This window comes from Cupressus sempervirens, chromosome 3, assembly GCF_028749045.1.
Source record: "Cupressus sempervirens isolate cs-2001-9-10 chromosome 3, ASM2874904v1, whole genome shotgun sequence".
In the NCBI taxonomy this organism is placed as follows: Eukaryota; Viridiplantae; Streptophyta; class Pinopsida; order Cupressales; family Cupressaceae; genus Cupressus; species Cupressus sempervirens.
In genome coordinates, this window is record NC_143120.1 from 661,213,394 (window position 1) to 661,284,374 (window position 70,981).

Below are 70,981 nucleotides of genomic sequence, written 5' to 3' on the forward strand. Positions count from 1 at the left end.
ACTCTAAATCTTTCAACCTTTCTTGGAAGATGGGTGGAGGCCTCTTAAATATTACATCTCCTCCTTTGTTTGCTTTCTTCCTAGATGATCTTCTTGTAAACATAGTTGTAGATGGTTTGGCAGGCTTGGTAATAATTACCTTACTTTCTTCTTTAATGGTTCTTCTTCCTCTAATTTCTCTTCATCTTCTACTTCTTCATCCTCAATATCATCCACTTTTCCTTCGATCAATAAAAGAGTGGAATTGGTTTTCAGTTTGGCAATTTTCTTCTTCCCTTTGTCGATTGTCTAAGGGAGTTTGATTTCAAGCTCAATTCTATTCTTTTCCTAATTATAAGTGCCAAAGTATGCAGCTTTAGGGTCAACATTATCATTAATTATTGCCTTAATTATTTCCTTGGTTTCATCTATGTTTACCTCATAACCAAGAGATTTTAACCATACTATTCTTGGTCTAACTGCTTGAATATATACTTTGTCACTATCAACCATAAAACAAGCATCATCTTTGTAACCATCAACTAGTTTTTTTGGTATCTTGAATCTATTATTCAACTTCTCTTTGAATTTATCAAAGTAATTTTCCATAATACTTACATAATTCTCTCCCATTTTAGCTATATACTCTTTAATCTAATAAAGAATAAGTACAGCCTTCCTCAATACTACTATACCTTTAGATGGGAAAAAAATTTGTACATAGAAAAATAGACAAGCCAACAGTGAACCAAACTTACAAGGATTATTCTTGGAGGTTCTTATACTCTCCATGTTCTTGTTGAACTAGTTCAACAACAACTCGGCAAGGTCAAGTGATATGTTATTCTTGACCACTTTGTATGCTAAAACCACTACTTCACATGACACATTGTTAAGTCTACTCAAACTATAAATCTTGTGAGCAATGACATGTATCTCAAATTTTAATTCCATGTTTGTGACCCAGTTGATCTTCATTCCCCTTCCATCCCACTAGGCAAGGGTTTTCTTCTCTAGTTTGACTTGACCTAGGGTTTTGGTCACTTTTTCTTTTGCAAACATAGGAAGACCAGTGATCCTATGGATCATCTTCTTGGTCATCAAAATTGGTTGTTCCAACCACAACTGACCATTGTGTACATGACTAAGGATAAATCTTTTCCATTTGATTTGAAAATTTTGTGGCATATGTGGGACATGAGTTAAACCTTTTGCTTTAAGATGTTGATGTTTTAGTTTCAACACACCATTCACAAATAAATCTTTCAACAATTCATCCATCTCCAATGTTCCAATGTCTTGAATAGCACACTTAAAATGAAAATAGATATCATTGATTAATAGTACCTTTGGTAGAATTTGTGACTAAGCTCCACTTGGATCTAGGGTTTTAGCAATGGCAAGACTCAACTTAAAATCCAGCACCTTCTATTCCATGCATTGAACTAACATATCTAATCCTTTCTTTGATTTGCTACTGGTGGATGCCATTGCTACTCATTAGGGTTTGAGTGAACATGGAAATCTTCAATAGTAATTTTCTCAAATCACTTAAATTCTCTAAAATTTGCTCTTCATAGATAGCTCTCAAAAATTTGCGTGAGAAATGACTTCAATTTCACCTTTTGTCATCAAATTTTTCCATAAATGCCTAGTACAATTGTTCGCTCAAATGACATACTATCATCCACTTCACTTGCATTGAATGATTGTTAGAGTCATCCATGACTTGGTAACCACACAAAACTTAGTTACTCTAGACCTTGCTTAGTAGGGTCTTACAACCTGACCTTACTCGATAGCAATCATAACCTAACCTCATTCGATAATGAGCGGCATCTTTTAATCGATGATCCCTTTGCATATTGTATGCTGATATGGACCGTTCATTCTATCAACTGGAACTAATGTGAGATGTCTTCTTTAGAATCCTAGTTCCAGTTCTCCTTTGAGAGACAAGTAGAAATGTTGGAGTCACCCAATTTTTGAGTGACATGTTCATCATTGCTCAGACTTGCATTCTCAAAAGATTTTGGAACCCATTGTTATCTCGTCTTCTTTTTGATGTTATCAGCTTTTGCCTTCTTTTCATTTTTGACTCTTCCAATATTCATACAATTCTTGGCAAGATGACCAAGTTTTGTACAAATGAAACATCTTCAAGTAGTATCTCTTGTCCTCATGTGATGCTTCACACAATTCATTCCAATGTGTCCATATTCTCCATAGTAATGACATCTGTGCTAAGTTTTATAGTCCCAACAAAATATAGCTTTTACAATCTATTATGTTGGGTCAATATCTTAGTTTTGCATTCAGAAGATTTGTTCCCATGCTTCTTGCATTTGTGACATTTTCCTTCAAATCTAGGTTTTTCCTTACATCCATTAGACCTATGACCATGTCGATTGTAATTATAGCACTTTCCATTGAATTTTTCTTTCCCATTGCTCCAACATTTGTTTGATGTATGAGCTATCTTACCATAGTGACTACAAGTAGGTCTTTGATTCTTTTGAGCTCCTTGCTTGGATGATTCACCTTCTTTTGTATATCCAATTCCTATTTTTCCTTTTTATCTGTAACAACTTTGATCATTCAATTGATTCATGTCTGCTTGAGATTTTATCATTGTCTCATTAGTTTTCTTTTCAATGTTTAGATCATTCTGTAATCTTTCATTCTGTGATCTTAGACTCATGATTTCTTCATTTTCATTTGTAAGTTGATCAATGAAGTCTACTTGTTGAAGGGATAGGTTTTGAATTTCATTGTTCTTTCCTTCTATTTCTTCTTCTATCTTGTTTTTCTCTTCCATGACTTCACACAATCTTACTGACTAAATTTCTTACTCTCTTCTTAGTTTTCTTACCTCTTCTTGAAGTGAATTTTTCTTTTCTAGTAGTTCCTAGATTGCATCATTAGCTTCGTCTAAACTGCTTTCTAAATGGATGTCTTCAATTATTTCTTCAATGTAGAGTTAATCATTCATATGTACTACATGATATTTTCTTCTTTTTAGGGATTGAGAGAGTTGCTCCTTTGCTTTCTTGAGTTGACCAATAGCCAATTCCAAATCTAGCTTCTCATTGTAAATAGCCTTGTCAAGTCTAAATACCTCCATAGCCTTTGATCTTTGCTCAACCTATTAAACTTCTATCCTGAGAACCACAAAGCTTTGATACCAATTTTTGGAAATATTATGATAGGCTAAGTTACTGAGAGGGGAGGGGTGAATCGATAACCAATAAAACTTAATCCTTAATTAGTAATTAATCCTTCATGAGTATTTTGATCTAATTACATGCATGAGAAACTAAAAAACATTAAAGCATTCATAACACTTTGACACACAATTTGGTGACCCAGAAACCTTCCAAATAAAAAGTAAAACTGAGGTAGGGATGATACCCACAAGCTTTAATATTGTAGTGCAAAGTTGGCCTGTTAAGGCTTACAATGATCACTTCTAATGATCTAGCCTATTAGGAGCAATAAAGATTACTAGGTCCACCTTGCAAAAGGATTTACAAACATATAATGAAATATGCACTTAGTAAAGAGATTTACATAAGACTGTTAAGTCTACCTTGTGAAAGGATTTGATTGATCCACCTGTTAGGATGAAATAGTAGTTAATCTCTAATTTGCAACTTGGTTTTCTAATTGAGATTCCTTTAACTGTAGTAATCACCTTGTTGTGATAGATAAATCTTTGTTGCTTCTTATACTATTATAGCCTTTTTAATTTTCTCTTTTTCTCTTCTTTTCTTATTACATTACTTCCATACCATACATTGGATGTGACACAATACATTACCTATATACAAATCCAATTATGAATTACAAAGTTTGCCACAATACAAGTTTACACAAAAATCACAAAGTCAACCCAACTACAGGAACTCGGATTCTAAAGATTGGCTCAGTGAGGTTTTGATACTCAGCATCCACTATCAATGCTCAAAATTATCATGCAATTGGTAGAGGTAGAGTCTTAGTCCATACTGATTACTTCTAAGTAGTCTTGAACTTGGTCTGCATTGTTGACTTGACAAATATTGTGAAACTTGGCATATAAATTGAGCACCTTAATTTAGACTATATAGATCAATAAATACTATCACTACGAGCTCAATATAAATTGACTCACCTAGTTAACACTGAGTTACTTAGTTAACACTAGACTCACATCACATCAACTATGAACTTGGTAAGCACTACATAGCTCAGTTTGCACTAAGGAACTCAATAAACCTTACAACACTCAGTTTGCATTGTTGACCACCAACTTGGTAGTAACTACTCAACACAAATTGAATATTGTCTCTTGGACTCAGTAGTAACTATAAAACTCAGTAGATTCTAAAATGCTTGGTTAACACTATTAACTGTACAATATGCTCAATAGATACTTATAATCTTAATAAGTGTATGTCATTAATAACAAACATGACTAAAATTTCAACAATCTCCCCCTTTGGCATTAGTGACAAAAATACTTATCAGTCAAAATTGTATTCAAAATGTTCAAGAACACTTTTTTTTCATCACCTTGTGTCTCCAACTTAGTAGAGTATCCTATTTTTTTGAGATTTTTCAAGATTGCTTTTGTAAGAGATGTATCACTGAGTATCTATACATGCATTATATGACAATTCTCCCCCATATATAATATACAATATTCTTTACATCTTTTCACATCTAATATATACAATTTTCTCCTCTTTATGTAGACTCCTTATATTATATCTTCTCCTCTATATACATCTTTCTTACAATCTTCTCCCTCTTTTTGACATTAATGCCAAAGATGTATGCTATCTAAATTATACATCTCCTCTATATATTTCAAAGATAAGATTCAATATAATCATAAACCCTAAGATTTATGGTGGATGTAGAAAACATTAAAGTACAAATTGCTTATTTAAGAAGGTACAGAGATGAACAAAAGAAGTGCACACACATGAAGACATAGAGGATCAATAAGTGTGGGTTTGTATGTGAAGGAAGTCATATAGAGAAAGGTTGATCAGATACACACAACTGACTAGATGTGGAGCTAAAAGAGAAAATCTTGCAAATGTGATGCTATTGTTTATAAATAAACTTGAGAAAAAGTCTTAAGTGTTCATAAGAATAACAGGCTAATTTCTTGAAAGGTGTCCAAGCAAATATAGATCAAAAATGATAGTGAAAGACTTGTCAGTGAACCAGCATAAGGACCAAACAAAGATCTGAACCAACAAAAGTGAGTTATAATCATACAGATCAAAACTTTCTATTTTCTTTCTTATCATTGTACAAATCAAAACTTTCTATTTTCTTTCTTATCATTGTATTTTTTATTGAAATACTTTTAACAAATGTTGACCTAATATTCATTTGAAGACTTAACAATCTATGTAAATCCTTTGACTAGGTGACATTCTAAATGGAATGATCAAAGTCCTCTTATAAGGCTACTCCTAATAGTGTGATTAAATCCTCTAACCAGGTCACATTTAATAGTGTGTATTGTAACCTTTAGTAGGGCTGGCTCCTAACTTAGCTCACTTTGAAAGAGTGAAAAAGAGTGACATTTTGCTAGTGGTTTTTTACCAAATTGGGTTTCCACATAAAATCCTAGTTTCAAAATGTGATGAATGTCTTATGAATGGTTTACATGTGATGGTGTTTTCATTATGCAATGAAAGTTAAGTTTATGAAAGTTTTACAATAGAGACCGAGCAACAACAAGATAAGCATAATGATGATGTGCTTAATGTTTAAATGTTCAAGTGGTACATAAAGACCTTGAGTAACTAGTTCACTTTGCCCCCCCCCCCCCCCATTTATTCTAAACATTTTTAATAGGACCATGAATATGATCTTGTCAAGTTGCAGATGCTACAATTGGCAAAGAACCTAACATCAATCAGGAAGGTGAAGAATTATATGTGTACATTTGGATCATTAATTATGTGCATTTTATTCTATATTCATATTTATTTTCTTGCTATTGGAAATATTGTTTGGGAGCAAAGAAAATCAATAACAAATAAAATCAATGAGTACATAATGTAGCTCAAAGAAAATTTTGAGAATGTTATGGATAAGTACTTAGAAGAGTTCAAACAAAATATGAGAAAAAGAATGAGGATCCCAACATCGTTAGTAATGAAATATTACAATGATGTGTGTTTTTTGGTAGATACAAATAACACATTTATACATGTAGTTAAGCCTAGAAAGGCATGGCTTAAACCATTTGATTATGAGACTGAAGCCAATAATGTTAGTGCAAGCATTGTTGTACTACTTAAGGAAGAAGTTTATGGAAAGGCAAAGCCCTTTGGGAAGTTTGCATGAGCAAAGGTCAAAATCACAATTGATATCAAGATTTCTTCTATAGATAAGAAGTGAAAGAGAATGGTTGAATACCTAGTGATGTAGTGCAAGGTAGGAGATTCCCCAATGGAGATGTCCTAACCCTCAGCAAATAACCAAATAGTGGAACATAAACAAAAACACAAGATCAAATACCAATTCACAACTCTTTATTCATAAAAACAATTGATTACAATTAATGTGTTAGGTTGTAAGGCCTTCTTGGTTATGGCCAAATACAAAGCAATTACAATACTTCAGCAAGATCCAACTCAAATCCTAGCTAGCCCAGATTTGTAACACAAAGGAAATTTGGTAGAAACCCCTAAGATCTCAACTTGTACTGACAAACTACCAAGAAACCTCCTTGTTTCTAAATTATAGCCACTAACTCTTCTCACAATTTTCATTCTAGATTGAATCTTTTCTCTCCATATCCCACACAAAATTGAATTGTCTTCTCCTTCTTCTCATTTCTTAAGACACTACCCAAGCCCTTCTTAAATAGCCAGCTAAGCCACAAGTCATCTAGTCAAGCATTTAATTATAATATAGGTCCACACATGACCCAATAACATGTCCCTCTCTTAACAAGATCCCATTTAATCATACAAAATCATGCAAGATGGAAACTCCACACATTTCATGTGAAAACTAGCTAAAAATTGATACCTGAGAGCGATATCTCCTAGCTTTGATTGAATTAAGACTTGTTCTTAGAACTAAAAGTATTAATTTAGGTCCTCTATGACCCCTTATGTTCACAAAGGTTGATTCACCAAGGATAAGTGTGCATCCATCTCGAAAGTCATGCACAAAAACCTAGTGTGAAAACTGATAGAGATTGATACTCCAGGAGAATTTCCATATCTCCCAACTCATAATGAATTAAGCCTTACACTCTTAACCATAGATATTAATCTATGTTCACAAAGGATAAGTGTGCATCCATCTCGAAAGTCATGCACAAAAACCTAGTGTGAAAACTGACAAAAATTAATACTCTAGGAGAATTTCCATATCTCCCAACTCATAATGAATTAAGCCTTACACTCTTAACCATAGATATTAATCTATGCCCTCTTAAATCCCTTAAATTTTCATACTCTGAATGATTGCAAAAAATTAGCTATGTCACCCACAATAGGCATACAAAAACCAAAAAAATACAACTCCAACAACAAGGTAAAAATAGCTCTAACTTCAACATGATAACTCCAGTCTCTATACAATCATGAGGAAAGGTTCTCCAATGTGTCTCCAACATATTGCAAACCATTAAAAGAATAACTCCACCAAAATCCAATCTCGATGATCTTGCATCACCTAAAGGCTAAAGTAGGCAAACAGACAAAAGGAAAAGAACCTTTGAAGTTACCTCAAGGTCAAGGAGAAGATAAAGAAAATAATAGTAGTGATGAGGAAGAGGAAAAAAGTGAAGAGAAAAAGGCAAAATCCCTAGTATTGGTCACCCTGCCGACAAATGAGGCTAAATCAGTGAAAATCACAAAGCCTAAGGTGAAAAAGGTTGCAAAGAAGAGAACACCAAAGCCCCTCTCTCCTCTTGCACTACAAATACTGAGGACTAGAGCAACAATAGCTATAAGTGTTGAGCCACTAGTAAAGAATGGAGTGGTTAAAATCACCAAACCAAGTGGCATAAGTGTAGGAAAGAGGAAAGTGTCAAACACTAAGGTTCAAACAAAGATGAGAAGACTAGAAAATAAGAAAGACATTAAAGAGGAAGATGTAGAGAAGATCGAGTCTAATAAACTTGGACATCACTGAGTCACATTACCTACAAAAACAAGAAATATTGACAAGGTATGTGCCAACATCAAAAGCTCTGTAGGATTATCAAGTTTTAGATATGTGAAGTATGATACATTAAGCAATAATGACAAAATTATGGCAGAGGAGGCCATGACAGATATAATGGCTAATAATAGACTTACTCCTACTAAATTGGAAAAGAAGATTACAAGTGATTTTTATAGTAGGTTAGATAAAATATGGGAACAGGCATGTGAAGTAGAGAATCAAGTAAGAGAAGGCACATTGGCCAAGATTATGCCTGATTTATCAAATAAATAAAAAACAACATTCTTGGAGAAGCATAGGAACTTATTTGTTCCTAAATTTAGGACATTCATGATTTTACAAAATAAGATTGAGGTTGTTGTACAGCAAAATGAGTTGCTATGGAAGAGTATTTTTGGGTTAACTACTAAAGAAGTTGAACAAGAAAAGGTAGTGAATGTTGTGACCATCGAAGATGATCAAAGTGATGAATAAATATTGAGTGTACCAAGTCCACAAGGTAAATTATCACCTATTTGTGATACCACACCTAACACTCCAATTATTGAACAGAAAAAGAACTCAGAAGCAAAGGAACCAGACAGGGAGAAGCAAGATCAAGAGATATCAGTCGAGGAAACCAACATCAAAACTTCTAATACTCATCAAGAAGGACCACATGTCTTAGGACCTAAGGTTGAGGGAGATAAGGATATTGAACAAGAGGAAATGGTAAAAGAGAATGTAGTGTATCATTGTTGTTCCAAGCACTGAAGTTCAAGCAAGGAAAAATGGTGACATCCCATCACCTACTCCTACTCTAGTAGTGTCAAGTAGAATCACTCCCAAGAAAAGTAAAGGAAATAAGGTTAAGGATAGTTCTCTATATATTACTATTATTCTAGGTGAAGTAATTGGAATGCCAAAATCTCATCTAGAAAATCTCACTCTTGAGAAAATTGTCAACTTACAGGAAATCTTAGCAAAGAAGAAAAAGCAAGAAGGGATGAGGTGTGCACTACAATAGTAACAAGAGTTACATGACATTAAAATCATATTTTTTATGCTTTTTATATTTAGACCATTGATGAGAAAGCCCTTGGTATCTCTCAGTTGGTATAAATTGTTGAAAAATTCAACACTGATGATATTGAGGCAAATGAAAAACTAATGGCCTAGTCTAAAAATAAATTTGAGAAGAGAGTTTTGGAGAAAGTTTCTACTATTGTCACAGTTAGAAAATTTGAGTTATTGGAACTTGTATAGAACATTGAAGAACTTGTAAAGAAAGTAAAAGATCTATATAACATACTTTGTGACATGCCAAGGTTCACAAATGACTCTTAGGAAAACATACAAAGGATTCAAGCTCACATGAAGCAATCAGAAGAATATATCTCTCAGTTAGTTGAATCAAGCTCAAAGCATTATTAAAAATTATTATTTGTACAAGGAAGGTTGGCTGAGCTAAATATAGTAGATAGAATAATGAGAGCCAAATTGATCTCTATATAGTCAATGTTGATACCTCATTTGGAGGTTTTACAATGAAAGACAATCTCAAAATAGGATCTCATACAAAAAGATCATAATCTTTTGATTGTTGATTGCTTGATTGACTTAGCAAAAAATTTGGAGTTGAAGATTCAAGTTTTAGAATCAAAAAGAACTACATGGGATCATGCATTTTCTATGATCGCCCAAATTCACAAACTATTTATTGATAAATATAGTTTGATTACAACACCTTCACAACCCCAGCAATCAAAATAGAAAATGTAAGTGTCAAAACCAAGGGGGAATGATGATTGATGATTGAAAGAATGATGAGATTCAGATTTCAGAGAACTAAAAGTAGACAAGGTATGACAACATTACAATTAAACTATTTGAGTCATGTAAAGTTTGTATTGTATTGTAAAGGTAAGTTTTGAAGTTCTATAGGAACCAAGTCATTGACTTAGGGGGGGTACTATTATTCTTTATACTTTTAAGTTTTAATCATGACATTTTGTTTTTCCACTAATGTCAAAAGGGGAGATTGTTGATATCTCTAAGTCTTGTTGTCTATTAGTGTCAAACACTTAGTCATATATAAGGTAGAGTTAGATGGTCATCATTGTGACTAAGCTACTCAATTCATGTAAAGACTTGTAAATAATCATGTATATGTTGAGCTCTATAGGAGTTGATAAAGTATTTGGTCATTGAGTATTTTTAGTATAAGTCAAGCCTAATGAATTTTGAGTAGATAGAGCATATTGATGCCATTTTTTTATAGAATGATCTAAGCATAGTTAAGGTCAAGTGATAGAAGAGATAACAGTTATGATTGAGCATCAGAAATAGTGAGTGCTAAGTAACATAGAGAGAACATAAAAGTTTGAAATGTTGTAAATTTTGAGATAAACCATTTCAAGTTGACATGGACATGACATTTAATGATTGTAGAATTTTTTATAGAGGTTTTTATGTATTTTGACATTGGTCACTGATGAATGAACAATTAATCAGATGAAGAGGAAAAAAGGGAAGCATCTAGAAGACTCCACAAAATTCTATAAATAGGAAGATCCAAACTTATTTCATACACAAAAGAGATTGTGAAGTTTTCGAAGGAAGTAAAGAAGTTAAGCTTTAGATGTTGCATGCATGAAAGAGTTAAGAAGAATAGAGTATAGTGACCTTATGAAGTGGTGAAGAACTAAGTAAAGGCATATCATATTGGAGATTAGATTAGAGATTGGAAGGAATAGATCTGTAATTAGTGATTATAGTGCAAATTGAAGGATCAAGTATTGAGACAATTCTAATAGATTGAATCAGGGAAAATCTCTTAATGGAGTGGTTTTAGCAAGCCTTTGTAAATCTCCTAACAAATTCCTTACTTCATTGTAAGTGTAAAATCATTTAATAGGGTAAAGCCTAATAGTATTAAATGTCTTTAGTAGGGAAGACCCCTCATAGGGTAGATCATCATAAGTGATCAAAATTGTAACCCTAATAGGTTAGCTTTGTTACTATAGTAGTGAAAATTTGTGGGTGTCATTCCTACCCACACATCCTATCTCACAATTTGCATGTACATTGAAATAGCTAGCTAAACATATTCATGCATAGCATAAAAGCAATAAACATTCAACACATATATGACACAAGATATTTGGTTACCCAAAAATCATCCAATGAGAAGGTAAAACTGTGGTGGGTATGACACCCACAAACCTTCACTATTGTAGTTGTAAAGTGTGTCCAATGAAGGTTGCAATGTTTGATCATAAACTATGATATACCCTGTGAAAGGTATACCCTGTTAAAGGATTACAAAGATTGTAATTTCTTACCCTGTTAAAGGATTTCAACACCCTATTAGAAAATTTTTTGGTTAAATAAATTAAACTTGCAATGAAGCACTTGGTTAAGATATTTACACAAAAGTCTAGTAGAACCTGAAACCTGTTAAGGCTGCTTTGTTAACAGATTTTACTAATTCACCTATTAGAATGTCTTGGCCTTGATCCTTTAGTTATCACTTCTTTGCTATATAAAAAATCACCTCTTTCCTGATGTGTACTTGATCCTTTCTGATCAAATCTATCACTTATGTCCTCTCTTCTTTCCTTTGTTCTCTCTAACTAATTCTGCAATGCATATCTCAATTAACAACTCCTTAGTCACCATGAATGCTCTGTCTGTACATACAAACTTCTCTCTTTGCTCCTTCTAAATATTCATAATTCTTTAGGGTTTGTCCTCCTTAACAAGACCTAGGTGACTTAGGGCTAGGTAAGAATCAACAATTGTGATTCATCCATTTTTCCACTTAGAACATCCCTCAATCTAATTAGTTGCATGTACTACATAGGGATTCATAATATACCTATGCATATATCTTCTAGAATCACAAAATAATCCGCAAGTCATTCAAAAAATGGTTTACATAGAACTTTGTGCCATAATAAGCAACTATGTCCAAAACTATTTACTCGGAACTTGAAGCCTCTAATGCTCAGCATCCACTATATCTTCAATGTTGTAACTTGTCTCCTAAATGACTCAACATCCACTATTCACTCAACATCTAAATCACACGGCATATACTAACTTTCTTAGCACTGGAGTGACTCGGTACTAACTATCTGCTTAGCACATACTATATATTATGCTCGGCATTCACTATCTGACAACTTATGCTCATCATACACTACTTACTTGGCATGCACTTTATGATTATGACTAAGTGTGTTGTCACTCATATGTCAAAACCGATCTGAGATTAATAATTTCTACTTAACCAATTCTTTTGTTTCAAGTATTTGCATTTCATGGGTGTGTTTAATTGTTAGATATATTTTTATAGTATTTGATTTTACAAGTTATATTATACATCAACTAGTTATGAGAAGGTCAATATGGTGAATGTAGTAAAGTTGTTTTGAAGGATAATTTTTTTATAGATCTTGATTCACACCCCACACCCTCTTAGTATCTTAGTTTCCCAATTAAACTTCCAAAAATTCTAATATGCACTACAGAACTATTAAGAGGTGTTAAAAGATAGCTTAAATGCTCCAAAAGATAATTTAAATGCTGAATAAAATATCCTGATAGGTGTTGACAAAATTTTAGATAGAATTAGAAAGAATCTATATAGGTTTAATAAGAACTAGTATATGCTTTGTAAGAAATCGTGTAGGTGTTAAAAGACTATTCATGTGCTCTAAAATACAAGGTATATGTACTATAAGAACTAGTAAATGCCCTCTTGTAGCTACAAAAGATTAATTCTACAACATAAACACTCCAAATTTAGCAAATAAACATCATTTTTTTTAGATTGGGGTCATAGCCCCATAGGGGGGACCATTTTGTGTATGTAAAATATATTCATAGGATTAGTTCAATCAATTCAATTGAGAATAATGACAGATCTAAGATAATATGAACCTTAAATTGAATAAATTGATAAACATCTTATGGTTCTCTAAATAGAATGATAATATGGATGCTCTCAGATTTTTGAAATCATTCCTAAAGTGAAAACATCTCAAATGAGAGTGCAAATTAAGCTAAAACATGATTAATTGCCATGAAAATTATCTAATTATGATAATTTACAATGATAAATACTCTCAAAATGATGCTAAAATATGAACTCAAATGAATTTAAAGTGGATGCAATATGAAAATGGATGATTTTCTCTTAGAAAACTTCTTATTTATAGAGTTTCCCAAGGGTAGGAGATAGAGAAAGGGTAACCATGGTTTGATGAGGGTTGTGATTCAAATGTTTAGACAAGGAGACAAAATGAGTCGTTGGGATTCAAAACCAAGATGAAGGGTGGTGAATTAATTCTCCTTGACCCATGTGAGCTCAATTATTGTTTCCCATTTGTTGTAATTTTTGTCATGTGGTTGGTGAGGGGAAATAGTAATTAATTATTCCATAACAAATTAAATTATCCATGATTAGGATTTGATTGGTTTGGATTTATTTAATAAAATGAACTATATAATTAATTGATTAAATTAGTTAGATATTTAAATTGATCTTTAGAATCATATTTAATGCAAATGATTTAGATTTAATTAATTAAAGGTTCTAAGATTCACTTGATAGATTTGACTTGATTTCCTCTTGTTGACTTTGATGGACCAATTTAGGGTGTCTATATTGTAGGAATCTAATGAGACCTCCATAATTTTCAAATTAATATATTTCATAAGAACTCACATATTCATGTATAGATGAATGGCATGTTTTCAAAAACACCAAAGAAATATAGATCTAATGCATATGTCATCCATAAGGAAAAAGGGAAGGAAAAATGTATATTTACAATAGACCATAGGTCAGATGTATTGAAATCATAATGTATAAAACATGAAGACCAATATTGCAAGAATGTTTGACAGTCGTATATGTTAAAACACATCCTAAGAGAGAACATCGATGGAGAGCATTGCCACCTTACCAAAAATTAGTTACACTTTCCTAGAATCTTTCATGAAATGAAAGATACCCATCCCAACACAAGGAAGATTAACAATGTGATACTAGAAATAGTAATGAAATTTGTGCAAAATGATATATCCAAGCTCTAATATAATAATATCATGAGCACACAAGATGCATATATCATTAAAATAAATTAAAAAGGTTTCAATCCTTACTTAACTGTGATTTCAAGATATCGGTTCCATCTCAACCACACTAAATAACATGAATTTATAATAATCATTGAGAAACACAAAATTGCATTCATGCATAAGGTACTATAGTCATACCAATATAACCATATTTGAAATTAATTAGAACAACTCGTCTATATTAAAACACCAAGAGAGGTAAAATTATGTGTTTCCTCAAAATTAGAAGAATATAAACATAAATAGTAATAATAATATGTGTGGCCTAAAGTGTACGGGTAAAAAACTTATAATTAATAGACATACTTAAGTATAGATATGACATATGATGACATTGAAATCAGTGATAATCTTAGTAACATATCAAGTGTTTATGATCAAGTAGAAAACTCATGTCTCATACTTTAAAATTCTTTCAATTATTTAGAAACCACTTTTCTATCTTAATCTGCAATTCTATATAATGAGTGGATACACAATAGCTTAATTTAAATATTATACTAGTTTACTATTATGTCTCATATTCCCTATATTCCTTCTATCTAAAAGATTTTCTCACTATTTATATGTGGTAAAGCTCTAAAAAATTCCCTTGTGATATTCTATTCATAATCATAACTTATTTAAATAGTTTATAAAAAGTTATTATAAATCACCCTACAATCTTTTAGTATTCTTTGTATTAGATATAAGGAGAATACTCATTAAGTTTCTTGTAGTTTTTATATCATGAATTTAATTAATGTTCAAGATCATAGTCATGAGAAATGTACATCTATGTATATATTTACTTTCAAGAATTTTTTTTTTAAATGGATTTCACAAGCTCTTTATATTAGATATGTTATAAATGATCCAATAAATTAACCTCTATGTGAGTGTGTGTGTGTGTGTGTGTGTGTGTGTGTGTGTGTGTGTGAGTTTGTGTGTCTTTGGTAGCTACAAGTATTGAATGGTATTGAGAGGAGGGGAGGGGGTTGAATTAGTACCTTAACTACTTCTCCCTTAAATACTTTCTTGCATTTCAACTGATAGTCATCTTAAGCATTTAACCCATAATGTACTACATAAGCTTCTCAAAATACCAATAGTTAGTGATTTCAAACAGTAAGATAAAACATTCAAGCCATAAACTTAAAACACAAAACACAAAAACTTTGGTATTGCAGAAAACCCTTGGTCAAAAGGTGAAATTGTAGTTGGGATGATACCATGATTCATCACTATAATAACAAGATGCCCAATTAAAAAGCTATACAATAATGTCATCTTTTGAATGACTACACTTTGTTAAAATTATCTAATACCTTGTTAAGAGTATCAGAAGTCCTATTATAGACTACTCCATCAAGATATTTTATCCCACTCTTACAGTGTTCACCCGATTAAAAGACTTACATAATAAGTTCAAAATAGAACTTCTCCTATTAAAGACCACCTTGTAAAATGATTTCACAATCTTCTTGATTAACTAATTAGGAATAAACAAAAAGAGATGGACCTATATTTTCCTTTCCTCTACTTGATAGGTTTGTTGCTCCAACTATTCCTCTTCTGATAACCTATTGTTTAAACTTGTCACCAATAGCTATTCATACCAATATTGTTTCCAATAACTTCTCTCCTTACCAATAGTCTTTTCATTACCATCAACTCTTCATTTTCCACTCACTAGCCTAATTAGGGTTTCTACAATCTTCCACAAGCTTCCCTTGGTCTCTCTTTTCTTAATACACCAATAGATCTTAACTTTACTAATATGTTAGGGCTTGTTATGTCCCGATAGCATATATTACTCTAATGGCACTTTTTTGACTTAAATATGTCACACAACATAGTATATAATTTTGACAAAAAATAAAAACATACAAAAATCATACCACTTAGATTTGTAGGATTTTTCCATAGTAACAATCTCCCTCTTTGGAGTTGGTGGCAAAACTATATACATGTAATTCCAATCCTTGTTTATGTCTTCTCCCCCTTTTGTCATAGTCTTATATCCATTGTCCATTACTCACTATCTTTACTCCTCGCTAATTACCAAGCTACAACAATGCCAAAGGCTTCCAAAAATTTGATTTAGCTTTTATTTTGTTGACTCTATGTACTTTATTGTGCTTTTTGTAAGAAGCATTGTATTGTTTCATTTGTCCTGAAAACTTGTTATACTTGCAATATGACCTTTGACTTTTATGATGTGTTCAAGAGTGTCTATACTATTTTCAATTGATAATTCGTCAATCAGCTTCATTTGTTGTTGCATAAGATTAGAGTAGAATGATAACCTCTAAGCATTATCATCAATATCTTTAGTCATCAATAGAATTATTTGCATTTCTTTTAGTCATGTTATTATATTTTTCAAGTTGTCTTTTTTCTCTAATAACAATTTAATAACTTAAGTCAGTCTATCTTTATCATTTTCTTGTTGTAGCTTTATGGTCAATTCTTCCTTGATAGTTTGATATTTTTCTATTGTTTCTAAAAATTTGTGTAATTGTTTTCCACTTCCCAACTTCTTTTTGATTTTAAACTCTAGTAGAAAATTAGACAATGCACTTAACATTCATTCTTACTTATCTTCCATTTTACTCAACAATTCTACCCTTTCTTGCAATCACTTTGCATACAACTTGTTTTCTTCATGATGCAACTCTACATAGGGTCTTTTCAATATTTGAAACTCATCTCTACTATTGATATCTTCCTCTATGTTTCTTCACCTTATTCTTCTCTCTTTCTCTTTCTTATAACTTCTGTAATATGTGCCATGTCCTATAATGTCCTCACAACCTATTCTTCCAAATATTCATTATTTTCTTGCACACATTTCACTTCATTTTCATGTTCCTATTCTATAGCCATTTATGTAATAGTAGTAGTCTTGTTAGTATCTGATGTCTCTACTTCATTTGCTTCGCTACTCATTTAATTTCTTCATTCTTTACTCACTTCTTCAAATTTCTACTCATTTTTTCTTCATTTCTTTTAGTTTATCCTTTATGTCCTCTATTTTATTATTCTAATTATGTACTTGATCTAATGTCATACTCACTTTCTACAAGGTTCTCTTCTCTAGTAGGATCAATATGTTCACCAAGTTGTTCATTAAAATCATAAATTTTTCCAATTGGTGGTTTTTCCTCTATGGTAGTGTTCTTAATATAAAATATGATATTTTACATTCTCTTGCTATTGTTTTTAACATATTCAATCATTCTTGCAATAGTTTTTCCATTTCTATAGTTGATAGAGAACTTCTCATGTTCTTCGAGTAGCCTATCTATTTATTCAATTGATACATCTAGTTTTACCAAATGTAACTTTTGTTCTCAAATTTTTCATTATAACTAATCTCCATTGTGCCACTTAACTAAGATTATGTCATACAACTCTGATGGGATTTGTTTCTCTATTCTACTTGGAAAATATGAAAATTTATGCATAGTATATATTACAGCTTCTTATATTACTATTTTTTTTCCTCACTACATTTACTTAATTTGTAGTCTGAGATGGTTCCAATACTTCCATAATTCTTCATTCCTTGTGCCAGTTCTTCAATAGTTCTTTCCAATCTTCTTGTCAGTTGTCTCAAAATTAATTGCATATCACCTTCCTTCCTTTGTGTGCTTGTTTATGATCTTCTATAAATTGACTCCTTTCTTTTCTTCTTACTTGTGATTTTGTTGACCTTGTTAGTATAATTTGTTTGAATTCATCAATATATTGCTTTTTCTTTATTTTTTCATATGTGGATGGTATATTATCAATAGTTTTTTGTCCGTTGCTTCTTTCAACTTAAGATTTCTTTTCTCCCATTATAATTATCTTGTAATTCTTTTCATATGTTCCAAATATCTCACCTCCTTCATCCTTTCCTTCAGCTAATAGTTTATACTTCATAGTCAAATAGTTTCACCCATACCAACCTAGGCTCTACAGCTTTCACAATACAATAATGTGTACTTGCTAGAAAATATATGTCTTTTTTATACTTATTTACTACTTATGATAGAATATAATTTAGTTCATTCATTTTCTCTTATAATTCCCTAAAATGAAACCACATTAGGTTGTTGTAATTTCTCCCTAATGTTTCAATAAATCTATTCATTTGGTGTACAATTAGCTCACCATCTAACCATTTCACATTTCATGCTCCAGGAAAACAATTTTACACAAAGAAATATACACTGGCCAATAAACATCGATACCTTAATCCTTGTTTCTTGATCTTGCATAGATTCATCATCAGGTGATCTCTCAACATCCCACACAAGTCAAACTTTTTACCTTCAATAATAGTTTCATATGCCACATGTATGGATCCTCATGGTATCTTGTCAACTTGCTTAGTTTGATAGATAATGTAGCAAATCAGTAAAGAAGTGAACCTTATAACTTTTTCCTTGATTGTTCATTCGTCAAATGTTTGTTGGTATGTTTAGTATCTAATAACTCTATCAGACTAAAGTTTTGGATTCAGGTCTTTTACACACTTGCATCCATTTCTCTACAGTCTACTGATGGTACTTATAATTTTTTTGATAATTTCCACTTTTCTATTCTCCAACCATTGGTATTTACCATGCAATCTGCTAAGCATAGTTTTAGTCCATTCTTTATCAATATTTTTAGGTAGATGAATGATATGCACTAGTCAAAATAACATCATTTCGTGGTTCCTTGGTCTTTAATAGTTCTTTGTATACTAGTCTGATTTCTTCATTTCCAAGTTCAATTTGTTTTCTTTGAAGATATCCAATTGTGTCTTCCATCACTAGCACTTCATCTAGTATTTTTAATAAGGCTCTTGCTCCAACTAGTTTTTTTCATCTTAACAAACATGTATTATATTTTGGCTCTTCTTCATCAAATCTTCATACCATCATATTCCATCCTTCCATATTGCTTGCTTTTAATTTTCTTATGATAATCTTGTTTCTTTTGCTAATGCACTTGATTCTTTTTGTTTTTGTACACTTTCCTTTTGATGTAAAAACTTTGAGAGATGTTACCCTTACTTATAGCATTCTTACTTTAACAGCTATTGTACCAAAAGTAATAAATTCTAGCCAAAAAAAACTAATTTTCCTCTTCACCAATAGCAAAAGGATTTTTATTTTCTAATTACTAATATGCATACACCAATAAGTATCTTGTGACATCTAAAAAGGGTTCCTTGGTAGCAGTAGTTTCCTCACCTTTCTCACCCATTTTCTTTGCATCTCATTTCCAACTTGTTATTTTTCTACACTTCTTTTTCCTTTTCCAATTTGATTGCTTCCATCATTACATTGATATGAGTAGTTATAGGTGAAGTTTCCATATTGTGAGAAAAAGTAACATGGCATCTTTAATGATCTCCAAGGGCGTAATATTCTTGATCTTCACTCAAAATTTATATGTCCCTTTCCTCCACATTGATAAAATTCACAAGTTTAGTTCCAAATTCCTCTAGAAAATACTAGTCCTTTTGTTTTCCAATGATCTTAGTTTGCATGTTTCTTCCTTATGACCATATTGGTTGCATTTGTAATAGTACTCATTGAAATTCTTACTATTGTCATGTTATTTTTTTTATGTCCTACATTTAAGAACAATGTGTTCATACATGTTGCACTTGTAATAATGACCATTAAATGTAATTTTCCTTGCACTCACTTCTTGTTTGTCCTTGCAGATATCCTCTATATGATTACACTCTCTACAATAGTGAAAAAAAATATATGATAGTTTACTTTTCCAATAAATTTCTCATTTTTAATTAATTCCTTATAATTTGATGATTCACCATTTTATTTTGAAATGATTCCAATAGGGGTCTTATCGGCAAGCAGTTGCTCCTTTTTCTTTACCAATATTCTATCCAGTTCCAGCATGCTTCCTTCAAATTTTGCAAGTATAACATTCACTTCCTTTTCAACTTTCAATTCATTATTCAGACCATTATTTTTCTTTTTCAATCTTTCATTTTCATTCTCAAGATTCTGACTTCTTTCATTTATTTTTCTGATTAGATCATTTTGAGCTTGTAAATTACTTTGTTGTCTCTCTATAACTAAGTCATTTCCATTCATTGTCTCCAAGGCATCCCAATATCTTGTTTCATCATCACTTTTTTTTCATTTTCAAGAGTTACCACTTTGTCTAGTAGTTTAGTTAATCTGATGGCTTCAAATTCTTGGTCCATTGTCATTAAGTTGATCCATTCCTTGAGTTTTTTATTCTTTTAAAATAGTTCATCATTCTTCTCCATTAGCTCTCTTACTATAGCAAGTGCTTACCCAAAGTTAACACTTCCTTTAGTTAGTTTATCTAGATCATCCAAACTCATCTATAGCTTTATTATAAGTTCCTTTCATTTCACAAATGAGGCTCTGAGTTTATCTTTCAATTCAAAAAAACATCATTTGCATCCTATAGGGCTTCTTCCAACTCTCTCTGATATTTGTAGCTAGTAATTGTCCCAAATTCAATCAAGTTGTTAAAATTTCTTCCAAGAACTAGAATCTTTGATACCAATTATTGGTAGCTACAAGTATTGAGAGGTGTTGAGAGTGGGGGGAGGTGAATAAGTATCTTAACTACTTCTTCGTTAAACATTGTCTTTCATTTCAACTAATAGTCATTTTAAGTGTTTAATTGGCAGTGTATTACATAAGCTTCTTAGTGTACTGATAGTTAGTGATTTCTAACAATAAGATAAAACATTCTAGCCATAAACTTAAAACACAAAACACAATAAATTTGGTATCACAGAAGACCCTTGGTAAAAGGGGAAAAATGCAGTGGGGATGATACCCACAACTCATCATTGCAGTAACAAGGTACCTAATTGAGAGCTACACAATAATGTCATCTTCTGAATTACTACACTCTATTAAAAATGTCTAATACCCTGTTAACAGTATCAAAAGTCCTATTACAAACTACTTTGTTAAGAGATTTTATTCCACTCTTACAATGTTCACCCAATTAAAGGATTTACATAATAATTTTAAAATACAACATCAAAGTCATGTTAAAGACTACCTTGTAAAAGGGTTTCACAATCTTGTTGTTTAACTAATTAGAAATAAACAACAAGAGATTGACACTTAAGTTAACACTTCCTTTAGATAGTTTATCTAGATCATCCAAACTCATCTATAGCTTTATTATAAGTTCCTTTCATTTCACAAATGAGGCTCTGATTTTGTCTTTCAATTCAAAAAAACATCATTTGCATCCTGCAGGGCTTCTTCCAACTCTCTCTGATATTTGTAGCTAGTCATTGTCCCAAATTCAATCAAGTTGTTAAAATTTCTTCCAAGAACTAGAATCTTTGATACCAATTATTGGTAGCTACAAGTATTGAGAGGTGTTGAGAGGGGGGGAGGTGAATAAGTATCTTAACTACTTCTTCCTTAAACATTGTCTTTCATTTCAACTAATAGTCATTTTAAGTGTTTAACTGACAGTGTACTACATAAGCTTCTTAGTGTACTGATAGTTAGTGATTTCTAACAACAAGATAAAACATTCTAGCCATAAACTTAAAACACAAAACACAATAAATTTGGTATCATAGAAGACCCTTGGTAAAAGGGGGGAAATGCAGTGGGGATGATACCCACAACTCATCATTGCAGTAACAAGGTGCCTAATTGAGAGCTACACAATAATGTCATCTTTTGAATGACTACACTCTATTAAAAGTGTCTAATACCCTATTAATAGTATCAAAAGTCCTATTACAAATTACTTTGTTAAGAGATTTTATTCCACTCTTACAATGTTCACCCAATTAAAGGATTTACATAATAAGTTTAAAATACAACATCAAAGTCATGTTAAAGACTACCTTGTAAAAGGGTTTCACAGTCTTGTCATTTAACTAATTAGAAATAAACAACAAGAGATTGACACATAAGTTAACACTTCCTTTAGATAGTTTATCTAGATCATCCAAACTCATCTATAGCTTTATTATAAGTTCCTTTCATTTCACAAATGAGGCTCTAAGTTTGTCTTTCAATTCAAAAAAACATCATTTGCATCCTGCAGGGCTTCTTCCAACTCTCTCTGATATTTGTAGCTAGTCATTGTCCCAAATTCAATCAAGTTGTTAAAATTTCTTCCAAGAACTATAATCTTTGATACCAATTATTGGTAGCTACAAGTATTGAGAGGTGTTGAGAGGGGGGGGGGGGGGGGGGAGTTGAATAAGTATCTTAACTACATCTTCCTTAAACATTGTCTTTCATTTCAACTAATAGTCATTTTAAGTGTTTAACTAATAGTGTACTACATAAGCTTCTTAGTGTACTGATAGTTAGTGATTTCTAACAATAAGATAAAACATTCTAGCCATAAACTTAAAACACAAAACACAATAAATTTGGTATCACAGAAGACCCTTGGTAAAAGGGGAAAAATCCAGGGGGGGTGGTCCCACAACTCATCATTGTAGTAACAAGGTGCCTAATTGAGAGCTACACAATAATGTCATCTTCTGAATGACTACACTCTATTAAAAGTGTCTAATACCCTGTTAACAGTATCAAAAGTCCTATTACAAACTGCTTTGTTAAGAGATTTTATTCCACTCTTACAATGTTCACCCAATTAAAGGATTTACATAATAAGTTTAAAATACAACATCAAAGTCATGTTAAAGACTACCTTGTAAAAGGGTTTCACAATCTTTTTGTTTAACTGATTAGAAATAAACAACAAGAGATTGACACTTAAGTTAACACTTCCTTTAGATAGTTTATCTAGATCATCCAAACTCATCTATAGCTTTATTATAAGTTCCTTTCATTTCACAAATGAGGCTCTGATTTTGTCTTTCAATTCAAAAAATCATCATTTGCATCATGCAGGGCTTCTTCCAACTCTTTCTGATATTTGTAGCTAGTCATTGTCCCAAATTCAATCAAGTTGTTAAAATTTCTTCCAAGAACTAGAATCTTTGATAATAATTATTGGTAGCTACAAGTATTGAGACGTGTTGAGAGGGGGGAGGTGAATAAGTATCTTAACTACTTCTTCCTTAAACATTGTCTTTCATTTCAATTAATAGTCATTTTAAGTGTTTAACTAATAGTGTACTACATAAGCTTCTTAGTGTACTGATAGTTAGTTATTTCTAACAATAAGATAAAACATTCTAGCCATAAACTTAAAACACAAAACACAATAAATTTGGTATCACAGAAGACCCTTGGTCAAAGGGGAAAAATGCGGTGGGGATAATACCCACAACTCATCATTGCAGTAACAAGGTGCCTAATTGAGAGCTACACAATAATGTCATCTTCTGAATGACTACACTCTATTAAAAGTATCTAATACCCTGTTAACAATATCAAAAGTCCCATTAAAAACTACTTTGTTAAGAGATTTTATTCCACTCTTACAATGTTCACCCAATTAAAGGATTTACATAATAAGTTTAAAATACAACATCAAAGTCATGTTAAAGACTACCTTGTAAAAGGGTTTCACAACAATCTTGTTGTTTCACAATCTTTCCTCTATTTGATAGGCTACTCCAATTTTTCTCTTTCGATAAATTGTTGTTCAAATTTGTCACTGGTAGTTGTTCATACCAATATTGTCTGATAACTTCTCTCCTTACCAATAGTCTTGTCATTACCATCAACTCTTCCTTTTCCACTCACTAACCTAATTAGGGTTTCAAGAGTCTTCAACAAGATTCCCTTGATCTCTCTTTTCTTAATACACCAATATACCTTAACTTCACCCATACACTAGGGCTTGTCATGTCATCGATAATATATATTACTCTAATAGCAGTTTTCTAACTTAAATATGTCACACAACATAGTGTAGAGTTTTGATCAACAATTACAACATACAAAAATCATACTTGTAAGATTCGTCCATAGTAACATATATTTCTTAGAAGACAAATATGAAAAGATAATAAGCTTTGAAACATCTATAATTATTTTATTTTAAATAACCTCCTTTTTAATGCTATAGACTAAATCTCAAGGTTGCATCCTCGTTCATTTACGTTCAAGATTTAACTTACTAATTAGAGACAAATTCTATCATTTCAATGCAAAAAACAATGTTTGGTGATTTTAACAAACTATAAAGATTGGCCATGTGATGAATAAGGGAGAAAAAGACAATGGTAAGTTCTAAAAATTGAAACATCATAAATTAATTTATTTCCCATTACTATTACTATTGTATGCCACTAAAATTGTGTATAAATAGTTTATTCTAATATTGTTCCTCAAACTAATTTGGTTAGCTACAATAGATGTAGATGATGTATACCAAAAAAAACAAGAGTTTCCATTAATAAGAGGTTAATGCAGTGAAAACAAGACATTTTTAAATAAAAGAGATCATGTTATAAGATGAGTTATAAATGGTGTTATGGTAAAATATTTCAATATTAGTAAATTTCAAGATTATTTCACAACTAGAACTAATTAAATATTGTTATCAACTTGTGCCTCTTAATAAGAGATAGAAGTAAACAATCATATGAATTAAATATAATAATATTTTTCATGGCATTATTATTTAAAGAAAACTTAAAAATATTCAAAAGTATAATGAACTGTAGAATTCTTAATGAAGCAATCATAATTAAAAGATAACACTAGGTGAAAAGGAAACATTCAACTAACATGAAACCATACTCATGCACATCCATATGCATGTATACTTCATTGTTAAATATCAATTATTATTATGATAAGAAAAAATAACAAAATGTTTTAAGCATCATGCCATAAGGTGAGAACAATAGGAAAATTGTTAAAATAACATTCCAAAGAAAATTGTTAACATAGGGACATAAAACCCACATGGAAAGATGCAAAATAAGATCCAAAAAGAGACATGAAATAAAGACAATATGGGGCATGGACAAAGAAATGGGAACAAAGAAAAACACTTCCCCCACAGAGATAGAACAAAGAGTCAAGAACAAAAAGGCAACCAATCAATAGACTACCTAACCAAAAAAACATAGATTAAGATTTCCCCTTTGATCCCTTCTTTTGGGATCTAAGTTTCATTTCAAAAAGGAGAGGATTTATTCGAATTTTTTCCTTTGATAGTGATCCATCCTTCTTAAAACTGATAGAAGTAGCAATTATAGGGACAACATACTTAATTGAGAAGGCTCTCAAAAAAATTAACACAACTAGAAGAGGCTTTAAAAGGTTAGGGAGTTCAACCTTACACCTATCAATTCCATTGAGTTTAAAATGGAGGCATTAGAATAGAGAATGGGAATCAAGGTTGTAGTGATGTGTGTAAAAACTATACGCAGTATGAACTATTTTCAAGAAAAATTGTAATGCTTCAAAAAAAATGTGATCTAACAAACTAGCATCATAGCAAGCAGTCCAAAATGGAAATTTCTTGAAAAGACTAAATAATCATCAAATTGCATGTCCAATATAGATGGATGTCAACCACTAGAGTAAAGCCCAAATACACTCATATCTAACCATTCATCAGAAAAATATATATAATTTCAAAATAGATAGCTTGGAGTGCATAGACTCTCTCTCTAGAGACAACTTTTATTTTCTTAGATATTGTCATTGTAATTGTCCTAGATAAAATTTAGGTGGAATAAGGAAGAATGAACACGATAGGTGAATTATTTGACAATATTTCTACCTACATTATCAAAATAAGTTCTAGAAGACATGCATGTGAAATAAGGAAGAATGAACATGATAGGTGAATTATTTGACAATATTTCTACCTAAATTATCATAATAAGTTCTAGAAGACATGCATGTGAAATAAAGCTGCATAAATAAGGCATCTGATTCTTTATTCAAATGTTGTCTCAACAAAATTTAAAGATTTCATAAAATGTATCAAATAGTATAGTTCAATAAAATAAGCTTTTAAATATTTTAATGTATTAAGAGCCTATCATTTAGGACAAATGTTTAGTCGTAAATGTAATGGTATAAATGCATGTGAAATAGAAAAATAGACATCTTCCACAAATAGTCTCTTACAAAAAGAGTGGTATTTTTCCTTCTCAACATTACTTTAATTCCTTGAGATTGTAAAGACTATAGATTTGAAATAAATTTAATTAATGCATCAACTCAAAGAACTCAAAGATCAAAATAAACATTTTAGAAGTGTAACAAAAGGAATAGATTTGATACAGAAACCAACATAAGACTGATGGAATTGCTAGCACTTAGAATTGTAAGGACCACATCGTCTTCAATCATCGAAGTATCCTATGACTCATTCAAATGTGAATAGGTGCAATAAAATATTCACTATATTTCATAGATTGTATTGGTTAAAATATCTATAGTCTACTCCTCACACTAGTTAATCAAAGCCAATAGAGTGAACCAAATAAATCCTAGGCTTAACATCAAGTAGCCTAATGGCCGAATGGTTGACAAGGACCATGTGACTAAGATAATATTTTTTTCCCCTACTATGAATATTCAATTATTTCATCATAACTATCTATTCCAATGGGTTTTTATTTTACTAAAATAATTTCTTAACTTTCCTATGATACTCAAATATTATCTTTACTATTACCTCAAATATGTGTGTGTGTGTGTGTGTGTGTGTGTGTGTGGGAACGTACACATAGTTATACATTTTATGTGTCTATGCATTCATTCTTCACTATATGTATACACATGTTTATATGTGTATGCACATACAAAGAGAGAGAGAAGGGGGGGTGTGGATGTGTGAATCTTCACTTTATGCACTAGATTGTTTCAGTTGAAATACCTATAGTCTAATCCTTTGATTAGTTGATAAAAGCCAAGAAAGTGAACCAAATAAGTCCTATGGTTAACATCAAGTAGCCCAATGGATAAATGGTTGAACAAGGGTGATGAGGAGGGATTGCTACCCTACCTTAGTCTATCCACCAAGGTAGTTAAGGATATTATATATCCTACTTAGGGTCTTATCTTCACCCTAATGCTAAGGGAATACTACCTCTGTCCCCTTACTCCACTAATCCACTCCCATCAATTCTAAACTCTTCACAAACTCCAAGGTTCAACTTCATTCCTTGTCTTTAATCCCACGATAGAATGAACCAAGACATTTACCAGGCTTCCATAACTATTAGGGCTTCCATTCTAATATATTTCATGATTTTAAGGTGCTTGAAGGTATTTTTCATTAGTTTGCATATGATCTCAAGATTTCTTTGTTTAGGAGGGCTATTAGGGCTGATAGCAATTAGGCCTCCTAGTTGACCTTTTTGTTCCTAGTCCCAAAAATTTCCAAAGGAATTTTCAAAAAATATCTAGATTAGGCTACCCTTGTAAGAGTATTGCAAGATTCACCTAGTTTTAAGTCACCAAGATGTTTGTATAGGCCCTTTCCAATTTACCCCTATTATTAAGGGTTTTAAGGATTCCAAATAGTAATTCACTAGGGTCATTTGAAACCCTTCCAAGATGGATTTCCCAAGAATTTTCCTTTTGTTTTTTGTACCTTCATTCATCACTCTTCACATCCAAACAACTGGATTTTTCATTTCAACCCATCTATTATACCCTTGGCCTCTGTCTTGCTAAACTTCACCTAGCCAGGTAGCCTCCTACTTGCTTAGGGATTTGTTTTAAAAATATAAAATAATCTCCCAACCACTCCAAAATGGAAATATATGTGGTATATACATTGATCTTCTTGATTCCAAAGGGCCATAGAGATTTGACCATCGAAATTCAAGAGAGAGTAATTTTTCTCAATGCTACTCCAAACAGGGTTGTGAACTATACAATAAAAATTTGATTTTCTAACACCTACGTAAATAGAACATCAAGAACCCAAATAAAACTATTGAAAACTAAATTCAATTCTCTAACTAGAAATTCAAAGAAATAATCCCAATCAATCCATTCACATCTTGATCTTGAAGATGCAATTTGATTGTAACAAGAAAATGATTCAAGTTTGCTATTGCTTCAAAGTTGAATCCACACAATATGAACACCAACCCTTCTCTTAGGTGTGTAATGAAGGATTTGATCAACACAAATTCACAAAGCCTTCGAATACCTGCATGCAAACAATCTGATTGCCTCATCCTTTTTTTTTGATGCTGCATAATCTCAAAAGGCCTCTAAAAAATAGGTTGAATTGCATCTAAACATGACCACAACACTTTTGACTAGAGAAGTAGAGTCATTGAGGTCTTCCAGGTGTGATAATTGTGAGAGGTTAGAAGTTCTAGAGAAGAAGTGGTCTCAACCATTGTTTTAGAAAGGGTTTTTTTTCTGATATAATAATAGAAAATAATATAAAAATTCCCCCCGCAATGCAATAAACCAAATCCCAACTTACAAATAGATTGCATAAATGAGATAAGAGAAAAAAAGCTTCAAATACAAATCAAAAATACTTAGAAAAATTTCAGATCTATTCTACCAAACCCTCATTCTCCTTTTTCTCCAAATAACGAACAAGCTATAGCAGATTTGGCTCTGACACTATGAAGGATTTGATCAACACAAATCCACAAAGCCTTTGAATACCTACATGCAAAAACCTGTCACAAAAGAAAAAGACAAGAGGAGGCAAAGGGTTTTGCTCTAAAAAATATGTTAATTTATTTTTAGAAATGGAAAAGATAACCAAATACAAAAGAGATCAATCCTTATAAAAGGAGATCAAAACCCAAAAAAGGGCGTTGAAACTAGAGCCCAAAAATCCATGAAAATAACTAGACATAAGAAAGAGACAAAAACTAAAATAGAGAACACCAAAAATATCCTGGGAAAACCCTTCTCAAATGAAGGGAGAAACCAAGCCACACAACAAAACATATCTTTATTGATAATGAAATTCAAGTGTACAATGCCTATCGCTAAATGTGATATATATAACAATAGGAGAGACTCTTCACATTATAACTGAAGGTCTCTTGAGATTCTCATAACTCCTACCACTCTTCAAATATTCATGCCTCAATGCATGAGAATGACACATGTCATTTACATTTAATATTACAAATTAAAACTTAAGTGTCTTTTTTAGCTGAACGTAACAATAACGTTAATAACGTTCATATTTCTAGCGATAAAGATCTCTATCGTAGCTACCATCTTCAACACTCCCTCTTAGCCAGAGAGAGATCTTTAACTGAACAATCACACAAGACTACAACCAAAATGTTACTGATGAAATTTAATCCCATAAATCCTATTAGATTCATGAAAAACTATAACAATCAATCATATTCATGGAATCGCTCAACATGAAACTTATAAAAATTAATCACATTCATGGAATCTCTCAACATGAAAACCTAGAATAATTAATCATATTCATGGAATCTCTCAACATGAAAAGATTTGTAAGACTCACAGCTAAGCTTTTGTTCATAGACTCTCTCAACATGAACTATCATGGAATCTCTCAACATGACATCTAACTCCCATCATGGATTTTCTCAACATGATGACATCATGGACTCTCTCAACATGATGTTCACTATCACATAGTGAAAAAGTTATCATGGCTGATCTTACAATCTCATTTATTCACACAAGAATAAAATTAAGCATAAAAATAAGACTTAGTTCCATTTAAATCTCAAATTTTACAAATACCATAAGCATCACAAGCATAAATGAGATTGAAAGGGATTCCATAAACACTTCCTTTTAACTGTGAAGCCTCCCTCTAAAGCACAAGCTCCTTCTGAGCTTTGTATCTGAATGCAATAATATATCTTTAACAATATCTCCATTTCATAATTCTTGTTGCATCCTTATCTGTCTGTTATTGCAGTCTATCCATGCAAGTGCCCAGTTCTTCTAGCAGTAATAAGTCCAACCTTTTTTCTAGGTGGAGCATCACAACGTACAGTACTTGCGTTCCCTATATGTTGGTGGTTTCCTCCACCATGAGGATGTTTGACAGGGTTCATGGCCACACCACATACCTTAGGCCAGTATTTTCTCTTAACCCTATACTTATGATATGCATTACCTATTTTCAGCATAGGTTTCTTTGTATGACCCCTCCAGCAACCTGCCCAATCATTGCCTGACAACTACTAGGAATAATCTTCTTAGCTCCAGAAGGAAGTTTAACCCTTGAATTGCCATTATCCAAGTTATAACTGATAAAATTAGCATAGTCATTGGATGCCCTGGCAAAAGAGCCATGGTCCTCCACATGATGCTCCACATTGCAGACTACAGCTTCCTTAGGAATAGATCTTAGCGGCAAGACATTCCCCACAATCATATTAGCCTTCTTACCACAATATATGAATTGTCTAATGTATATTCCTTCGGTAGTGATGAACGGATCTTTTTGCTAATGATATCAGAAGGGATGCCTAAAGTTAACACGACAGAGCAGGGCATCGTGCCCCGAATTGTGAACAACTTCTGTAATGATGCCCTTCATGTAATCATTTCGCTCATTGTAATCCAAACTATAAAAGCACATAGGGCCCTTTTGATGATGCGTGTGAGACTTGAACACAGATCCAGCTCCCTCTAAGCTCTGATCATGTGACCCATTTTCCTCTTCTTCTACCCATCCTTCTCCTCTCCCATGCTACACTTTAATTATGCAAAGAAAATACTTGCATAATGCCTCAAACTTATGGGAGGGAAAACATGAAAACTATAATGAAAGAAAAAAATGAATCTTTGTAGTTATCGAGATATGCATGCCTCAAAATGAAAACTCTCAAGTAATCTATAAATGAGACCCATGTAATCAAAAGAGATATTAAAACCAAGAAAGACAAAGTGAAAATGTCAACAAAAAGACTTTCAGAAAAAAAACATGTGAACCGCCTCAACAAAGAACCACAGTGCTCTAATCATATACCGACTATGAGTATATGAATTGATCATTCACTGTTGTGTACATGCATCTCGAGCATGCATTGTAGACCAATACTTCCTGCAGGCCTCTTTTGAATATAATAAACAATAGAAATTCATGCAAGCTTGAAGAATTGTTTTCCACTATTAAGAAGGATTTGAACTTCATGAATATGGAAGGATCCATAAGCTCTTGCAACACCATTTTAGCCATCATAAATCCCACACCCAAAGCCAAAAAAATTGCACTCAATCAATGCATGTGCCTATAGTTACATGATGAAACTAATGCACTAAATTCCACTCAAAACATTCAAAATGAAGACATTACCATATGAATAAAAAACCCACCTAAAGACATCCAAAATCAGATTAAAATTATCTTTCATACAAATCAAAATGCATACTAAAATAACAATCACAAATTGATAATCAAAATACTCAAAAAGGATTAAACCCTTATCATAATACATTACATACATGCAATATTACATGCATGCAATAGGATGAGACAGAACTAGAGAGAATAACCAATATATAATTTTCTTCCATTGCATTGTTATCAAAACTAGGCTCTGATACCATGTTGAAACTAGAGCCCAGAAATCCATGAAAATAACTAGACATAAGAAAGAAACAAAAATTGAAGTAGAGAACACTAGAAATATCCTTGGAAAACCCTTCTCGAATGAAGGGAAAAACCTAGCCACACAACAAAACATATCTTTATTGATAATTAAATTCAAGTGTACCATGCCTATCGCTAAATGTGATATATATAACAATAGGAGAGACTCTTCACATTATAACCAAAGGTCTCTTGAGATTATCATAATTCCTACGACTCTTCGAATATTCATGCCTCAATGCATGAGAATGACACATGTCATTTACATTTAATATTACAAATTAAAACTTAAGTGTCTTTTTCAACTGAACGTAACAATAACATTCATATTTCTAGCAATAAAGATATCTATCACAACTACCATCTTCAACAAAGGGTAACCTAAAAAGAAAAGCTATTTAATAATTACTAATTAATTATTAAATAGAGATGCCAAAAGGATGCATAAAGGGAAATCTTAAGAAGGGAATAAAGTGAATTTAATAAATGAAATTAAATCAACTCTTTACTCTAACATGTAATTTTTTTTTATACCCCTTTTACACATGTGAAAACTTCCTGCACAAACCCATAACCAAAAAATTACAAGTTGCTTGGTTTTGGCAAATTGTTATCAATGTTGTCAAGTGCAACTTTTGCAAAATGCAAAGTTGCTTGAGCAACTTTTTATAACGTTGCACTTTGACCATGTATAGACCTCAAGACCTCTTAAATGAGTCTAGTAAGATCCAAAACCAACTTTTAACATGATTTCCCAACCCATTTGTTTTTGGTCCAAGCTTGGTCAACCCTTGACCCATTCAAGCAAATAATCACAACTTTGAACATTATAAGGACACTACTTAACCGCCCACTTTCTCATACTCACCTACCTATTTACATGACTCTAATCACACCCTTGGGGATTCATATTTATCCCTTATTCCCTGGTGGTTGGCTAGAGCCACCTACAAGCCAAAACTAATAAGACCTTACACTATGATCCCTAGGTGCTCCTGCACCATTCTCCCCCTATAACAAGAAACTAAGTAGGATCTTCAGGTAACACATCCATGTCAATACCTATCTTTTTGAAATCATTCTTAGCTACCCAAGTAGCTTCTACAATAGGAAGATGCTTCCACTTCACACAGTGCTCCATATAGACTTTATGCCTAGTCTTCTTTTTTTCCTTGGAATCAAGTATCATTTTAGCTTGTGGCTTAACTGGAGTAGGTATATTGATATCTCTGATCTCCTTATCAACCTCTGAGTTATTTGTATCCTTTATCAATTTAGGGCCTTTGTATGGAACTAGATCTTTTACATTGAATATGGGTGAAAGGGCTAACTCCTTAGGTAAATCTATCTTATATGCATTCTGACCATACTTGTCTAATACTTTACATGGTCCTATCCTTTTCTTATATAGTTTACTTAAAACTCCTTTTGTCAATCTAGATTTTTCTAGGTGTACTAGCACCCAATCTCCTACTTGGAACTAAATATATCTTCTCCCCTTATCTACCTTACTTTTCAATTTCTCATTAACCTTTATAAGAGTCTTCTTAACCTAATCACAGATCTTCTTCATGGACAAGACAAAATATTCAGCTTGTCCACTAACTTATTCATGCTTTCTCAACTCTTTAAGATCACAAACTCCCCTTGGATGTAAACTATACACAATTTGAAATGGAATTTTTCTAACAATTCTATTTGCATTTTCATTATAGGAAAACTTGGCCTATAGTATGATCTAATCCCATGACTAATCATATTATTTGGTTAAGCATCTTAGCAAGTTTCCCAACATTTTGTTGATGACCTTTGTTTGACCATCAATTTGGGGATGGTAAGTTGAGCTATGAGCCAAGTTGGTACATAATCTCTTGTTAGTGTAGTTTTTTATTTTTCCTATTTTGTTAGGTTTTTCCTACACTTTTAATAATCTCGCTTAGGTTAATAAAGGATGTCTTATTAGGTGAATGGTTGTGAGGTGTCACCTTCCTACATGTGAGCATCCATTAGCTATCTTGGGAAGATACTTTACTATCTTTAGTCTGATAGATGGTTGCTCCTCATTGGTTGGTGTTGCCACCTCCTCTCTCTTCCTAGCCTATATAAGCATGCTACCTGGCTTGTATTTGCATCTCTTATTTTTGCATCCTTTAAATGCTATTTTGCTTCCAGCATTTGCATTACTCTCTTGGAGACTAACTCTATGATGCTATTTTGATTTTGTATCATTTGCATTCATAGTTTAGATATTTACTCTTTGTACTAGTTTTCTAGGTTATTAATCTTTTCAGATTCTAACATGGTATCAGAGCTTTTCTATGTGCAAGAGTAGATTTTAGTTTCCTTATTTGAGAGATTCGGGGGGGGGCAAATAAACTTTATTGTAGTTTTTTGAAAAATGAAGTATGCTCTTCTCTTGCATCTTTGGGTGATCCTGAGAATTAGAAAAGTTTTGACAAAAATGGTTTTTCTCTGGGGTTTCAATCTCAAATCTAACAACCAACTTGCATATTTGGAGTTTTCAATCAATTTTGCAGGTTCCAGCATGCCATTGATGGACTTAGGAAGCTGATCCAGCATTTGCATGTCATATTCTGGTTGTTGGGGTCATTTTTTGATTTTTGAAGCCATTTTTTACTGTTAAAGGCGTCTGATTTACACTACAACAACATTTTATGTACATCAGTAAGAAAAATGCTTTCTAAGTTTTGTTCACAGCCCCAAAAATCCATCTGGGTATCTTTTAGATTTTGCATGCAAGCTATATATTTTGCAGAATCGAGCATGAAAGGATACAACCATACCCCTCTCTATTGTCAATTGCAGATTTGAACGCAGTTTTCAAATGTCTTGTTCTTGCTCATACGGACTTCGATTTTGATGATTCTTGTTATGAACTTGGCTATTTTTTTGTGCTCTATCCACTAGTGGAGTTGTTTTTTGATTTTCATGCATGAATTCTTCAGAAATTGCAGATTCTCAGCCGTGACTATGCACAGTTCTCATTTTGGAAATTTTGAAACATCATAACTTTCTCATATGATCTCGTATAGAGGCGATTCTTTTTTTGAAAGTGCATGATTTTTAGAGTAGATCATAGTGGTGCTATTTTTTTCCTTGGTTATTGTGCCCAAGTTTCACTTTTAGCATATGCTCTTCATGAGGGTATGTAATGCATTGAAATCAAGACCACTAAGTATTTATTTCTAGTGGTAGTTGTAAACGCACTAAAATAAAGTGCCAAATCATATTTCTTTGGGGGGGTTCTTTGATTGAGTAAAGAGGGGGGGCATTGTCGTGGCTGGGTTCTCTTCTTTCTAGCATTTATTCTCTGCATTTCTTCATCATGGATCAAACAAATATGCCCATCCTAACTCCATACAATTAATTTGAGTGGAAATCATGCAAGACAATTCACTTAAGGAAAGCTGGATTAAATAGGATAACTATGGGACTTGAAACTGAACCTGCTAAAGATGAAGATAAGCCTAATTGGTTTAATAAATGTGATGAAGCATTTGGAACATTGTGTTTGTCTGTTTCTCCTGACTTGCTATTTCACATTGAGTCTTTGGATACACCAAATGAAGTATGGACAAAGCTAGAAACACTATTTGGCACACAAGATTCAATGAGGGGTCATATGTTGGAAAATGAATTAATTAGTTTGAGTCCAAAAAATTTCAACACAATCCAAGATTTCTTCACCAAATTGAAATCACTAAGGCTGCAGTTAAAACAATGTGGAATTGAAAAGAAAGATGAACAACTGATTCTTAGTATTCTCTCTAAGCTAAGTTCAGAATATTATGTGTTTGTCTCTACCTTCTATGCTACTAAGGGTGCACTTGGTACTCAATTCACCATGCCATCTTTAGATGATTTTGCTATCAATCTCACTCGAGAATAGGACAAGCTAATCTAGATGGGCATTCTTAAGTCCTCTAAGTCACATGCCTTGGCTGCCAACCAAGGCACAAAAGAACAACAAGGACAAAGTAGTAACAACAATAGTAAGGACAAGAAACAAAAGAATAGCGAGGAGAAGAAGGATCAGATGCTGGTTTCTTCAAAAGCAACAATTGATACACCATCTTCTAAGGGTGATAAGCCTAAGAAAGAAAAGGTCAAATGTGCCTATTGTAAAAGACTTGGTCATGATGAACATAAATGTTTGCAAAAACAATTTGATCACTTGACATACATTCTTGAGAAGAATAATATCAGTGTTCCTGAGTCTATCAAACAAAGTTCTAATGAAGGGTCTAACAAAGAAAAAGAAAATAGCAAGGGGAAAGGAAAGGGCAAGGCTCTTTTTGCAGTTGCTTCATCACCATCCACTTGGGTTCTTGATTCAGGTACTTCACACCACATGGCTTCATCTAAGGAAGAAATTGCATCCTTGGAGCCATGTACTATGCCTTCTATGTTGATGGGTGATAACACTCCTATTGAGGTGTGTGGGACAGGGTCTGTTGATGTGGGGGATGGCACATTCCATGATGTTCCTTGTGTACCCTCATTGTCAACTAATCTCCTATCGATACACCAGATCACTCACACAGGTTTAGGCAAGCAAGTTGAGTTCACTCTTAATTCAGTGGAGATACATGAGTTGCACAATGATTCTACAGTTGCAGTTGGGAGAGCAGATCATCAGTCACGGCTCTACCTATTTTCTCACTTTGTTCTTGATCCTCCTTCATCTGTTTTGCTCACTCACTCTAATGATGTGAGCAGATTATGGCATGAGCGGTTTGGCCATCTTAACTTCCACTACTTGCATCAGCTTAACCAAAAAAGCATGGTCACAAGGTTGCCTTCTACTTTGACATTGGAGTCACTTGGAATACATGATAGATCTTCTAATGGGTCAGATTCACTTGAGTAGTCTTCTACCTCCACTTCTGATGCAAAGAGTGATTCAGAGGACTCACCTCCTTCCTCTCCTAGTCATCATTTACAAGTTGATGATTCTCCTCTAGATTCCCCATCTTCTGGTCCACTTTGGGCTAGACAGACCTTGTAGTTTGTAGGTGATTGGGTTGGGGATCCATTAGACACCAAGCAGACTCATTCATAATTTCAGGATGCTCTACATATCTTCATTACTACTGCCTCAAATCCACAGTCCTTTCATGAGGCTTCTGGTATTTCTGAGTGGGATACAGCTTTGTAGGAAGAGTATAGTTCCTTGATAAGGAACCACACCTAGGATCTTGTCCCTTTTCCTAAGGGAAGAAAACTTGTTCTATGTAAGTGGATCTACCAGACAAAATTTGCAAGCTTTGTTGGAGGTGCGGGATGCTTCATCTTTTGGGGGGGCTACTTCCTCTCACTTGGAGTCCTAATTTTCTTTGGGGAGTCTCTTTTCTCTCTCTTTTGGGGGAATTTTATGTACATGGGTACCTCATCAGGCTTGACTTGCCGGGACCCATTTCTACATCCACCTAAGCTTAGCTTATGGGGGGGTGTTAGTGTAGTTTTTTATTTTTCCTATTTTGTTAGGTTTTTCCTACACTTTTAATAATCTCACTTAGGTTAATAAAGCATGTCTTATTAGGTGAATGGTTGTGAGGTGTCACCTTCCTACATCTGAGAATCCATTAGCTATCTTGGGAAGATACTTTGCTATCTTTAGTCTGATAGATGGTTGCTCCTCATTGGTTGGTGTTGCCACCTCCTCTCTCTTCCTAGCCTATATAAGCATGTTACCTGGATTGTATTTGCATCTCTTGTTTTTGCATCCTCTTAATGCTATTTTGCTTCCAGCATTTGCATTACTCTCTTGGAGACTAACTCTATGATGCTATTTTGATTTTGTATCATTTGCATTCATAGTTTAGATATTTACTCTTTGCACTAGTTTTTTGGGTTATTAATCTTTTCAGATTCTAACATCTCTTCCATAATGTTTTCCAAAAGTGCCCCATGAACTTAACATCCCTATATGATACAATGTTCATAGATAGTCCATGAATCCTAACCACTTCCCTAAAGAAAAGGTGTACTATATAGCTAGCATTATCAGTTGTCTTGCATGGTATAAAGTGACTCATCTTACTAAATCTATCCACTAGTACAAACACACTATCAAAACTAGTTTTTTCCCTTGTTAAACCAACTATGAAGTCCATTCTTATGCATTCCCAAGGTATATTGGGTATTGGAAAAGGTTGGTATAAACTAGCATTTAAAGAAGTTCTCTTAGCCTTCTGAAAAATTATACATTGTTCAACATATATTCTAATATCCCTTTGTATTCTTGGCCAATAATAGTGTCTACTCACAAATTCTAAGGTTTTATTCAGTCCAAAATGCCCACTCAAACTTCCATTGTGTATTTCTTGGATAAGGTTTTCCCTCATTGAACTCCTTGGAACACATAATTGATTATCTCTAAATAACAAACCACTTTACAAGGTATAGTTATAAAACTCACTATGAAAGTGATTGTTAAATGATGAGCATAACTTGTAAGCTTCTGAGAAATCTTAATCTCCCTCATAAAGGTCTTTGAATCCCTCTATGCCAATGTTTTTCAATTGAATTTCTTGGATTGTTAGGAGTCTCCTGCTCAATGCATCTTCCAACTTGTTAGCTTTCCCTTTTTTGTTCTTAATGGTGAATGTGTATTCTTGTAAGAATTCCATCCACTTAATGTGCCTCAAATTGAGTTTCTCCTATGTGTCAATGAAGCTCAAAGCTTGATTGTTAGTGTAGACCACAAACTATTTAGGCAATAGATAATTCCTCCATTTCCTAAGTGCTTGGACTAGTGCATATAACTCTAGTTCATAGGAAGAATATCTTGACTTAGCCTCATTCAACATTTCACTAAAAAATGCCATAGGTTAGGACTACTCCTATAGAAATTTGACTTGCATCACACCTACAATGAACAACTGATCAAAACTTGGCAAAACTAGTATGGGTTGTGTAGAAACTTCTTTCTTCAATATCTCAAACCCTTGGTTTGTTGCTTTGGTCCACACAAACTTGGTTTTTAGTCATCCCTTGATGGTATCTAGTATAGGTGCACAAATTTCACTAGATCTCCTCATAAACTTCCTATAGAATTGTGCCAATCCATGGAAGCTTCTAACTTTTGTCCCTATTCTAGGAGTTGGACAATTTAGAATAGCCTCCACCATACTTGGATCCATTTTTAAATCCCCTTAGGAAACCACAAAGCCTAACTACACTAATTCTTGTTTCATAAATGCACTTTTTTTAAGATTAATGGTGAGTTTATCCTCTTGTAGACTTTTCAATATGAACTCTAGATGCTTTATGTGCTCCTCCTTTTTTTTACTAAAGATTAGGATATCATCTGAGTACACTACTACAAACTCACTCATATAGTCCTTCAAGATTTCATTCATCAATCTCATGAATGTTCTTGGTGCATTTGTAAGACCAAAAGGCATAAAAAGACACTCATGGAGACCATATGTGGTTGTAAGTATAGTTTTCCACTCATATCCTTCATTCATCCTAATTTGATCATAACCACTTTTAAGGTCTATCTTGGAGTAGTATTTAGCCCCACCTAGACAATTCATCAAAACTTATATTGTAGGAATAGGAAACCTATATGATCATATTTATGGCCTTGGAAATAGTACACATTATCCTTTTAGGTTGATGTTCTTTCTAATGAGGCCTTGATCCATCAATTCTTGTACTTGTCTTGATATCTCCTTGTGTTGATCAGGAGTCATTTTGTAGGCAGCTTTGTTGGGCAAGGATGCCCCTAGTACAAATTCAATTTGATGACTTACTACTCTTTGAGGAGGAAAGATAGCAAGTGTCCCTTCACAAATTATATCTTGAAATCCCTCAAGTAAATGTTTCACTTCACTAGGAATGGTAGTCCATTTGGTGACTTCTTCTTCCTTAGGTTTTAACACAATGGAAAATCTTACCAGTTCATCATGTTTGATATCATTCAAGAACTCTTTTCCTCTCATCAATAAGATGTGTATTGTTGTTACTTCATCATATTCCTCTTTTTCTAAGGATTGTATTTTGTAAGTCACTCCACTCTTCTAAAAAGTGTAGGCATTCTTCCTTCCTTGATGTACAAAATCTTTGTCAAATTACCATGGTATGCTCAACAAAAAATGGCATGCATCCTTGGGTAATACATCAAAAAGTATTTTTTCATTATAATCCCCAATAGAAAACTCAACCCAATCTTGTTGATTCACTAGCACATTTTGTCCCTTAGTCAACTAAGTCACTCTATAGGGATGAGTATGAGGTTTCTTAACAAGTTTTAGTTTCTCCAATGCTTCCTTTGAGATGATTTTTTTTAGTAGACCCTAATTCTATTATCACTTAGAAAACTTTTCCAAGGATCTTTCATTTGATCCTAAATAATGACCTTCTTTCTTTAGGTTCCTCTTTATTTGGTTACTTGATCAAAACTCTTTTGAACATGAGATTTTCTCCCTTCTCTAAAGAAAGTTTCACCTTTGAATTAGTGACATCATCCTCCTCTCCTTGAGCATAGGTCACCTTCTTCTCTCCATGGGATGAGGAAGATGCCTTATTAGGACATCTATAAGCTAAGTGTCCTAGGTGCCACAAGTGTAGCACTTCATAGTAGCAAAATGTGAACTCCTACCAAAACTATTGAATCTTCCTCTTCCTCCACTATTAGGGCCTCTTCCTCTATTGTAACCACCCCTATTGTTTCCATCACTACCTTTTTCATGTAGCTTTGAGTCTCCTTCATTCTTAGAATCTTTGCTTCTTCCTCCATATATACCCCTATGGGTACCTCTGGCATCTCTACCTCTACCTCTACCCCTTGAACTGGATTCTTGCCTCTTCTTATTCTCCTCTTCCACCTTAAGTGCCAATTGAAAATAGTTATGGACAATGGCAAGGGTCCATAGACTGATCTCTTCTTGAATCCCCCATCTCAAACCTCCCAGATACCTAGCAACCTTCACACTTTCATCCTCTTGGATTTTGGACCTTAAATATAGCTTTTAAAACTCCTCTTTATAAGAGGCAACATCCATTTCCTTTTGTTTTAGACTTTTTCTTTCCTTATGAAGTTGTATTTCATAATCCTCAAGTAGACAGTTATCCCTGATTTTTGTCACCATGGCCTTCCAATTAGTTACTAGTTTCTTTCCTTCTTTCTCCCTCTCTTCTTGGAGAAACTTCCACCAAGTTAGGGTTGGTCCCCTCTTGCCTTTGCAACCTTCAACTTGTGAGCCTATGTGACTCCTTCACACTCAAAGTGATTCTTCGTGCCCTCTATCCATTCCATTACCAATTGTGAATCCATTTTGGTTGTGAATAAGAGTATACATTCTATTTACTTTTCACTCATTGCCTTGAGGGCTTGGAGGAAGGGTTCCTCTTGCATAGGAGGATCTAGTTTAGGTTGTATATCTTCTTCATCTATGGTTTTTCCCTTATCTTCATTCCCTTCTAGCTTCTCTTTAACTTTCTCTATTGTCTCATTAACCTTTTCAAGTTTCTCTTTCATGGCCCCTAAGGATTCTTCTAGAGGCCTATTTCTCTCCCTATTTTTGATCAAATCCCTTACTAGCTCTACATTCATCACCATGGTGATCTCACCTACTAACTCTTCTTCCAAGTCAGACATGCACTTATCTAAAATCTTTCACTAGCTTTGATACCAATTTGATGAGGAGGAATTACTACTCTACCTTAGTCTATCCACCAAGGCACTCAAGGCTCTTTTATAGCCTTCTTAGAGTCTTATCTTCACCCTAACACTAAGGGAATACTACCTTTTACCCTTTACTCCACCAATCCACTCCCATTAATTCTAAACTCTTCACAAACTCTAAGGTTCAACTTCATTCCTTGTCTTGAATCGCACCATAGAATGAACCAAGGCATTCACCAAGCTTCCATAACTATTAGGGATTTCATTTGAATAAATTCCATTAGTTTGAAGGTTCTTGAAGGTGTTTGAGTCATTAGTTTGAATATGATCTCAAAATTTTTTTGTTTAGGAGGGCTACTAGTTCTAGTAGCAAGCCTCCTAGATGACCTTTTGGTTTCTAGTCCCAAAACTTTCCAAGTGACTTGTCAATAAAACTCTAGATCAAGATACCCTTTTCAAGGTACTCCAAGATTCACCCAATTTTAACTCACCAAGGTATTTGTATTGCCCCTTTCCAATTTACCCCTATTTTTAAGAGTTTTAAGGATTTTGAAGAGCAATTTGCTAGGGTCATTTAAAACCATTCCAAGATGGATTTCCCAAGACTTTTCCCTTGGTTTGGTATACCTTCATTAATCTCTCTTTCCATCTAAAAAATTGGATTTTTCATTTCAATCCATCTGTTATACCCTTGGCCTCTATCTTGATGAACTTCACCTAGTTAGGTAGCCTCCTACTCACCTAGGGCTTCTCTTTAAAAATAGAAAATCATCTCCCAACCATTCCAAACTAGAAATATATACATTTCTCTTCTTGATTCCAAATGGCCATAGAGATTTGACCATTGGAATCCTAGAGAGAGAGAGAGAGAGAGAGAGAGAGAGAGAGAGAGAGAGAGAGATTTCTGAATGCTACTCCAAATAGGGCAATGAACTGTACAATAACAAATTAATTTTCTAACACCTACTCAAAAAAAAATTCAACAACACAAATAAAACTACTGAAGAATAAATTCAATCCTCTAATTATATTTGCAATGCAATAAGCCCAATCAATCCATTCACATTTGGATCTTGAGTGTGCAAGTTGACATTAACAAGAAAATGCTTCAAGTTTTCTATTACTTCAAAGTTGAATCTGTAGATTCTGGTCATCAACCCTTCTCTTGAGTGTGTAATGGTGTTTTAAACCCCTTTTGCAATGTGGAAACTTCTTGTAAGTACCCATAACTAAAAAATTACAAGTTGCTTGGTTTTGGCAAATTGTTGTCAAGTGCAACTTTTGCAAAATGTGAAGTTGCTTGATCAACTTTTTACAACTTTGTACTTTTACCATCTATAGACCTCAAGACCTCTTAAATGAGTCTAGTAAGGTCAAAAACCAACTTTGAGCATGATTTTCCAACTCAGGAGTTTTTGTGCAAAGCTTGGTCAACCCTTGACCCATTCAAGCAATTACAAGCAACTTTGAACATTCTAAGGACACTACTTAGCTTCCCACTTTCTCATACTCACCTACCTATTTATGTATATGTGAATTCTGGGCCTCAAATCCTCACACACACTTGAACATGGTCATTATCCAAAAGATCATCCCAGAATGAATGTGAGATTATTCACCTGTGTAAATCCAACAGTACGACCTATTTCATTCTAACTAGAAGGATTATGCCTTTGCTCTCAAAACAAGATGCAGGCAACTAGACCTTTAGAAAAAAGGATTTTAAGCTATATGAGATATGCATTATTAATCTATATAAGAATGCATTGTTAAGCTAAGAAATAGAGAAACATACTATGCTAAATGAATGCATTTTAATCTAATATGAGATTGCAATGGAAAAATTTAAGCTAAGAATGTAAGAGAAAATGAGTGGATATTTCAGCATAAGTTTGATGAAAATTCCATTTTTCTACCTCTATAATGAGGAATGGAGAGCTTATTTTATAGAATCCAAGAGGTGATCGATGGTCAAGATTAATCAAAATGGATGATCAAGATTGAAAAGGAGAGCTAGTCATAAAGGAAAGTTCCTCATGAAAAGGAAGTTAATTGGTTGCCTTTTAGTGATAAGAGGAGTTAACTAATTCCTTTTTGAGTGATGAAAGGAGTTAACTAATTCCTTTTTTAGTGATAAAAGGAGTTAACTAATTCCTTTTTGAGTGATAAAAGGAGTTAATTGATTCATTTTTGAGTGATATAAGGAGTTAATCCCTTTTCGAGAATATTTAATTTAATAAAATGGAATATGACCTCATAAATGAATAACTTTAATTAACTAAATAATTAAATTCAATAATTAAAAAAAGGAGATATCTTATTAAATTAAATGTATTTAATTCCTTTGTATATTAGCTAAAGAGGTAATTTTAATTTAATTAATGTAGAACACTTATAATTAAATTAAATTAAATCAATAGGTTTATGTAGCTAATTTGAGTCGATACTTAGGAATTAAACAAATAGTGTGATTAATGCAAATTAGGGTTTTTTGCATTTGACACCTAAGTTAAGTAGTGATTATCAGAATTAGAATTGCCTAGTAAAATGGGACTTAGGAATAGTTGAATAAGCCAAAGTTGGTTAATGTGCCAATTTTGGGGTATTACATTTGTCCCTCTTTGAATGAATGTGCGAACAACATGTTCGATTCAAAGAAATTAGAAGTATGAAGCATAAATAAAGAAATGAGATTAGTTTCAAAATTGATAATACAGGGACCAATTGATAAGCTTTTTAAGATTATCTTTAGAATTATGCTTAACCTTAGGGGATCTAGATAGAACACCTGGATATTGAGATCGATAAGCTTTTAAAGGTTGTCTCTAGAACAAAGCTTAACCTTAAGGGATCTAGATAGAACACCTAGATACCAAAGTTGATAGCACAAAGATTGTCAGATTTCATAGAATTGTTCCCAGAATGAGACTCAACTCTTAGGAGTCAAGATTTAGACTGTCCTGATACCTGTCAATTAAAAGATGACAATATTAATCATGATTCATGGAATTATCCCTAGAATGAGGCTTAATTCTTAGCAAAAGTTGGGATTATCTCCATAACAAAGCTTAATCATTAACAAGAATTTGGAATTATCTCCAAAATGGAACTTAATTCTATAGAGTCTAGATAAAACACCTAAATATTGGTCCATAACAGATAGTAAGATCCAATCATGAGTCATAGAATCATCCTCAAAATGAGATTTGATCATCAGGAGTCAAAGTTTAGACTATCCTAATACCTATCCATCAAACTCTGACCAGAAATATTATAATATGTGATAAGTTGATCAAAAGATAAGTTAGATGAAATAGATGTCAGATAGAAGGGAACAAGATGCCTCAAGTGATAAAATGCCCCAAGTAATGAAGACATTAGATTCAGATTGAGTTGAATTTCAGAATCAATGATGTAATCATCCTACCCCCTCGGGAGTGAAATCAAAAGATGACACACCAAAAATATAATGTAGAGTAGTATATCAAGATATATAGAAGAAATATGAGGTATTGAAGAGTATAGAAGGGATCAGAACAACTAGAAGAAAATTTGGAGTCGATTCGAAGTGATTGTGAGGTCCAAAAGACCAAGTTTGACTAAAGTTGACTTTTTCTAGAAATATTGGAAAATTTGAAGAAAAAATGTGATTTGAAAATATTCCAAGATTCACAAAGTATCAACAAAATTAGACTGCACAAGCATTTGATCATGTCGGTCCCAAAAATTTAAAGTGTGAATTTGAGTTTTTTGTGTGTCAAATTTTGAATTCAATCCCAAGAATGAGTTCAAAGAAACCAAACTAGCCAAGAGGGTGATTAATTGATCATTTGTGTAGTAATGAAGAAACATGATACTTTGAAGAAGCTGAAAATCCCTCATCACAAAGGATGCAAGTAAATCAATGATTGAACTATGTGCTTATACAAATGTAGCCCTATGTTAGATGCAACCCTAAGTCTAGTTACCAAGCTTTGACAATTATCATCACTAAGCACGTAGAAAATCCCAAACATCATAGAATCCTAACTAACCTTGCAATCATAGGAATATGAATAGGACATCTGTTCTAGTTTTGTCAGGATTAAATGTAAACATTTGAGGCACAAGAAGCTAGAATGACCAAAACATTTGTCCCTTGTAATGTTGCAAGTTAACATAAGCATCAAAGCATAAACACTATGATGACCAGAATGTTTCTTGCATGCAAACACACCAAACACATGAGAGATCCTTCTTATGCTAAGTAATCAGTAAGTATAATGTCTGCAATGACCCTTACATTTGTAACCTAACACAAAAGTGTGCTAAGTATGCTCGCAGTGACCTGTACATTCACTTCGTAGGAGGAGTATTAGTATTTACTATAGCATAGAGAATTTACTCAAACAAGCAAGGAGAAGAACCAACCTCACTAATTTATGCATATAAAAGGAGTTGAGGTACACACAACCATCCAATACAAGATGAAGGCTCTTATAGAGGACACTCCATTTATATTTATGCTTTAGATCATTGGAACTAAACCACAAACAAAAAGCAAAGAAAAGATCTTACCTATAGTCCTTGCTTCTCTAGTCAAAAATGACATCATCGAGTTGCTCAAGGAGACATTGTTAAGAAAAAGAAAAACAAATAAAGAAAAGTTCAATACATCCAAACAAATTCATCATTTTGAGTTCAAATTTTTGTGTTATAGGATTGATGTCAAGTGTCAATGTTCAGAACATATATGAAAGAAATATCTTCAGTAGGAGGATGACAGTAGGCAGATGCAATCAAAATGACCGATGACTGAAGTCAAAGAGGAATCTTCAAATAAGAAGAACCTTAGTAAGAAACTGAGTGACAGTAGACAGACACAATTAAAACAATTGGTGACTGACGTAGGAAAGATCTTCCATGAGAGGAATCTCAAAAGTGACACGAGCAATAATAGAGAGACACAATTAGTAAAATTGGTGATTGATGTGAGAGATGTTCTGTAAGAGGAATCTATAAGTGATACTAGCGATAGTAGACAGAAATAGTTAGGAAAACTAATGATTTACACGAGAGATGTTCTGTAAGAGAAATCTCTAAGTGATACTAGTGATAGTAGACAAACACAATTAAGACAATTGATGAGTAACGCAAGAGATGTTCTATAAGAGGAATCTCTAGGTGACACTAGCGATAGTAGATAGACATAGTTAGGACAACTAGTGATAGATGTGAGAGAGATTCCTATGACATTGCAGGGGTTACCCCCAAGTTATGACAAGATTCAATCCATGGATACATGAGCAAAAGTAGGAAAGCAACTGTACATGAGCCTAAAGATGCATTGTAAGATATAGAATTTTGATCAAGAGGCACCTGTTTACCAGGTTTTCACCTTCTTGGCATAGATTCTTTTTTTGTTACCATGATGCCTGTTTCCAAGTTTTTACCAATGGTACTTTTTTGTTTTTCAATTTTTTTTGTATTTTTCTCTTTTTTGATTCTTTTTGTTATTTTTGAGTTTTCCATTTTTTTTGGTATTAACAAGGCACCTATTGCTAGGTTTTCACCAAGGTAACAATTTTTTTCAGGACTTTTTGCAACCTTTAGAATTTTTTCAGGACATTTAAGTATATACAGAGAGCTTCTAGATCAGATCAGTTGTAGAACCGCTTCAAGTGGAGAGTGTTGATGGGCTCCTTGAGCACCTCTCCCTTGGTTGTAGAAAGTTGGTAAGCACCAGATCTAAACACTACAATGATTATGTAAAGACCAAGCTAGTTGGGTTCAAACTTCCCTTTTGTACTCATTGTTGTTGATTCTTAGGGTTTTCTCTCAGAACGAGATCACCTAGTTGGAAGTCATGTGACTTAACTTTCTTATTGTAACTTTGAGACATATGTTGTTGATAAGCTCAAAGATGGTCGCACACCACTTGCCAATGTTCATCTAACAATTCTAGCTCTTAAAGCTGAGATATTCCATAATCTTCATCAGTAATGAGGCCTTTCATGGAGATCCTCAAAGTAGAAATCTCGACCTCAATTGGAAGCACAGCATTCACTCCATATACTAAAGCAAAGGGCATCATACATGTTGGAGTTCTGATACTTGTTATGTAAGTCCATAAAGTTGGATTAATCTAAAGGTGTCAGTCCCTTCCAGATTTACTAACTATGCAATAAAAAATCTTAAGGATCACCTTATTGGATGTTTCTACTTGACCATTACCCTAGAGGTGATAAATAGAAGACCAATGTTGTGTGATTCTAAACTTTTTACACAAGTCCTTAAGATCCTTGTTTTCAAATTGTCCTCCATTGTCAGTAATAATAGAGGAAGGTACACCATACCTACATATGATGTAATTCATAATGAAAAAAGATATAGTTTTTCCATTTTCTATGGAAAGAAGGACTGCCTCTACCCAATTAGTCAAGTAGTTTGTAGTGGTAATGATAAACTTATGTCCATTTGAAGAGGATGGGTGAATCTGACCCATGAGATCAAAGGTCCATTGTTGAAATGGCCATAGTGTAACAAATGGAATTAGATCTCTAGCTAGAGCGTGAATCAAATTCCCATGGGTTTAACATTGTTTGTAGGATTTAGCGTATTTGATCACCTCTTGCTCTATACTCAACCAATAGTAACCAACTCTAATAAGTTTACAATCTAGTGTCAAGTTGTTAGAGTGAGATCCACAAACGCCCTCATAGACATCGATTGACACACATTTGGACTCATCGAGTTCTAGACACCTAAGGGGTGTTCCTTTGAGACCTCTCCTAAACAAGTCATCAGCAATAATGACATATCATGAAGCATTGCAGATAAGGTGACATTTTTCATTCTAGGTTAGACTGTCTAGAACAGTTTAGTCGTACAAGTAAGAGCATATATAGTGGTAGCAAGATGAGTTGTGTCCTATAATAGAATAGATCATCTTAGATTTAGGAGAGTCATAGGCAAGTAGAGTAACATTTCCACCAGGAACTCATGTCAAAGATCATTTGCTAGCATCTATAACAAGGAAGCCATAGTAGCTAGGGCATCAGCCACTTTGTTGTCTGTCTAAGGAATCTATTAGAAAGTGATGAGTAAAGTATTTCTTCAAGTCATCCACTATTTTCTTATACGAAATCAATTTCTCATCCTTTTTCTGATATACAGCATTGACCTAATTGATTATAAGTTGTGAATCACCAAAGATGTTTAAATGATCCACTCTCCATTCAACTACAATCTTCATGCCATTAATGAGAGCTTTGTACTCCGCAATATTATTTGTACAAGGAAATTGAATCTTGTATGCCTTGGGTAGTGAGTACCTCTATGGTGTGATGAACAAGAGTCCAGCACTTGATCCCTATTGTGTGAAGGAACCATCAAAGAACATCACCCAAGTTTGATGTGTAATCAGTAGAATTGATTCATTAGGAAAATCAATGTTGAGCTAAAAATGACCTCTGTTGGTGCTTTTGCTAATTGATAAGCAATTGCTTATCCTCTGATAGTCTTTCGTTCAACATACTAAATGTCAAACTCACTTAGTATCATGACCCACTTAGCCAATCTTCCTATTAGAGCTACTTTGCTGAGTAAGTACTTCAGTGGATCAATTTTAGCAACCAGTCGCATAGCATGAGTGAGCATGTAGTTTCTCAACTTTTGAGAAGCAAAGACAACTACCAAATAAGCCTTCTCAATGATACTATGATTCATTTCATAAGAAATCAATGTGCAACTCAGATAGTAGATAGCTCTTTCCTTGTTATCATTGTCTTCTTGTGCTAGTAAGATACCCAAAGATGATTCTATTGCTGAAATATACAAGATAAGAGGCTTCATGTGAATAGGAGGCATCAATATCAGTGGATTAGCAAGGTATTGTTTTATCTATGTTAAGCTCTACTCGCAATCTTGACTCTAGTTGTATTTCACACCTTTATGCAGTGCCTTGGTAAAAGGTTGTGACCTATCTACCAACTGTGAAATGAATCTGCAAATGGATTGAAGTATTCCTTGTAAGCCCCTCATCTAACTGATATTATGAGGTGGAGGCATGTCCATGATTGCCTGAAATTTCTCTAGATCAACCTCGATTCCTTTTGCAGACATACTGTAGCCAAGTAGTTTCCCAGATGTTACACTGAATGTACACTTCTTGGGGTTAAATCTTAGACTACATTTTTTTGTGCAATCTAGGATAGGTCCCAAATCTTGAAGGTGAGTATTGCATTTTGTGCTCTTAACTAAGGTATCATCAATATATTCCTTCATTGTTTTATGCATCATGTCATGAAAAATTGTACTAACTATCCTCTAATATGTAGCACCAACATTTTTCAAGCCAAATGGCATCACATTTCAATAGAAAGCTCCCCATACACAACTCAAAGTAGTCTTTTCTTGATCTTCCGATGTAATTTTGATCTGATTATAACCAAAAAATTTGTCCATGAGTGAGTACATTTCATATCATGCCATCATATACACTATCATATCAAAGTTGGGGAGTAGAAAATCATCCTTTGGACATGCTAAGTTCAGATCTCAAAAATTTGTACAGACTCTGATAAATTTGTTGATGCAGGAGCATCCTAGGTGCAAGGGCAATCCTGCATCACCCAAAAATATTTTATTTTTAGTCTTTTCTATTTTAATAAGGACTAGTAGACAGGGTGGTTACTATTTATGGGAACTTACTATTTTGGTATGTTTTTCATATGAGCTCAGAATGTTCTCATTTTCTATAGGAAGGTTCATTTTAGAGTTGTAAGCCTACCATAAAATTGCATTGCTCAAGCACTAGTATCAAAGAAGTTATTGCAGATTTTTGGTGGAAATAATTGCAGAAAAATCTTCAGACTCACTATTGGAGGCCTTAGATTGCCCAAATGAGGTCTGAAAAATCGATGGAAGGGTGCTTACACTATTCTAAGCTTGTAGATTAGGATCTAGCATTTTTGAACAATGGTTATAATAGCCAGTCAAAGCAATGGTTCATGAATTATGGCCTTCAAAAGTTGTGCTACTAAAAATTCTAACAATAATTTGTCAAAGATGTATTTGGTCAATTGTATGTGCATTGTTAAGGTCTATCGGCCCTAGGTATTAAGTTTGAGCATCTAGAACCTTCCTAGGCAGCATAAAACTACCTATTTAAGAAAGGCCTGAACATTGTCTAGGACAGCTCTGGATGATAGTTCGCAGCTTGTCTTGCAAATTATTGCACTGAAGGCACCCATGAGGGTTAGCATATTGTACTTGTGAATTCTATAGTTCTGCATTTGCAGTGCAAATAAGAAGTCCATATTTTGTTCTTGCATTTTCTGTATATTTCTATTATGAGTTTATGGTATTAAGGGGAGCTCCCTACATCATTTTTCATACTTAGAAATTGGAACAATGTTTGATATTCATTCCATGTAATCAATAGCTCGGATGAAACTATCTTTCAAAAGCTTTTCCAGTTCAGCTTTGACAATTAATGCAACATAAGGATGCATTTTTAAAAGTTTTTGTTTCACTGTTTAACTCCTGGTGAAATGGACAAGCGATGCATTATAAGATCATGATCTAATCCTGGCATGTCTTAGTATGTCCATCCAAAGTTTATCTTTTTCTCTTGGAAGAAGGCAATTAATTCCTCCTTTTCTTCTAGAGATAGTGACTATGTAAGATGTATCATGTGAGGATGTTCTTATGTTCCCAAGTTGACTGGCTATGTTGGCTCTATCAATACTAATGATCTTTCCTGAAAATGACTAGGAAGTGCATCAAATATCTCATTTGCAGGCACCTCAAAGAGGTTTTCACCTTTGGATGCATCTTTTGTTTTTACTTTTTTAGGTTCCTACACTACCACAATGTGGTTTTCACCATCGGACCTTTTATTTCTTTTCTTTTTTATTGTATAACTGAGATATTTGATGTCAGCTTCAATCATGTTAACACTTTGTTTGTTGGTGGAAGACATTATAGGTTCAACAGTGTTTAAGTAATAGGCAAGAACATAGTCATTCTGGAATGTAGGGACTTCACTAGATGCATTAGAATTCCAATCTATGAGCTCGGGATAGGTGAATGAAAGAGACATGATGGGTTTAATAGCATTCACAATATAATCATCAAATGCTTGGACAAGCAACTCAAGACCTAGAGTTACTTCATCTATAAGTGTGTTCGAATGCCTTTGAGTTCTAATGTCATTAATCAAAGACTCGATGACACCAGTTGAATAAGACTCATCCGACCCAACCCTAGATGCTTCACCTACTTCGAGGAGGTTTTCATAGACATGAACTTGATCTATATCTTTGTTTTTAGTTTCTTCTAAGAGAGATTCAAATTCATATTCTTGAGAATCTATGCTACATGGTGAAAAATTGTAAATTTTCCCAATAGTGATAGGGACAAAATCTCCATCATCATCTAGATTTTTACAAAGATACTCAATGTGTAAAGCATGACTAGACTCTTATTTTTCTTGCTGGGTATGATGTGAGTAAGTAGTATCATTAGAAGAAACACTATCACCATCCATGGTGTTGACACATGGTACAAAATCATCAAGTTTAGCAAAGAATTTAGCAAGATCATCAGGAATGGGATAAGGATAAGGATCCTCATCATCAACATTGTCTTAATGATCATCAAACTCATCTTGTGACTCATTTTCAAATGAATTTTCAGGTTCTAGTACAAATTTATTGATCCCTAGATGGAAGGGAATCTTCTTGAAGCCTAGACCAGATGTATCTCAGTTCCTCCTAGCTATCGCTTTGACTAGATCAATTAGACCATTTTTATTGCATCCAATAGGACCAATTCCCTTGTAGCCAAACCATTTCATGAGTTTAAGACTTGGACCATACTTCTCTTGAGTAATTTCATGAGACTATTTTGTGAGGTCAACCATAGTTTCCTCTTTGTAGATCCATGCAGCAATAGCTCTATTTTCACTTTCCTCCTTGAGAGGGACTATAGCTTTGACAAATGTACCATTATACTTGGTTTGAGGTTTTAGCACAAAAGGTCTCTTTGCTTCAAATGGTCTCCCATAATGATGGGGAGATTCAGGAAGAGATGTGAAAGATAGAACAGGTCACATTTGATACTCACCCATTTCAGTTTCTTTCAGCTTTAGTGACTACTCGATTTGCTTCAACTTGTTATCATGGTAATCTATAGACTCTCTATTAGTAGGTATGAAGTTTGCAGCAAATTTCAGCATGTACAGGTATTAGCTAGTACTTGTAGGTATAGTGACTTTAGAGCCATGAAATGGGAACTTTACACATCGATGATAAGTGGAAGGTACATCTTGCATCTCATGTATCCATGGTCTTCCTAGCAGAATATTGTAAGATAAGGGAATGTTCAAGACTTGACAAGTGACATCCCTTTCAATAGGACCAACCTAAAGAGGTAACACAACAAGACCCAAAGACTTGCACTCAACTTCATCATACGCTTTGATAGTTATCTTACGACGAGGGTCAACAAACTCTTCAGAATATTCTAATTGTCTGAGCAAAGTAGTAGAAACAATATTCAAACTAGCTCCATTATCGATAAGCATGTGTTGGACATGTTTATGGTGTATCATGACCTCAATGTGTAGAGGTTAATGATTATGTAGGTGATTTAGTGAATTTTCATCTTCCTTAGAGAAGGTCATATAGTAAGGTGAAGTTAGATGACCTACCATAGATCAAGATCTTGAGGGATACTTGCCTCAGTGAGGGCTTTTTTGCAAATCTACCTATGAGGATGCAAGATTTTGAGTAGTTCAAAGATTGTGATTTAAGAATTTTTTCATTGTAACTGATCGAGTATACTATAAATAGAAATTTATGTTCCTTTGTCGGATGGAGCAGCAAGAGGTTTGTCTTTGTGTTGTTCTATTTCAGGAGCAGAAGGCATAGGGCCTTTGAGTACTAACTTGGTGCGAGAATGTGTAATAGCATTAGCACAAGTTTGTGATGACTCACTTTCAGATGTCTTGGAAGTAGGACCTCTTAAAATAAATGGTGTCTTAGGTTTAGTTTTGCAATGTTTACCCTTGATGGTGATAACGCCACAATACTCAACACCGATTGGTTCAACCATATGGATTATCTCATCATCATTGTTAGAGTATGTATAGTTGACCTTGTTGTTAGGTTTTGGTTTTTAGTTTTCTCCTCTTTTGTAATGAGGGAATGGCTCCTTGAAATTCTTGTGATCCGAGTTCTTGTTATGTCCATCTACAACAATGTCATCATTGTTGATTAGGTCTTGGATTTTGTGATGCAAGTTGATATAGTTATTGGTTTTGTGACCTTTGTTTTGGTGGTATTCATAAAATGAAGTTTCATTCCACCATGGTGGTAGTGGTTGTGGATCACAAGGATTTGAATTTCCCAGTGGAGAAATGAGTTTGTTTTGTAACAAGGTCTTGTAAACCATGTCCAAAGGTTCACCAAGAGGTGTAAAATCTTGTTTAGGGCATGTAGCCCATGAGTTTTGTGGTTTGTTCTTAGATGTCTTATTTTCAAGAGGATATTTCTCAATATTCTTGGATGCTCTAATATTATCTATAAGATTGAACGCTACCTTAATAGGTTTAGTAGTAATGTTGTCAGCAACTCTATCATGTACAATCTCACAGTTTTTGTTCACATATCTAGACTTGTCTTTATTAGAGGTTAACCCTTGTTTAGTGTCCTTTTGAAGGGTTATTTCACCCCTTTTGACCATGAATTCCTCTATTTGAATAGCTTGTGTGACCATATCTTCAAAGGTACGTGGACCTTGAAGTTGAAATCTATACCCAAAATCAAGTAGGAGGTTATCCATAAAGATGTCAAGTTTCTCTATTTCTAGGATTTTGTGTGAGTATTTGGTGTAAATTTGTCTCCATCTCTGAAGGAATGTGAGGAAAGGTTCCCCAACTCTCTATTTAAGGTTGCACAAGTCTCAAATATTAACTAGGTTTTCTATATTGTGAGAGTAATGTTCGACAAACAAGTTAGCAATCTCATCAAATGTTTTGATACCAATAGGAAAGTGTGAGAACCACTCCATAGCCTGACCATGTAGACTTCTCAAGAATAGACACATGAGATATGTCTGATTATGCATAAATTTCATAGACAAGGCACTAAATTCTTGTAAATGATCTTGGGGATCGATGGTTCCAAAGTATTTATCGTACTTAGGTAACTCAACTTCTCTTGGAAAAGTAGGTTTGTCTATACTCCTGTCAAAAGGAAATGGACAAAGAGAGTCTAAGGTGTACATTTTTGTAGGTTTGTCTTTATTTTGCATCATTAGGGCTAACTATTCTTGCATGATTTTTAGTTGCTTTTTCAAGTTGGAAGTCTCGGTTTCCTCTTCATGCATGATGATGGTTCCAATGTTAAAGTGATGGGGCAGCTTAGCTCCCTCTTGGGCAAGTTTGAGAAAGTATTTCTCTTTCTCTTCGTTAAGCAAGATTTCCATGACCTTTTACAAGATTTTTTCCTTACAACATTTCTTGGTATGATCAGGGAGTATTTCTACCTCTTCTTCATTCTCATTAGTAAAGAGAGGTTTCTTATGTCTTTCATTCCTATGTTGATCTTGGTCTCTACTTTTTTCTCCATGTTCAGTTTCTTGATCAACCATTGTAAGATGTGACAAGTTTCAATGTGTTTTGGTTGAAAAAGTTGTTTGAATAAGATTTATGTTGTATTGTTGGAGATGTATGACCTTGTCTATTTTCAAGATCCTCTTGATCCAAGGGGTTTCTGGTTTGTTGTAAGTTTAAAGAGAACATTCTTCAAACACGAGATGATCTAACAAGTGAGGGGGGATCATGAAGATTCCTCACTAGATGAACTAGAATTAGACTGTGTATGAACTGAAGAGTGACCTTTTCCATTATTAATACCCCTAGCTCTACCTCATCTAGGTCTTTGGGGATAAAACACGTTTCCACTTCTTGTTGCCACATTCATAGACAAGGACAAAAAGTGAAAGCTTAAACAGGGACCACACTAGAACGTAGCCTCAAAAAAGAAAGATAAGTTTATTGTATACTAAGGTATGAGTTGTTTGAGTAGTGGCTAGAAGAGCCAAAGATTATGACTACCAAGACACAAAGAATGACAAGCACAAGAGACCAAGGACAAAAAAAACAAGAGACAAGACTAGTTTGTGTGTAATTCACAAGTCATTAGCTAAGCAAGAAGATGTTGTTTGAAACTATGTGCAAATAGAGAAGAGGTACAATGTTGTAGATAATAGACCAGATTTAGAGCATAGGTAGCACTGATAAAAAAATTTGACAGTTCACAAGTGAAAATAGGACCAAACTAACAAAAGAGACTAAATTTTGAAGAGATTTTGCAAGTTTCAGACAATTCTGGACAAATTGTTGGTTGTTTTGACAAATTTCAAACAATTAGTAAGACTATTTTCAAGTTTTGGATAGCATTTTGGTTGTTTTGAACAAGACAGTTTTCAAATAAACACGGGAAGCAAATAGTAGTTTCAAACAAACCAACCGAGGATGAAGTAACTCGGAGGGTCGAGGGAGTCTTGACCTTTAGTTTTTTTAACAAGTTTGGACAATGTTTAAATACTCAATAACAAACACGCTTTTAACCCTAAAACAAAAAAAATGGTAGAGAAGGCAAAACCTTTGTCCTATAACTTATGTGCATGTGTGCACTTCACATAGTCGTGTCACCCCCTAGAGGGAGCTCATGTTTTTGGTGTATTCCAAGGGATCAATAACATATACGCTAAATGAACACCCTTGAGGCAAGGGTCAAGCATGTATACCACCTTTCAATGCCCAAGTACATGCCTATGGTGAGATTCTTCCCCCTCCTTGTACAAATATTATGCCCCCTTTTGGAGGTGAACCAAGTAGCAACTAACTAAGAAGTTTTTACTTGGATTCCATTTATATTAATCCTCAGTGGCTTCACAAGTGAAGTTGAGGCCAGTAGCCCACACCAGCATCTATAAGTGCACACACTTGACTAGCAAGACTGGGGTCGGTGCCAACCAGTGCAGTTTATAGAGCCTCTTCTCGATATGTGATATCAGAATGAAGAAGAGGAAATTAATATGGCTTTGGAGTCTTTTTCTCAACAAAGCTTCTTTATTAGAGTGAGGTGGAATCTCTGGCGAAAGGAGTGTACTCACTTGGGTCACTCTCAGAGGTTGGATCACTTCGGCAGGCCCTCTAAAGGATGACTCAGACTGGTGGTTCAAATCTAAGGGTCCAAGTTTCTAATTTACCTCAAGGGCAAAGAGCATACTCCTCTACCTCATTTCCTTGCCCAAACATGCAAGACATGTTAATCACCGAGTTAGCTTAATCGATCCCACCATGGCCTATTCCAAAACTTTGATCCCCTAAAAGGAAATCATCACCTCTTCATTAAAGGCTTTGTTTAGGAGAACCACTAACTTGCTTCCCTTAGATGCCATCTTTCATAGGCTTCTAGGTTTCTGATTTACCCTTGGTCATAACCTCCAAGTGGTAGTGAGCATACTCCCATCTTCCCCTATCTTGCACCCTACGAAGTTTACAAGCCCTATTTATACTATGTGTGAAAAGCAATAAAAGAAGACACAACGTTTAAGTGGGTTTGAAATAAGTCTTCATAATGTGTATCTTTGACAAGCATCCTACATTCACATAGTCAAACGGAAGCTTAACTATGGGAAAATAAAATTTAACTTTTTTTGTTCTTTTTTATACCCATAAAATAGCTTAGAAAATGTCAAAACCTATGAAAACATCAAAAGTCAAAATTTGTTTTATACTCATACTGATTGTGTGAATGCAAGACGCTTGTCAAAGATACGCATGACGAAGACTTATTTCAAACCCACTTAAATGTTGTGTCTTCTTTAGCATCAGCATGTAAATTTTGGAATACCCATGTAGGTTATAAGCTATGAAATTGTGCTTCATTTTAGGTTATTAACAATGAATATCACTATTCCTATTAACATTTTGTCTAAAGTCTATACTTCTTATAAAGAAATTATATATGAGTTTTCTAAGATTATTATTGTGCCAACATTAAACTGCTTAGTAAAGCTTCATTGTGTCAAGCCAATAATTTCCTCATCTTAGTGTTTTAGTGCATCACCTTAAGTTTCAGTATTTAATTTCCAAGCAAGAAGTCTTTCTTACCCTTTTCCAACCAAATATTTGACATTTTAAAAAAAAAGTATAAAAAGAATTTTGACTTTTGATGTTTTCATAGGTTTTGACATTTTCTAAGCTATTTTATGGGTACAAAAAAGAAAAAAAATTAAATGTATATTCCCATAGTTAAGCTTTTGTTTGACTAAAGTTGTTTTCTGAAGCATATTCTCACACACACTTCAACATGGTCATTATCTGAAAGATCATCCCGGAATGAAAATGAGATTATTCACCTAAGTAAATCCAATAGTGTGACCTGTTGCCTTCTAACTAGAAGGATTATACCTTTTCTCTTAGAACGAGAAGCGGGCAACCAGACCTCTAATACAAAGCATTTTAAGCTATATGAGATATGCAAGATTAATCTATATGAGAATGCATTGTTAAGCTAAGAAATAGAGAAACATACTATGCTAAATGAATGCATTTTAAGCTGATATGAGATTGCAATGTAAGAATTTAAGCTAAGAATGTAAGAGCAAATGAGTGGATATTTCAGCATAAGTTTGACACAAATTTCAATTTTCTACCTCTATAATGAGGAATGGAGAGCTTCGTTTATAGAATCCAAGAGGTGATCAACGGTCGGGATTAATCGGAATGGACGATCAAGATTGAAGAGGAGAGCCACTCATAAAGGAAACTTTCTCATGAAAAGGGAGTTAATTGGTTGCCTTTGAGTGATAAAAGGAGTTAACTGATTCCTTTTTAAGTGATAAAAGGAGTTAACTGATTCTTTTTTGAGTGATAAAAGGAGTTAACTGATTTCTTTTTGAGTGATATGAGGAGTTAATCCCTTTTCGAGAATTTTTAATTTAATAAAATAGAATTAGACCTCATAAATGAATAAGTTTAATTAATTGAATAATTAAATCCAAAAATTAAAAAGAGGAGATATCTTATTAAATTAAATGTATTTAACTCCTTTCTATATTAGATAAAGAGGTAATTTTAATTTAATTAAAGTAGAACACTTATAATTTAATTTAATTAAAGCAATAGGTTTATGTAGCTAATTTGAGTCAATACTTAGGAATTAAATAAATAGTGTGATTAATGCAAATTAGGCTTTTCTGCATTTGACACCTAGGTCAAGTAGTGATTATCAAAATTAGAATTGCCTCGTAAAATAGGACTTAGGAATAGTTGAATAAACCAAAGTTAGTTAATATAACAATGTGCCAATTTTGGGGTATTACAATTTACATAACTCAAATCACACCCTTGGGGCTACATATTTAGCCCGTATTCCCTAGTGCTTGGCTAGAACCACCTACAAGCCAAAAATTCTAGGACCTTGCACTATGATCCCTAGGTGCTTCTGCACCAAAGGGGCCATGTGACTATCACAATCTCTTGTTCCCCACTAAAAAATATTCAATTCTTCCATCACAATTATCTATTGTCATGGATTTTTTTCATTAAAATGATTGCATCTTGAACTAGGCCATGATACTCTTATGTTACATTTACCTCAAGAAAATTTGTGTGTTGATATGTGTGTGTGCGCGCGCATGCATGTGCATGCATATGTGCACCATTAGCATATCAAAATTACATTCCACAGGAAATCACTATATTTGTTCAATATCATGCTACTATACACTTTGTGTGATAACTTAATGTTTTGATTAAGTAAAAACAAGTTTTGAAAGGATCCAGAACATTGTACAAAGGGACAAGAAAGATATAACAACAAGGATCTTAAAACAACTGTGGATTACCACCCAACAAACTAGAGGGACACACCGAAGTTTCCCACAAGAGGGAAAACAACCCAAGAAACCATAGACCATCAAGATTTATATTTTAGTCATGTCTTTTGAGAATGTAAAGACATATCAAATGAAGGTTTAGAGGATTTACCTTTTTTTCCTTTAACTGATGAAGGTGTGGTAACTTAATGTTGGTCAAAAATATGGGCTTCTTTTTTTGAAACCATATTTTGGGTGTTACATATGGATTTTGTATCTATTTTCAAACTCAATTTATGTACCATCCATGGGGTAAAAATTTATCAATGGTGTCTTTAAAATAACTAGGTTACAATGCATTCCTCCCTATTCACTCTTATTTTATAAGAGTCTCATCATCAATGATGATTTATTATCATCATGTGTAGGTTTCAACAAAAATTTATGCATCCTTAGGTTCCCCTTACCTCTAAGATTGTGCTTTCTAATTTACTTGTTGTCGTGTATTCATCAACTTGTGAAAAATTAACACAACCCTCTACATGATCTCTCTTACAATGTTGCAACACTCAAATATCTAGTGAATGAATAAAACCCCATTAAAGAAGTTTGCATCCTTATCTCCCTCCATCTCCATGTTGTCCAATATCTAATCACACATTATGCTTGGTATAGATCAACTTATGTTTGCATTATCATTACATGTGTAGGTATTCCTTTCACCACCTTTCTTGTGTTCTCAATGTTTCCTTTTCCATTGCTACATGCACTCAATTGTCTACAAGGATTCTCAATTTTAAGCACCAACTAGTAGAGATCTACAAAATTAATTTTTTACCAAATAAATATTATATTGCATTGCACTTACTAACTGGTCATATTCTTACACATCTTATTGATGTTTTTTTATTAAGGAAAACAGGCTTTGAAGGGCCCTAAAACCCTGTACAAAACAAAGATTTTTCAATGAAGTCCAAACCAACAATACAACATGTCAAAGGAGAAACAGATCAGCAAACAAGAACATGCGACCAAGGTGGCATTGCAAATAAATAATATTTTCTAGCCACATAAACAAGATGAACATGGGCACCTAATACCCCATGGTAAAACATACCATGATAGACAACAAAAAACAGCAAGCCAAAAGAGCTAGGAAGAACAGAAACGAAACGGCCACAAAAAGGGAATAAACCTTTCCCTTTTGACCTCAATTTTTGAGAACGTAATGTCATATCAAAAGAAGGAGTGGATGGCTTGGCATTTTTACCCTTTACTATGGTCCATCCATCCTCCACCAAACCAGCAGCCTTCTGCCATGCAAAAATCTCATCACCACATCCAACCTCACCATGATTAGCACCACCACAGTGAGAACTAATCATAGTAGAAGCAAGGGCAGAAACAACAAAAGGAGGGGCAGCATCAACTAGAGATGGAGCAACGGGATGGGATCGTGGCACATCTTATTGATGTTATCTTCCATGTGACTAACAAAAATGGTAAGTTTAGAGAGCTCATTCATGCATTCATTCATGATTGACTCGCTTTATTGTAGTCTCTAATTCTAATAAGGAAAAAGAGTATAGTTAGTCAATATAAACACCCCTTAAGTTTAGTCACCATGTAATCCCACTTTGAGATTGCATTTATCCCTTTATACAAAACTCTTCTATATGAAGTCAACCAAAAGCTAACATACTCTTTCAACTTTAAGTTTTTACATTTTATTATCTTTGAGTACTTCAATTATTTGAAGCACAAAATGTCTTCAACTCTGATATATTCAACCAATTCTCTTAGATTTAAGCTTCCTAAGTGGCATTGGAGATCAAATTGATACTTGATCTTATCCTTCATTAAGGTAAATGTAAATCTCTCTTTTTTCAAATCAATGGCATCGCAAACACATCATGACCATCTATCTCATTATCATCATTATCTTCTATGTGCAAGGATAATGTGTTAGAAGAATTATTTAAATAAGTTGAAACTTGAAAAACACTTATATTATGCCAAAGAAAATTTACTCAGAGAACAATAGTTGAAACATTTAATGTCAAATGTCATTGTTGCATGAAAATGGGTATGTCCAATTGATCACTTAGATATGTCCTCACACAAATTTGATAGCATAACAATACAATTGCAAATGTGTGAATTCTTTCAAAAATAGTTTAGAGGTTTTATAGATTTGAAGATGAGATGGAGGGCCAAGATAGAATGAAGAGAAAGAGGGTAAAGATTGGTTTGAATCTCTCAAGCCATGATATTCTGCCAACTACCCCAATAAGGGGAGTTGAGATGATGGAAAATATGTTTGTCATAGGACAATTTTTCATTAAGGCAATTCTTGTCCCTTGCACTCAATACAGATAAATAGGGAATTTAAAGTCCCTATTTCTGAAAAAGAGGAAGATCCATGTCTCCAAACATATGGTGCATTTTCCAACAACAAAAAATGTGAAGTTAATGAGAAGGGGACAAAATTATTGGAGGAAGATGTGGAGTGTATTACTCATGGATTAGGATTATGCACATGTCTAAGAGAAAAATAGATGAAGGTTATGAGGGTAATGAGAAAAGATGAAGGATTTGACATGTAGGGCATAAATTAAATGAATTAATTTTATTTAATTGTTTTTTTTTTAAAGTACGGCTTAAGGGTAGTTATGAGTAGATAATTAGAATTAATTAATCCCCTTAGACTAGATCTTAATAATAATGAGAGAAGATGATTAAATGTAGATTCAACAAGTGACACATAGTGGCTAAGTACTTGTCGTAAATATAATTGTAGAAACAAGTGTCTTTAATTGTGTAATTAATTGTAGTTTCAATTGTTTATATAAATTTACTTTCAAAATAGTTATCAAATATATTTTAGATAATGAATAGTTTTTATACTTTTTCTTATGAAATTATAGTTGTATTTTAATATTATAAATTGCAATTAGTTTCCATTGTGATCAATAATTTAAGATTAAGGTGCAATTTGCTTGTCATAATTAAAATAAAAATGTGATATTATATTGATCACAATAATTATAATTTTTCTTGTAACATTTTTAATTCAAACTTATGCCTAGTCTAATTCTAATATTCTAGCTATTTACAATCATTATTTGATGACAAGCTTGATTGTAGTCTAATGAGAGTTATCGTAATTGTATGTTTTTTTCTTAAAAATGTTGATGTAAAGCATCAATCGAAGTGATAATGAGCATTTGAATTACATGAATATTGTTTTATACATTATATAACACACACACACGCATGCACACACACACACAAACACATATATGTGATTGATTATTCATGAATGACTTTGTCATATCGGACTTTTATTATTGAAGAGTCTATGGTTATCATAGCTCTTAAGTATGTTTGATACTGCCACTGATTGCAATCATATTAATCAAATTTATTATGCACTAATGGTTGGTAGTTATGCCCACGTAGGGACATGACCCTATGCGACCTTTGGTCACATAGAGTCATGTCTCTATAGGGACATGACTCCCTACACATGTATATAATGATTGGTGATCAGTGTGGACTAATATATCAATCACAGTCATATAGAGTCCCAGCAATCGTCATCTCTCTGCAGGAAAGAAAAGACAGGTTCATCAGTTCCTCATTGTTATTCAAGTTGAAGATCGCATTACATAGATTGCCATTCAAAGAAGAAGATGTACATCATTCATTCAACGCCATCAGACTGAGATAACAAGTAAGGTAATTTGTATTTGTATAAGTCTAATATAATAGTTTCTCTCTATCAGAGATCCTTACATTTAACATGGTATCAAAGCCATCCTGATAGAAAAATCTACTATTCAAAATTAAAACTAAAATCTCATATTACCAATATACAAAATTTTATCCACTAGTTCAAAATGGTTAATCACATAAGATTAGAGGATAGACTTGAGGGAACATCAAACTTTTCATTATGGAAAATTTGAGTCATGATAGTACTAAGAGATGGGATTAGAAGAGTACATAGATTCAAACAAATATATTCTTGCAAATGAACTAGTTAAAACAGCATGGAAAAGCAACAAGGCCATGAAAATTATTATAGACTCGGTGAAGGATCATATTCTTCCTTCTATATCGAGTCTTAAAACTACTTTTGAGATGTTCTCCATTATAAAGAATACTTTTGAAATTAATAACACAAGAAAATTACTAACATTGAAGCAAGATCTACTATATGTCAAGATGAATAATGGAGAAAATGTTATGTCATATTTCCTAAGAATCTTATAATTAAAATATCAACTTGCAACCATTAGAAATGAATTAGATGACAAAGAACTTAACATTATAGCCCTAAAAGGACTACTACTATCTTGGGAGACATTTATTCGTGGACTAAGTTCTCGATCAAATCTTCCTAAGTTTGAACTACTCAAAAATGAATGGACTCAAGAAGAGTTGAGATTAATTACGAGAGGAATCATTTCAAATCAAGAGGGATAATTTTAGGTTCTTCAAGCTAGTACCAATAATAAGGGAAAAAGAAAGGGAATTCATCAAGACAACAAGAAATCCAATAAATCATACAGGAAAAGAGATTGGTCCAAAGTACAATGCTTCAAATATGACAAATTCAGTCACATTCATAACTTTTGTCCAAGACAAGAGAAAATTCAAGCAACCCTAGCAGAAGTTAAGTATGAAAATGATGAAAATATTGCATTTTAAGTTGTTGAACAAAGAGATAAAGAAGAATGAGAATCCCATAGTGAGGAATCAAAGGGAGAGTGATACATTTCCAAAGATCGAATACATAAGTGACATATGCAATGTTGTACTCAGATAAATCAGTTATCTATAAATTCAATTTTGAATCAGAGATATGGTATATCAAGATTGATGAGAAAACAACAGATATTCATATTGAACCTCTTGCCAATGTTAAATTGAAATATTTCAGAGGTAAACTTGATATGATCAAATTGTAATTTTTGAATATTGAACTTATGTTTCAATTTATATGTGTGTTTATGCTTCTAAGTTGAATAGTTGCATCAGATACATAATGAAAGATGACAATCTTTCAGAGACATATATTCAAAAGGTAATCTTTGTAAGGTAACAATCTTGCAAATGATAGGCTTGTTATTATGACAGTATTGTTTTGGATACGTCAAAAGTCATTGATAACAAATGCATTACGATTAGTCTAGATATTGTTTCATACAATTAGAGATCATAATATATGTTATGATAGTGTTCATGGCATGGTGATTTTGATTATTTGACAAGCCACTATTTCAGAGTGTTAAATTTAGATAATGTATTGTGTATAGATAACCTACATTATGATATCTCATAAAGTGTTTGTCACTTCTTCCTTGCTAAGAGGGAATGTTGATGTATAGTATCAATCGAAGTGATAATGACCATTTGAATTACATGAACATTGTTTATTACATTATATTATTGTTAAAGAGTTACACACACACACAGGTGTGTGTGTGTGTGTGTGTGCGCGCGCGCGCGCGTGTGTGTGTTTGTGTGTGTGCGATTGATTATTCATGAATGACTTTGTCATATGGTTATCAGGGCTCTTAAGTATGTTTGATATTGTCACCGATTGCAATCATATTAATCAAATTTGTTATGCAATAACGATTGGTAGTTATGCCCACGTAGGAACATGACTCCCTACACATGTATATAATGCTTGGCGATTGATGTGGACTAATGTATCAATCACAGTCATATACAGTCCCAGCAATTGTTGTTTCTCTGCAAGAAAATAAAGACAAGTTTATCAATCCCTCATTGTTATTCAATTTGGAAGATCACATTACACAAACTACCATTCAAAGAAGAAGATATGCATCATTCATTCAACATCATTAGTCTAAGATAACAAGGTAATGTTTATTTTTGAAGTTTGATACAATAGTTTCTCTCTATTAGAGATCCTTACATTTAACAAAAAAATAGTTGTAGAATAAAACATCATGGGATAGGGGGGGAAGAGAGAGAGGAGAGAGGATACTATGGGGAAAAAAGTAAAGGAAAGGTATTTTAATAGTCTATGTTTTTGGGCATAGAGATGGAGATAGAAATATGGGACTACTTCTTACTCCTTGTAAGATTGTTGCCCGGTTATAAAATTGTTTCAATTTTATAGGCCATGGTTAATATTTGAAACTTGCTTGGTTTTAAGCCTTAAATTGGTCATTTCATCCTTGAATTTTTGTGAGTCTCTAAACTTCCACATCTCCGGCTTGTTCTCAGCTCCGCACAGCATTTAAAATTTTTAAAATTCGACTTCTGAGCTTCAAGTTATTAAAGGTTAATGATAGCCACCAAAAACATATTTTTCTTAACCTCCCAAAAGGTTAATCATAGCATTCAAAAACATGTTTTTCTTAACCTCCCAAAAGGTTAATCATAGCATTCAAAAACATGTTTTCATTAACCTCTCAAAAAGTTAATGATAACGTTCAAAAATACATTTTCATTAACCTCTTAAAAGGTTAATGATAACGTTCAAAAACATGTTTTCATTAACCTCTATAAGACAGTTATTAACTTGTTAAAGTGACATATGCAACATTGGTTAATAATGCAACAATCCGATAGAAGATGGGAGTGCAAACAATTCAGACCTGTGCATATGCGATTGTCGCAAATGCTGGTGTAGAGGGTGTCGTAATGGTAGGGAAATGAAATTGGTTGAGCAGCGGCTATATAAAGGCCAATCATGTGTAAGTTGTCCTCTTCACAAAGTGCAGGGTGAGAACGTTTTTAAAGGAACAATAAAAATGCAGTTTATCAAACAACCTCACGCCACCTCATTCCATACATTACCAATCCATGATTCTGCTTTCATTGAGATCATTTTCAACCTGCGGCTTTCCATTACAGTGGGAGATGTTTCAAAATTTTGTAAGCCAAATGGGGCCACAACATGGCACAAGTTCAAATGCACATTGATTAATACGATCAATTAAATAATCCTGCTGCCAACCAACCTCACACCAGAGTGTTGCGAGTGATACAGAGGAGTGTATATTTCTGTCCATGTGAGCAAGGGAAAGATGCTTTGAAGAAGAAAATGCAATTTTGGTTTGTTTAACAAACATGTCACTGTGCTCACCTTATTGCCAACCCGTATACACGGTCTCTCCATGTGAATAGTGGGTATGATGCTAAAGTTTGAGTTCATGTTGCCTTCACTAAGTCTGAGAATACACAGGTACAGTACCAGCCACATGCCCAAGGTATAAAACATAGACTCAGGCCCGTAATGCTTTCAAAAATGCCCTAAGTCATTTAAAATATAGGTTGTAGACAGCGCCCATCTGCAAATATGAATGGAGAACTATCTAGCTCGGGTATTTGGTGAAGACAGAATGCAAATATAAACATGGGAAAAAGAATTTGATTAATGCAAGACAATGACTACCTAAAATCAAAGAGAAATCTAATGGTCCATTTCAAATCCATGGACATGTAACGAGGAATGTAAGTATTGAGTGAGATTGCTCTTGACTTGTTTGACATAATGCCTAAATAACAAGGTGGTGAACATGAACAAAGCATGTAGAGTGCTTGGAAAATGTTCGACAAAATGAAATATACATTCTTGACCTATAGCTCTAAAAGCTTCACTCCTTAATTCATTTCAAATTCAAATGCATCCTTACTTTCTTAGGAAATCAACAATCTGCAGATGAGCTAGAGCATCATTAATATCATGCAGATTAATGAGTGAATTATAGTCTAGGCAAGATAAAATTCTTATGAATGTCTGTTACAAGACATGGTAATTTTCAGTCCACTGTAATGTTGATAGATCTTTTTGGTGGGGTGGTTGATTTGTTGCTTTGAAGTCAGAAGTAAAGGGTGCGGCACAAGGTTGAAGGCATCTAACAAATTTGATAAAGAAAGATTGATAATCAATCATGAAGTACAAGTATCAAAGGCCAGATTATGCTCCTGTTTTAAGAAGTACGCTTCCAGATATCCGTGATACCATTTTAGGAAGTGTCTACCTTCAAGACTTCTAGTCATCTCTTGTGAATGAGGAAAAGACTCCATTAGCTGAAAAGATATTAGAGAGTGGCTTGGCTCAAGCAGGCGGACATCCTATTTCAGTGCAATGCCCGGATCTAGTATTGGAGTGCGTGAAGGCTTACCATCCAAATACTAGAGAAGTTATTTCATCGAACAATAAAGTAATTGTCTGTCTAGATCCTGCCTCTATTGCTAGTGTTTTCTGATTACCTACCCGGATGCAATATGCTAGCATCAATCTGAGAACTGCCAAAGAGTATTTTACTGCAAATCAAACTCAATGTTTAAACACCATTGCCAAGTCATGGTTCTCGCAACCAAGAAAAGGGAAATCTCAATTAGGAAAATCCATCCACAGGTCGTTGTTAAAAGAAAATGTGGCGAACATGGTAACCTTACTAAGTAGGATCATTGGCCTTCGGGATTCACATGAGTTTGAAGGTTGGATGTTCCTGTTTATCAACATGATCTGTGAAGGAAAAAAACATATTGATTGGGCTGAAATTATTAGCGACTCACTACATAGACAGCTCATGGGACTTCAAGAAAATGACTACTTCTATATGACTTCATATCTTTTCTATGCTATCGCAAGCACCAAAAGTTGGCCAGGACTTAACCGGCAGGGCGTTTACGATGATGCAACCATCATTTATAATCATCTTCCTCAAATTCAGTATGATAATAACCTGCACCATTTTAGAAGAGTGAATGATGCATTCACCATGCTAACTGTAAGGGAAATTCAAGGGAACATTGGACTCAGGATTTCACCGGAAGTAGTGATGAAAGTACAAAAATATGGAAGTTTTTTCATACAATTCCCAAAGTTTACTTATATCAGGTTAGCTGCCTATGATGGGTGTCCGCTGATGCTACCTAGATTTATTGATGATAAACTGGTCTTAATTGAAATGTGCAGGAATATTAGTCAAATCAATAAACTTTGCAGGAACAGGAGGATAGATGAAATAGCTTTTCCTATCGACATCGGATATTATAGTTGTGATACTGCATCAAATGCCAAGAACATTGGAAGATCTATTGCTACAATAAATTTGCATCCTTACACGATGTGTTTCCCTTATGACAGTAAGGGCTATGCAGTGAATGAATTAAAGTTAAATCCCAGTCTTGGTCACTTCTCGGCCCTAGAAGACTTTTGGGAGGATTGTGAAAATGACTTCGAAGTCAGGAAGAGAGATTGGATGCGGCTTACAGTACAGTAGGTGATAGACTTCAAGTTGGACATTGATGTGACAGGTGTAGATGATGATGAGGTTTCTTTGGTTGATCCTTACTATTATGAGAAAATTGAATTGCTAGATCTCCCTCCTATTGATTGGTCAATTCCAGAGTTAAAAAGCTTGAAGGAAAGGACTGCCTTTGTTCTTAAAAGGACAAGAGACTGGATCAGTAAAGTCATAGCTGAAAAAGCAATTGGTGAATTTCAAAGTAAAGAGAGGAGAAATAATAAAGGGGAACCATCTCGGAAGGCGATAGAGGCAACTTCTAGTGAGAAGATGCAACAACTGGATACAGGTGCTCAAGATCGAGATGAAGATCTGAATCAACCGGATAAGTTTACAGTCAAAAGAAAAAGGACAAGAATGAAAGGTAGAATGAATCATGAAGGGAATGAATCCAATGAAAAAGATCAAAGAACTCCTCAAATTGCCGAATCACATGTCCTTGTTACATCCCCTCATGATGCAGTGATTCCTCATTTGAGTCTCTCTCCTCCTGATATGCCATTAATAGACATCACACAATTAGATAACCCGTTATCTAATTCAGAAGACTTAATGATGATTGCTGAAAATGTAACAAGTGATGTACAAGCTTCAAAAATTACACATTCATCGTTCCAGAACAGTCTTCAGAAGAGGAAGAAAGTTGTTCAAATGATCCCACCTCTGTTTGATGTGATCTCTAGTATTCTTCAGAAGCCCCCTAAGGTGAAAAAGACCAAGGTGATGTCCAAGTTAGCTATTGATGAAACTTCAGGCAACTTGTGTGTGGAATTAGCCAAGCCTATAATTGAAAAGAGTGTTGATGAAGCATCTGAATCAGATTTCATTCTAGAAAAGGTTGATCTTGGTCCTTCTAATGCAAAAAGAGAGTTTCAGAATTTTGAAGTGATTTCTGCTCAGATGTTACAAAGGGTGAAGGAAGAGAAAAAAGCCAAGGAGCAACTCAAGGAACAAGTTCAGATGATGGTAGCTTATATTAATTCAATCAGCAATCCTTCTAATGCCCAAGCTGTGGTCACTCCACCGGTTTTAGCAAGTCCTGATGGTATTTTAGATCATATTGTTGTTGAAAGAATCGACAAACACAAGTCACATAGTATGATGATTGAAGCTTGGATAAATAGGATGATAGAGGATGCTTCAAAACTTATAACTGGAGTGAAAGAGATATATGGGAAAGCCATAGCACAGATATAGGAAATTTCTAAAGAGTTGGAAAGTAGCAAGGAACATAAATCCAACTGGCAAAAGGTAGCTGATGAATTAAAAGAAATGGCCAAATTAGATATGAACACCCTACTTCTTGAGAAAATTATTGTTGATCCAAGTGACAACCAAACACGTATCTGGAGTAAAAGTGTCAGTTGGAAGGTGATAAACATCAGCAAAGGAATCACTGAGTTCGAAAAGCTAATAGCTTCTTTGGAGCAACTGAAAACAAAAGGTACAGATGAATTAATCTCTACTATCATAGGTGGGGTGCCAGTAAGTGATCTTTAGCATGTTGATTGTCAGTTTCTCCTTGATTCCTTCAGTGTTCAAATTCATTTAGAAATAGAAAACCATGTATCAGATGCTGAAACTATGATGAAGCTTAGCCTAGTTGCAGTCACTCTGGGAGATTGTAACATTTCAGCCTATCGACAAGAGTCAGAAGAAATTCAAGATGGATACTTCACAGCCAAACTCAGGATGGAAAATGTGTTCATTCTGAACTATGAATCAATGATGATCATCCTAGATGCTTACAGGGCTTTACAGAATAGATCAATTGTGTCCAAGTAGATAGAGTTAGTAGCTAGAAGAATCAGTGATTGTATATGTAAACATCTTTAGGAACTCTAGCTAAAGTTTTGTTTTTGCAAGTTTCCTTGTATAGGTTAATTTTCTTGAGGTTAATTAACCTCCTAAAATTACGTATTTTGGAGGTGGTTATTAACCACGAAGAGGTAGTTATTAACCTCTATGCCTATATAAGGACATCTTTTAGCTTTGTAAAGGAACTTTTTGGGTTTTAAAAAGGGAACACTATGCTGAAATTTTGATTGAGGGATAAATTTTGGAAAGTATGTACACTTTTTATCTCTGAAATTGAAAAATCTCTATTGCTTTCTTGGTGCAAGGAAATGAAATGAGATGTACTTTGGGTTTCTTATTTTAAAATCAAAATTGTTATATGCAGTAGTAGACATTCCCATGGTGCTATGCGAGTGTTTATGAATGATAATGAATGTACTTGGTAATATTGGTTGCCTTCAAGCGTAGTTCTTGATCACCGTTGTTATCAATCTTGTTTACCGAAGAAGGTTGTGAAGGCGTGTGGTGCATTCGTCCTGAATGACTTTCTCCTGAA

General features: G+C 33.7%; 1 pseudogene; it reads right to left on the bottom strand.

Moving 5' to 3' along the window:
* Positions 1 to 30,103: 30,103 nt before the first annotated feature.
* On the bottom strand, positions 30,104 to 60,708 carry LOC149568435 (large ribosomal subunit protein uL2x pseudogene; annotated as a pseudogene).
* Positions 60,709 to 70,981: the final 10,273 nt, after the last annotated feature.